Source organism: Rutidosis leptorrhynchoides, unplaced genomic scaffold (genome assembly GCF_046630445.1).
Source record: "Rutidosis leptorrhynchoides isolate AG116_Rl617_1_P2 unplaced genomic scaffold, CSIRO_AGI_Rlap_v1 contig269, whole genome shotgun sequence".
Classification (NCBI taxonomy): Eukaryota; Viridiplantae; Streptophyta; class Magnoliopsida; order Asterales; family Asteraceae; genus Rutidosis; species Rutidosis leptorrhynchoides.
In genome coordinates this window covers 6,586-78,674 of record NW_027266514.1, presented here as the reverse complement: position 1 = coordinate 78,674, position 72,089 = coordinate 6,586, and the positions used below count along the sequence as shown (strand labels likewise).

At 33.2% G+C, this 72,089-nt stretch overlaps 5 protein-coding genes and 1 pseudogene across 5 annotated transcripts; 3 read left to right on the top strand and 3 right to left on the bottom strand.

Moving 5' to 3' along the window:
• Window positions 1–5,064: 5,064 nt before the first annotated feature.
• LOC139882426 (indole-3-acetic acid-amido synthetase GH3.17-like) lies at window positions 5,065–7,389 on the bottom strand. Its single transcript, XM_071866749.1, has 4 exons — window positions 7,070–7,389; window positions 6,866–6,967; window positions 5,793–6,646; window positions 5,065–5,645 (listed from the first exon to the last, which is right to left on the bottom strand). Exons 1-4 carry the CDS (start codon window positions 7,363–7,365, stop codon window positions 5,065–5,067), a joined length of 1,833 nt encoding a protein of 610 aa, XP_071722850.1. The 5' UTR covers window positions 7,366–7,389.
• Window positions 7,390–11,576: 4,187 nt separating this feature from the next.
• Window positions 11,577–13,782, bottom strand: LOC139882425 (DExH-box ATP-dependent RNA helicase DExH1-like; annotated as a pseudogene).
• Window positions 13,783–24,938: 11,156 nt separating this feature from the next.
• On the top strand, window positions 24,939–25,923 carry LOC139882424 (small ribosomal subunit protein eS27y-like). Its single transcript, XM_071866748.1, has 4 exons — window positions 24,939–24,956; window positions 25,412–25,513; window positions 25,596–25,624; window positions 25,797–25,923. Exons 1-4 carry the CDS (start codon window positions 24,939–24,941, stop codon window positions 25,921–25,923), a joined length of 276 nt encoding a protein of 91 aa, XP_071722849.1.
• Window positions 25,924–46,701: 20,778 nt separating this feature from the next.
• Window positions 46,702–49,133, top strand: LOC139882428 (nudix hydrolase 13, mitochondrial-like). The gene is made up of 5 exons (XM_071866750.1): window positions 46,702–46,775; window positions 47,627–47,741; window positions 47,840–47,923; window positions 48,630–48,779; window positions 48,891–49,133. Exons 1-5 carry the CDS (start codon window positions 46,702–46,704, stop codon window positions 49,131–49,133), a joined length of 666 nt encoding a protein of 221 aa, XP_071722851.1.
• An 11,911-nt stretch (window positions 49,134–61,044) lies between these two features.
• LOC139882422 (ethylene-responsive transcription factor LEP-like) lies at window positions 61,045–61,866 on the top strand. The gene has a single exon (XM_071866747.1). It carries the CDS (start codon window positions 61,045–61,047, stop codon window positions 61,864–61,866), a length of 822 nt encoding a protein of 273 aa, XP_071722848.1.
• Window positions 61,867–62,057: 191 nt separating this feature from the next.
• On the bottom strand, window positions 62,058–62,714 carry LOC139882421 (uncharacterized). The gene is made up of 2 exons (XM_071866746.1): window positions 62,580–62,714; window positions 62,058–62,540 (listed from the first exon to the last, which is right to left on the bottom strand). Exons 1-2 carry the CDS (start codon window positions 62,712–62,714, stop codon window positions 62,058–62,060), a joined length of 618 nt encoding a protein of 205 aa, XP_071722847.1.
• Between the last annotated feature and the right edge of the window lie 9,375 nt (window positions 62,715–72,089).

Sequence of the window (72,089 nt, the reverse complement as noted above, 5' to 3'; positions counted from 1 at the left end):
TAATGTCTTTATTTTCTCCTATTAGTTGATTTTCTTCCTTGCCATCTAGTGGCATTGTGTCATCCTCTTGATGGGCGATAGAATAGCTACTTCATCTAGCAAGTCATACTGGACCGAGGAGAACAATGAGTGTGTCCCATATTCTACCAAACTCCTAGTCGAATAGGCATGATTGAGAGGTGGGGCGGTCTTATGTCCCTTAGCGGCTCCTTTTGGCATGAAGACATACTTGGCAGAGGCTCTTTTGAAGCGTGAGGGGTGTTTCATCAATGGAGTTGATGAGCTTTGGAACCTTGACCTTGGTAGAGGTTTTTCCTCCATAAGTTAGTTGTTTCTTTAGCGCCATTGAGTTTCGTTAATTGAGAGATAGAATTGTCCCACCGGACGTGCCAATCTGTAAACTTCGAAAAATACACGAAATATATAAGCGTAAAATTTGGAGAAAACAAGATAAAGAAACTAATGACTTTATTAATTTCTTAGATATTCAAACGATTTAGGGTTTCAATTTATAGACAATCCTCTAATTAACAATGACGAAACAAATTTGACCAATGGAAATGACAATGACAACAAATAAAGCACCAAGAAAATAATAAATATGACAAATACAAGATTTACCACCAACTATCGTGGTAAGTGACGAGAGGTGGCTTGACCAAAACTTGACTTGCTTGCTCCACCAAGAGAATTTTGCCTGTCTTGAAATCTATGTAAAATCTTGTTGCTTTGAATGTGTGTCTTTTAATGAGAAGTTTGAGCCTCCCTATTTATAGTACTTGAAATAAACCTTGTCCATATTATAGTGTAACTCCTCCTAGTCAATCAGATACTTCCTTCGAATTTGAAATTTGTTGGGACTATATCTCATCTTACTCCATGCAAGATCAATATTTCACTCCAACCTTGATTCCATGATTTATTGTTGAATCCTTCTTGAAGTCTTATAGTTGAATCCTCTTTCAAACCGTAGTAGTTGAATATTCCTCCAAATATCAAGGTTGAACCCAAAAAGGATTATAACTTTGTTCTATGAAGCTAAATCAAATTTCTATATTCGAGAGACTTTTAATCGACCATCTATTTATACCTTCTAAACTATCGAGGCACAATTATGCTTTGGCTAAGTAATGCTTGGGCCAAGTGACGAACGAGACAAATGATGGATGGATTGGGCCATGTATAAACCAACCCATGAGCAAGGTAGGCCATGCCTAATTCGAGACCATGGCCAACCCAAGACCATGAGACCATGGCCAACTCAAGACCATGACCGACTCAAGACCATGACCGACTCAAGACCATGGCCGACTCTAGAACTTGGCTAACTCAAGATCATGGAAAACTGTAGACTTTGGCCAACTCAAGACCATGACCAACTCTAGACCTTGGCCATCTCAAGACCATGGCCAACTCTAGACCTTGGCCAACTCAAGATCATCAACAACTCTAGACCATGACTAGAACAAGGTCATACCTACGGTCATGGATAATTAAGACTATCCATGATCCAAATCGCAAACAAGCTAGGTGATGAAGATTGACTCGATCTTCACCACATATGTAGTCCTAATCTTAATTTTTAAATTGTTTCTCACATACGTGGCAACACTTAATTAATCGTCAAAATTTCGTTGTCTTCAATAATTTTCTTATATTTATGATTTAATAGATATAATATCAAATTATGATGTTTGGTATTAATATTATTGACTCGTCATCGAGTATATGTTGACTAATCGATATCTTTTATGTCATAATGTAATTGGTCGTTAAAATTTTATTGTCTACTGGGTCATTAACCTGAAAGCTCACAAGTGAGTTTGTATGTAAACATCGCCCGGCAGTGAAGGGGACAAAGCCCAATTGAAGTCTATTTCTAGCATATCTTAATTTTCTTTTCCCATAACTCTCAACTTTTTTTTTTTAATGGTAAAACTCCGAATTCCTTTGATCACCTATATCCTAATAAGAGGGTGCGTTTACTTGTGGATAGTGCTTTTGGGTGGAATAGTAGTTTTAAGTTCTAGAGTTCATTAGGTCAAGTAGTAATTACTTTATACGTCCAAGATCAGATAATTTCAAATAAAACAGAAAATAATCATATCTACAATATATATTATATATACTATTATTTTTATCTCAAATCAAATATAAATATTTATATATAATTTTTATGTAAAAATTTATATCTAATTTGAATAAGAGATATATATGTTAAAGTTTGGATTATATGCGGTTTATGAATCGGTGAGTGATAAATGAATATATATTTTTTAGATAATAGAATTCGATTTTATTTTTTTCCTACTTTTACGATAAGATAAGATATAAGATGATAAAATAGGAATAGAGAGATGATGCATGCATTTCCTCTGCCATTCCGGATAGAGAAGTTGGGTGGTAGTCAGAAATTTTCATTAAATTTCAACTGTTCAATTTTACTAAGTTTGGAACAGCAATATGGACCCACCTATCATTGTCTTCTCACTTTCACCTTCAATGTATGACCTTATCTATATTACATTATTTATTACGATAGTAGTATATATGTTTATCATTTATGAACCATTTTTTCTCTGATGGTAAAAATCTGATGAAGAAAAGTGGTCGAAAGCTACAGAGATGATGTCTTTTTCTTGAAAACAAAAGAGTTGAACACACGTGTGGATAGATCACAAACAGCCAAATTGCAATAACTGTATTGTATTTCTTTAGACACTGATTGTAACACCTCACTATTTATTAGCCTTTTTTTCCTATCATTGTGTAAGCATTTGCAAGTATGGTCTCTTTCCCAATGTTTTCTCGGCCATTATACCAGATATGCGCAGAAACCCATTAATTAGTGTATCTTTTGTTAGGTTTGCAGATGATCACAACATTTAATTAGTTAAGAGTCGCAACATTTGGTAAACACACATATAATTCATACACTTGATTATTTATCAACTCTTTAAGAAGTATAAAGATGATACTTCTGTAATTAGGTTTCCGATGGTACTGTGAAAATTTATACATTTATGCCTCGTTTGAAACGCCGGATAAATGTCGACGAAGACTATCGCATGGTTACGATAACTATAACGCAATCTATATCTCGTCTTTGGATTAAGTAATGGATAAATTTATATTATCCGTTGCATTTTGGTCGGTGGAATCATGGTTTTTCAGAAATCAAATTCTTTTATTAGGTTAGACCAAGAAAAAAAATCAAACTTCTTTAGGATTCATCTATGATCTTTAACATCCTAATGCAAGCTATTAAGATGATGTTGTGGGGTCGGCGGTCCTGCTGACCAAGTGGTCCGACGGATTGATTTTTTTTTTCTAATGCTGCCAGTTTTACTCGAACGATCATAATTTGAACCCGAATATTCAACTGATTTGATTATTGCGAGAGCTAGAAGATAAGGCTACATGAAGCCTACAAAGGGATCTAATCAATACATGCAAATTTCAAATGATTTCTCCAGAAAACCAGTGATTCTGACTCGTTTAATGACATATTATTGACCAAGCTGGTTAAGCAGTGTTTTATCGAATTAGATATGATTGATTACATGTTTTTTCCGTCGTTCATATAATTCTCAACCGGTTTTTACTTCAAAAAATCAGAGATTGTTCTTCTCAGACGAGTGTTGTCTCCGAGAACAAGTGTTGATTGGACTTTAACTTATCAATTCTTACATATGTCGTTCATTAATTCCCCGTCAAATATTCATCCCATCCCTTTTTCTTTTTCATCATACGAGCCAAGTCTACCGGCCATATATAAACAAACTAATTAAATATATATAGTATAGTGTATATGATTGAAGAATTAAGATGGTGTCTCACAACAAACTGTTTCGATCCTTGGTAGTTAAGGGCACATGTATGATCATAAATGCGAGAGACAAAACCAGAAGCAGAGGAACAGTTCCAAAATTTAATTTTATCTCTCTGTGCCTTTCTATCTTTCACAGAACTCATTGCTTCTACTTACAGTATTATATGTCTCCTTATTGTCCCCCTCGTTACGTTAGCTTTTGTCTCTCCCGGTCAACGTGGCTTCCTTTTAGCCTTTGACTCTTAATAATTAAAGAATTAATTAAACCCCGCCAATTCATGCATCATATATTCAAAATCAAAGTTTTGATTGATTGGCTTCTTTATATGTACATTAACATACCATTCTCTGTATTGTAGGGTCATATTTTGTTATAGTATGTATGGCCCTATCCATGCGTGTTCACTGATTTATTGACAAAAAGTTTGGGAAAATGTCATTGGCTAGCTGCCTAGCCATATAATTATATTATACATATAAGCAAAATAAGGAAATTAGTATATATTGACAATTAATTAAACCATCTTTTGAGACTCACCTACATGCATGAATCCTCATTTACTAGTTCCAAACAAAACTAAATTGCACTATTAATGGGAAGATGTAAACATGGGTTTATTTATGATAAGCACTTGTTTGTTATTGGGACATTACACTAATAAAAGATTTTTCAAATATATATAATTTTTGTTCACACTTGGAGATTTTCCAAATAAATTATCGATTGTCATAGAGATTCAATATACTTGGTGAGCATTTTGTTTTGTGTCTTTAAATATAGTTTCTAGTGTGCATATACGACTTTTGGTTTCTTTGCTATAATGAGACTAGCCAATGTGAGTTGACAAATTTGGAAGCAATAAGACGGAGCATATGCTCCTAATAAATAACGAACACACTAAAATATAAGTTGTACGATTTAATTGGATAGTTATAATATTTCTGTGTATACTTAGAGATTTGTTCAATAAATAAACGAATGTTTATGTAATACTAATTCAATATTATGAGAAAAGAATATTTCAAACACCTTATTAATTTATTTTCATGGATACACTTTCTTAATTTCTGTAGAAGGATAGAAAAAACTGATAATTTTATTCATATATTTCCATGCCAGCTTATAATGCACTGTGAATGGGAGAGATTAAATAGCACATAAAAAAAAAACTCTACAACAATATAAATTGCACAAAAATTAAAGACCTTAAAAAAATGATTTTTTTTTTTTATCAGTTGTCCAGTTTATGTGGCTCCCATGAAGGAGTTTTTTGGCTGAAAAACTTTCCTAACACCATAGAATCCAATATCCGTAAACTTTCCTGAGATTTAATGCATCTTGGAGTTTTATATTGATTCACAGATGAACCCTGAGAGAGACAAAAATCCATCACCATATCAAAAGCTCCATGTTTGACAACTCTAATCTCTAATGCACCAATAGACTTATCCTTTCTCCTGCATCTCCTGTAAACAGAATCTAGACCTTCTTCAACTTTGAAGCAGCATTCTTCCATTATCGCGTCGTCGAGCTTTACGTCGTTTCCGGCCTTATCGATAACTTCCCAGAACAGTACATAATGGCCTGGAATTGATGACGTTTCTGCATAGCTTGTGTATTCCGTGAGGAGGAATCCTTGTGGCTCGATTAGGCTCTTTGCTAGAGTAACGGCGTTGAGAAGATCCTCTTCGTTGGTTTTGTCAGTATCAATACTTAGAACAACATTTCTTCTGTGGACGAACTTGAATTCAGGAGTGTTGTTGTGGAAACCGGTTGCCATTAGAATGTCTCCAACTCTGTATCTGTATAGCCCTGAAAAATTAAATAAAACGACTCAAGTTAAAGTTAAAAATGCCATTAGAATGTCTCTAACTCTCAGGGATTTCATATTTTCTAACAACAATTAAGTGTCCAATAAAGTGATGTTGAGAATATTTTGAAATGCCTAAACAATCTTACCAGTATATGTTGTGACCACAAGCTCATAGTAACGTCCAGGTTTCACATCAACAAGATCAACAGTCTCCAAAGTTTCCTTTTCTTCGCAATGGTTACTAGGCGAAACGCAATTGTTTCCCTGAATTTCTTGGGTGATTTCCCGATTTTCATCTTCTTCCACCGGTAAGAACTCGAAATAGGCCATATTGGGGATTAAAGTATAAGACACATCAGCAGGGTTGCTAAGTGGCTTAAAATTGATCCCAAAGAAAGATTCAGAAGAACCATACATTGTAGAAACTAGAGGAAGGCCACCGCTATAAAATTCCAGTGTTGGAATATATTGAGCCATCGAACCAGTCACAATAACCTCAATATACTTTGTTCTAGGCCAAAGTCTCTTAACAATCCCTTCCCATGATTTTCCACCGCATTCGTTCTCGATCAATTCGGCAAGTTTAGGATTCTGTCCGCTTAGGATTCTAGAAACAGAATTCCTACAACCCTGGTCAGTGATCCAGTCACTAATTTGACCCGTCTTGATATTTAAACACATTTCTTGCCAGTAATTCTCTAGGAATTTGATGGCTCGTAAGAATGCGGAGGCGAAAACTGCACCGACGCGTAGAACTTGTTCCCGTTGGACTATTCCGCAGAGTAATTGACAGAACATACTCTGTTTGCTGTCAGGACATAAGATGGTTTCATCAGGGCTCGTGTAGAGACTATATTTGTTGAAAGCCCGGTTCCTGAAGTGACTGCTCTTGTAATAGCTAGTTAAAACTGGTCTGGCCATTAACCCGGAAGGAGTTGGAATTTCCGGTTTGGTAAATAACAGATACATTGCTTTACCTTGGTCCAAACCATCCACATACCTGAAAATAGCATATATACGAATTTACTGTAATGAATTTGATGATCATAAATAATTCATCAAGAACATAAAATTAAATTTAAGAGACTACTGTTAGTTAGTGGAATAAAGTCTTAGCCTTAAGGAATATTTTTTCTTTTTTATAGAAATAAGAGAAATTAATTTCCATTAACAAGCCAAATTCACTGTTACATTCATTTTAAATAATTTATGTTCTCACTTGTTCATCACAGGCACTTGCAGATTATAGAAGAAAGTTTTCCTATCCAAATCTTCTGCTGTTGAAGGCATCATCTTAGGCTTGCCTCCAGAAGTTCCCGAGCTGTAAATTCGGAAAACAGTTTTTTTTTTTTAAGTTATTCATGAGAATATATAGAGTAAATTAAAAATTATCTACACAAGTAAGAAATTTCATTTGGTATACCTCGTGAGAAGCTCAGTGATGGGTTGAGATAAAAGGACATTATCCGATGATGATTCGTCATTGGCGATTCTCTGAATATAAGGTTTAATATCTTCGTAATTGACAACAGGAACGTTCTTCTTGAAGTTTTCTTTGTCAGAATGGCCATGGAGAAACCTCTTCAAGTATTCCGTTTCCGAATTTCGTGTCAGGATTTCTTCCAACACTTGTTGCTGAATTGTGCTTGCATTTGAGGTGAGATCCTCCAAAAGCTTTATACCAGCTTCTTTGTCATTAGGATCAAAACTTGGCAACATGTTTAGGAAACTTTATTTTTTACTTAGGAGCTTTTGGCTGCTCACTCTAATATTATTATGTAATGTAACACCTGATCATGTAAATTGCCTTATATTTAAAGTGCCTCTTCTGTCTCTCTCTTGAATGTGCAATAGTCTAAGCTTGGAGGTCCTACACACGTGCCCATGTCTACAACAATTTCCTGATATTAGAAATTAGACATTTTATTAAAATATCATCCTAAACTACTGTTTCTATTTCACTATAGTAGTTAAATTTATTTCTCAATAAATTAAATTCATGGTGAAATGCAATCTGCGCTTAACGACTTTTGTTATCCAACCTAGCTTTTCATATATTAATTATAAATGACAGGCTTGGTCAGAGACGTTATTAATTATTTCAATCATTGAATCCAATCAGCTATTTTGACTGTGATTTTCCCTCATTATTTCTATAAAATAGTACTGTATCTAAACTGGATAATGGGGTAAAAAAATTTCCAGCAAAATCTGAATTTATAGCTAGGCTATTACTAATATGGACCTAAATATATAATTGGTCAAATAAATCAACTAGGCAAGTTTTTTTTTAATCGTACATTTTTACGTACATTTTTAAAGTGGAGATATGTTCAAGGAATGCGAAGATAGAAAATTGCGATCTCAAAGGAAATATACATGTTACAGAGTACTCTCGAATAAAGTATTTAGTGAAAATGTATATGCTCGCATACTCCTTAAGAACTGATCAACATAAAATCTTTTCTGGAGATAAATATTTAAATTAGGATCACCTTGTTTATTAGAAATTATATATTTTGGGACTTTCACTGATGATGGTAAGAACTAAGAAGTAATTAATTAGAAGCCATTCAAATACCATGCGACTGCGAGTGCAAGGTAGCTAGAATAGTTCTTATTCTTCGCATATGTTACTCACTCTAAATTTAATAATTAAATTGATGAATCATATATATATATTATCATATGTGTGTGAATGATCATATACTAAATCTTCGATGTCAATAATTTTTTTCCATTCGGCTCATCTAGTTGTTGAATCTGAAGGTTGGCTTCATCTCAGGATGTACATCTATTGTGTAATTGTGTAGCTGTTACAGTATAACTTAATTAATTGGGTGATATAAGTAAGTATTACTAAAACTGAATATGCACTAATTGCTTACTTTAACTTCTTGTTAAGCTCCTTTAGGAGTTATGGTCAAACAAGAGAAGATATAGCCCGACCTTATTCTTAGCACACCTTTTTCTATTTTGTTTTAAGCTTAATTTTCGTTTTGTGTACCGGAGCTTGGGATGTTTCACTTTCTTGTAATCGCTCTTTGTAATTTGTATTGGTAGTCGAACTTTGGAAGATGTTTTCGATAATACCAATGATCTTTCCTAATTTTTTAGGATTAGAATTTTATCCGGTGATTATCAGTAATTAACACATGTTCGACTGCGCAATTTATCTTAATAAAATTTGTTTCCATCCCTCCATAAAAAATAAAAAAAAATCCTTTAGTACTTTAGGTAGATTATTATAATCAGATTCTGAGTTATCACATTGACATGAAACTGAATTAGAGTTTAGATCAGTTGCCATCATCAGGCGTGCACTGAGACCCACCACGAAAATGATTTTTTTCAAGTTCGGGGCCAAACATCTCATTGTTAGGAAATGAGACTTGTTAATAAGATCATTAGTTTAAAACGCAACTGCGTGCGTACACAAAAGGACTCACAGTTGTAATCACAAAAGGTAGTTAAGGACTTGTTTAGCTATTTTTAGATAAGTCCATTATAGTTAGACACCATTTCTGGAAAACCAGCCTAGTCAGCCAGTACTCGAGTTAATTACACTTTGTTATATGTTACTAGATGGAGGCCCGTGGCTAAAGCCACGGGGTGTATTATAGTTTAGATGGGTTCGGTTCATTCATCTCAACAGGTTTTTTCTCTCTCAACTTCATCTCTGAACTCGTCACCGGAGCTTTCGATTCTGGCCACTGCCAACGGTTCCGGATTGCGTATATTTTGGCATGGCCCAATTTGTAAGGAGAGAAGATAAGAGGGAGATAAAGTGTACACGCTAAACGTGTAGTCTGCGGTTGCGCTTTCCTCTTCACTCGATTTGGGGCTGCCGCTGACATTTGAACGGTGATGATATGTTGTTGTAAGATATGATGGTAAAGGAGCTATGAGGAGCAAGTTGTACACATGAGAAGCAAAGCAGCACATCCCTCCTCATATACAAAAAAACGGACCATATTAAATTTTTCGATTTGGACAGTCGGATACTAACAAACCCTCAAATTAGAGTCTGTTCTACAGATTTATCCCTCCTAATAATACTACCTATCTATTTGAATAGATGTCACCTTGACAATTTTTACGCATATCAATGTCATTAACTCCAATACATAAATTATCCTTACTTTACGATTATGTCAAGTCCATATAAAGTTATAATCATATTTACAATACAATAGTTATTCAATTATAAATTGATATTATCAAAAAAAAAGAGTCAATTCCGAGTTGTAACATTGTTCAATTCCATTCCGAGTTGTAGGTTTGTTTAGTCTATTCCAAGTTGTAGTCTTGTTTTATGGCACCCTAGTTATAGGTTTGTTTAAAATGATTTCGAGTTGTAGCCTAAACTAATACCATTCCTAGTTGTAGGCTTGTTGAGAACCATTCAGAGTTGTAGGCTTGTTTAAAGACACCCGAGTTATGGGTATGTTTAAGGGTTTTCGAGTTGTAGCCTTGTTAATTTTTTTTCATTGTTGTAGGCTTGTTCATGAGCATTCCGTGTTGTAGTATTGTTTAAAGGAACCCGAGTAATTTCACTCCGAGTTGTAGGCTTGTTTAGTCTATTCCGAGTTGTAGCACTATTTTATGGCACCCTAGTTATAGATTTGTTTAAGATCATTCGGAGTTTTAGCTTAAACTAATACTATTCCGAGTTGTTGGCTTGTTTAAAGACACCCGAGTTATGGGTATGTTTAAGGTTTTCCGAGTTGCAGCCTTGTTCAATTTTATCCCTAGTTGTAGGCTTGTTTATGAACATGCCGAGTTTAATAATATGTGTGAGATATTTTAACCCATGAAGCCCGAGTTATGGGTATGTTTAAGGTTTTCCGAGTTGCAGCCTTGTTCAATTTTATCCCTAGTTGTAGGCTTGTTTATGAACATGCCGAGTTTAATAATATGTGTGAGATATTTTAACCCATGAAGGTAGGAGCTAATATAGTATCATCTTCTTATTTTCACAATTAATTTAACCCCTATTTTTAAAAAATTATATATGAATGCACTTGGGTCAAATTTTCAATTAGTCGATGATTATTTTGGCCATTAACTTCAAAGAAATACTATTTTATCCTCATAAGTAATACATTATTTATCACTTCTCTTTAATAATAATAATAATTAATAAGACAATAATAATAATATATAGTTAAATAATAATTAAAATACTACATTGATAGATAATTTATCAATTTATAATCGAATAACTATCGTATTGTGAATATGATTATAACTTTATATTGAAAGTGAAATTTAATTAGTAAATAATTTTGTATAAGTTATATTTTTATCGAGCTATAATTTTATGTTAAATTAATGGAAATTATATAATTCCAATCCTTCTAAGTTGTAGCCTTGTTCAATACCATTCCGAGTTGTAGGCTCGTTTAGTCTATTCCGAGTTTTATGGTAAATTAATGAAAATTGCATAATTCCAATCATTCCAAGTTGTAACATTGTTCAATTCCATTCCGAGTTGTAGGTTTGTTTAGTCTATCCGAAGTTGTAGTCTTAACGAAAATCAGGAGATTGGATTCATTCTACTATGCTAACCTTCCAAATTAAAAGTCCTCCCATCCTTGAAGAATTTGGTAGCTACCTCTGTACCTCAACAATGAATCCCTTTGAGTGTAATAGATGTTTGTTACGTTTTTCGCAATGGCCTTCGGCTCACTTGAACTTCTAGGCATACTACACGTAACAATTCTGCATCCTTTGTGTGGCATGTCCAGTTTATTTATTTTTTTGGTGGCATATCCACTTATGATTATTATATATAAACATATCAAGATCTCGACTGGGAATATTTTATCGAAAATGGTTTGCCTGGATTGGCTGCTATGAACAGTAAATTTTCACTCAAATTAGAGTGTACGCGGGCTTAGGCCGCCTGTAAATGGAATGTCGTTGACTTACTTTGTGATAATTATATGTGGAAAGTTGTTTATGACTTGTGAGAAACTCTCAAACGAATACCTATATTGGAAAATTCGATACAAAATATGCGATCACATTTAAAGAAGAAAGTTCTTGAAGAAACAATGACCAACAACAAAAAAGAATTTCGATAGCCTAATCTGAAGCATCCGAAGAATAAAAACCCAAGCTCCTACGTGGGTCGAATAAGTGTCACTCTTATCGTCCAGGCCTTACCTTCCTAGCATTTCGATACAGTTTCTGGTTTTGTTAGGGATGAGATTTCCACCAAACATTTTTTTTTTGAAGTAAGAAGGGCAAAATCTCATATGTTTGTAGAGTCACGAACATAAATGCTGGTGATTATCATCAGTATCAAAATTAGTCTAGAAATATGATCTGAATATTCCCTTGTAGTAGTTAGACCTTAGACTTTGGCTATATATGAGACTTGGTTTAAGATCTCAAGCAATGATTTATTTTCTTATATCATGTTATACTTCCATTTGCACAGTTTTGAGAAAGAAAATTATTGAAAAACCTCAAGACTAATTCCTACTACAACTTGGCTTTGGCTATGATCAGCTGTTGCAAATCCAGAATCACCCCAATTCTCAAAATTATCACTATGCCCATTTCCCAATACTGTCGTTGTTGTCCCTTTTTGGTACATGTATCATGTATTGCCCTATATCCAAGCAGCCCCGTATTGGAGATACTATCTCTGGACTATTATTATTAGTATTCCCAATGCTCTGTTTTCACAAAGGCATTTCATCAAACACTTTCAAACACAATCTATAGATTTTTTTTTCACATATGAATATCAAAGGTTGATAGAGAGGAGTACCGTGTTCAAGAGACCATAGTGTAGATTATTGGTTACATCAGAGACATTCCCAGATTTTAAACTACACATGGAACCTACCATAAAAAAATATTTTTTCAGAGAAATCGAACTTTCAAGTAAGATTTAACATAGATATTTATATTTTAAGCATAAAAAATACAGAGATTGATAGAGAGAGATTACTTGGACATAAATGCTGCTAATTTTCACCTTTTCGCTATATACCATGTAGGGTAGAGGGAAGCTATGGACCACGCCATTGACTGATGAAGAATGGATGTCAACTTTTCCAACTTCTTTCGTATAGAATGCAATACGCTTTCCTCTTCTTTTGCATTGCACCACATTTGGGTAAACCCTAGCACAAAGGATTGCACATAATATCTCTAAGTACTGTATTGGTTGTAAGTGTGAAAGTAAACACAAACCAACAGTATTACCATGCAATTTGAAAAATTAGGATAAAAAACTATTGCATAACAAAAAAAGAAAAAAACAAACACAGTTGAAGATCAAAGCAGTATATAATGAGAAGCTAAAATATAAAATCTTACAATTGGACTCCTTGATTTGTCAACAAAGCCTATGTCTGACAGTATATCCAGAAATTGCATTCTTATGTCCTCTATCATCTGCAATGTCATCGGGGATAAAAAGTTTTTCCAACAATATTTTCTCTCATCTCCATTCTGCTTCGCCTTCTTGTTTCCTTCAAAAGCTTTTAGAAGTGCTATGTGATCACTGCATTTAAACAAAAAAGGATTTCAAAGTCTTCCATTAGAGATTGAAATATGGCCAAAATCTTGCGAAGAGTTTTCACTCAGAATTGAAAAAATAATAAGAATGATATCTTATCTTAACATGACCTAACCTGCAAGAATCACCAGCAAAGGATCTCTTTGCTTTATCAGTTGTATCTTTCCTGTCTATAGGAAGGACAAACGGGTCACGATATGCAACAGCAGCTGCAATTGTCAAAGCCGGATTCAGGCACCGGAAGATAGCCCCCATTAAAATTTAAAAGCATCTTTTCTATGTTAGGGTCCAGTGGAAGAGTGCAAAGATGGGAACCTGGAACACAATAATTTAGAAAGAGTAAATCAAAATGGTAAAATTGACAAAAGGAGATTTGAATAATGAACACCAAGTGGTATTAGCTCCTCCATCTCATCCAATGCCCCAATCATTTTAAGAAGCTCAATACCGACTGTTACAGGATCTGGTGGCTGGAGAGCCTTAGCCAAAAATCACCCCACAGTTCCAAGTTGCAAGCTTTAGATATGCAAGCACAACTCCTACAATGGTGTTCGAAGAATTTCACGTAGTAGGCAACTTGTTCTGGTTTTATACATTCAAGACACATCAACTGAATTAGATCCATCCATCATCCAGCCCCATCAATAACAACAATATAGTGATAATCTTTTACCTTTTTCTCCTCCACGACAGGCATAGATGGTTTTGGAGCGGAGGAAACTTCCGCCGGCAGTTCGAGCTTGCGCATTCTTTCTGCCTGAAAAAGTCGCAAAATAATACTCCCTCCATCTTATACATGATGTTTTTATATGGAAATACATATGTAAAACATCATGTATTTTGAGAAAGAGGTAGTAAGATTTATAAGACATGCAGCATGCTATTTGCATTATGAAACTGAAATCAAAATGCAGACTGAACCTTGTCTTCTTCCAATTTCTAGCAAATTTTTTCCAATCTCTTTTTTCTTTTTCCTAGCTTCTCAACTTTGTGTAACAACATTATACTGCAAAAGCATTCGTGGCAAAAAGAAAGTATTAGCTTTAATGATAAAAAGGCAAGGGGTAAGGGTCAATTCCAATTATAGAAGAAATCATGCGCAAAAGATGTAGTGAATGGAGACTAACCACTTTCTCTCATTTTCATCCTCGATCCTTTTTGCTTGTAGAAGATCCTTGCCAATTCGAATCCTTTCGTGAAAAAAAAACTCAGGATGTAACAAACATGGGACATGGATGCATAATATTGATGCTAAATCTAAGTATGTAAGACAATATGCAAAGATATTAGTGACTTTTTAACAAATATTAGTGAGACCTAACAGTATAACATGCATGTCAAACATGCTATCAAAAGGACAGGAAGTCAGGAACAAATTGGATTTAAGTTTAGATAAACAAAGTGAGAAATACCTTTTGTTTCTCCCTCTCCGTTCTTTTCTCTTCCTCTTCTTGTGAGCTTGCTCCCTACAGGATTTCAAAAGAAAGATAGTTGCACTGAGAATTAATGAAAAGGTAATCCCCATCTTCATGTAAATTAAGAGATTTAATTAAAAAATATGTTTGTTTCTGCAAGTACACATGTGCATTGCATCATCCAACAACAATAAATCAACAGTTCTATCTCCAACACGAAATCAGATTAAAGCTAGATTAAGAAACCACATTGACTCCATTCATGCATGAGCTAGCAGAACCCCCTCTTGAATCAAACAAAACAGATCAGTAGTCAGGTGTATTTTAAGTAGTATTGAGTAATGTTGCAAGTTATTTATTAAACAGTTCAGTAGTAGCCTTCACCTTTTTTATGTGAAAGGGCATCAACAAAATCTGAAATGCCACCCACGATCAAAAAAAAGTAACCACCTCAAAAAATAGGAATCATAGGACTGGAAAATTTCATACAAACCCAATAAATATACTTGTTCATCAACATAAAAGTGAGTTATTTGATAATCAAAAGCAGATTGTTTATGTTTGCTTTGCTTCCATGTAGGCATTTACGTTGGTTTTATATACTGAACATAATAAAATTGGATTAATTTGATTTCACTGACCTTATTGTCTCACAAGCATTTCTTCAAACACTATGTATCCATCCCTGTTATTGAGTAATTTATTAGCTCTTTGTGGGCTTCTTTATGCAGCCCTGCAATAATTCAGTTACAACATTTTAGTTTTCGTATAGGAGAGTAGTCAAACAGTCATTCAGCCATTCGACGAATCAATGAAAACCATAATACAAAATTACATTTTCGAATCAAATTCCAAGCTTTAGATCGGTTGGTGGAAAAGAGAGATAAAAGGGAAAAAAAACTTAACTTGGACAGGCCGACGCTGTAGGCTCGACGGCTCAGAACGAAGAGGAGAAGTTATCGCCGGCGGTGCGGAGACGATAAAGATAATAATAGACAATTTACCGCTGCTACAGAAGGAATATCTGATCGACACGGGGAACCATGAGACACATCCATTCCCAAAATCAGAGTGTGGGTAGTGTTTATCACTGGTATGCGTATGGAGTCTTCTATTCCCAACAAAGAATTTATACCTCCAAGCTACATAAAAATAATATATAGCTTTTTAACTACCAATAACACATGAATTTTTTCTTGCTTGGTGTTGGACCTTATCTTTGAATTAATTTTATGCAGTACATTGGTCAAATACTTGTCAGTAATCTTTCCAGGGGAGATGCATTGAGAGACAATTCCATGATCACTCAAACACTGTTTCTTCCAAGGTCCTGAAACGTTAAAAAGAAATATGTTGATCAAATGATCACATTCATGTAAGAACCAATCATAAAGCTAAATGAACCTATACCATATATTTCATAATTCTTTCTTTCAGGCAAAACACACAGAATGAGAGGAGGTTCATCAGGAAGTTTTGCTTCGAGCTGCTGAAACATCCTCTCAACTCTAACAATGGGGTTGCATCTTCTAGATGACTGATCCTCGTCAATCAATGTGTGTGGATGCTCAATAACCTTCATAAGAGAACATATACCTCTATCAGCAAAACAGTTGGCTAATGAGTAGATAACATTATAAAGTATTGCGACCAAAATATGATGAATCTTACAATGGCCTTGTTCCTTCCACAGTTGATAAGCTCACGAGAAATACGACTGAGATCACAGCGAGCAGAAAAATTGACAAGGGCCTACTTATCAGCTCGTACAGGTTTATAAAGTGTCTATAAGGAAGGACTTCTCGGACGAAGGTGGAACATATCGTCGACGGGACTGTCAGGTCAGCGCCTCGCGAGGAAGACGGATCAACCGTCGTCGTTGGCATGAAGATCATCGGGAAAGCCGACCTCAGATCCAACACTTCCGACCTTAATTCCGGCGTCGGCGAGTGCGTGTAGGAGCGGAAAAATTCAATACTTTAATTTCATGTAAGATAGGGAGAAGAAAAAGAATCGGAAAAAAGAAGAAGATGATTTGAGAGAGAGAGGGAAAAAAGCTATCTGAATTCGAGAGAAGAAGATCGGTAGTCTCCAGAGACTTTTCGAGGAATTATCGTGTGCGGATGAGTACACAATAGGCTAAATAGATCCGAAAAGGGACGGCTCAGATGAGTGAAAGGAGCAGGTCGGACGGATAAGATCAATGCACTGTTCATTCACTGTTCATCTAACGATCTAATGGTCCAAATTACATTTTGAAGAGATCGAATGGACGAGATCGAAACACTATAGCTAAACTGTTCATCCATCCCACCTCAAATTAGTAGTTCTATGGAATAGGCTATAGATCCGAAAAGGGACGGCCCAGATGAGTGAAAGGAGCAGGTCGGACGGATAAGATCAATGCACTGTTCATTCACTGTTCATCTAACGATCTAATGGTCCAAATTACATTTTGAAGAAATCGAATGGACGAGATCGAAACACTATAGCTAAACTGTTCATCCATCCCACCTCAAATTAGTAATTCTATGGAACTAATATATATACTTGTCATATATAAACAATCTCGAGCCATATCATAATTCTAGCTGGAAATTCGAATCATAGGACAGCCGCTTTACAAATTATGTTCACAAAAATATTGTCTCCGTTTTCTCATGATATTATTGGCGTTTTCAATTATTTCTTTTTGAGTGATTTATTATATACTACTCCATAAAAAAAAACCGTCCAATCCTTTTATTGTTTTATATATTGCTTGTAAACGTCAACTACTGATAGCTGTAAATGCTTACGTTAACCGCTGGTATGTTCACATTTTTACATATAAAACCACATTTTTAAGGCACATATATATTTTTTAGTCTCTACGGGTATCTTCACCGTCGACAGCCGTGAGATTAATTTCTCGTTCTAACTGTTTGTTAGTGCCGCATGCTATAGCTAGTTTTATATAGTAGTGATTGAAACTTTTAACATAAGCTCCAACATTATTATCGCAGACTGACAGGCCTTAATGACATGAGAAATTTCATCTTTTTTTTATAATGAAAATTCATTATATATATAAAATGATATAATACATACGGTGTGACTATGTCAATTTGTCTACAAGTTGTAGGCTTGTAGCTATAGCTAGAATGATATAAATATAATAACAATACCAGTAAACTCGAGTATATATAGTGAAGGAACACGATATGGAAAAAAATAAATAAATAAATAGAAAATTGTGTGGAGTGCCTCAGAGCCAAACACAGGAATTAATGTGTGTAATAAAAGGAGCAGGAGCCGTCAACGTTGCCGGCAGCCGAGCAATTTCACCCCCACGTACGTACCCATTGTATTATATATAGGCTAAACCCCACAATAACGTAACTTCTCCTTCAAAAAAAAAAGTATATATATATATACGTACTTTTCTACAGATAGCTACATGTAACTGTTAATTATCAATTATCGTATGATCCTTGTTTATTTCTTATACACCATTGATTTTTTTTTAACTATTTCACCATAATCTTTTTCCACTCTCTCCGTCTGCCTTTCCATGATTTATAGGTAGCAATGCATTGATTTTTGTTAATTACTTCAAAAAATTTGACAATTCCATGTTGTATCAAGTGTTTCTTTTGATTCAAAGGTATTTGTTTATTTTGTTGTTGTTTATATATATATATATATATTTTCTCCATCAATTATTCTGGATTTACATGTTTTTTTTTTTTTTAAAGGAGATGTCTATGGTGCTTTTTGTTTACTAAATTTCATAATGTCATTTTTTTTTTTTTACGGGTTGAATGAGATAATAAATTTGAGGTTGAGAATTGGATTTGGAACTGAGTTACAATTGACGATTTCACCTACATAGTTTTTTACAAGAATGAAATCATCGACAATTCTTTATTGATCATTTTTAAATTTAATATACATATATTAAATTTTAGATTATTCAAAATAAAATATTATATTTCGGTGCATTTAGCACGGGTCCAAACACTATTACTGTATAATTTTATTTCCTTTACTTTCCTTCCATTTTAATTCATATAGTATAATATTTTCTGTGAAAATAATTTCTTTAAAAAAACATATTATAGTAGTAGTATTAGTTAAGCTTATAGCATCCATCACCTCACCAGTCAATAATTAAATATGTATGAGGACTTCTAATTAATCTTATCTTATGGCAAAAATTTCCACATACACCGTGATATATGTAGGGTTACCATCTGCTAACATTATTTTGCTGACGATCGAATTGTATATTTTAATCTAACAAATCTTACTTGGATACTATGAAAACCTTGTCCTCTAGGAAAAAGGCAAGAGAGTGGTACAGCAGATTTAATATATGTTTAATGTTTTCTAGGTTTGAGTCGATGAGGGGGTTTGGAAGTCGTAAATATTAAGCACAAGCTACTGATCAGTTGAAATCAACATTAATTAGTTAATCACCGGATCCAAGACCAGAAAAATGTTTAATACCTAGCTAAGTGTAGTAAAATATGAATGAAAAGCTGTACTATAGAAGACAAATTAAGTAGTTTATGAAGTACTCCCCCGTCACAACACATGATATTTTTTATTTTTAAGTTCTTCCAACTATTAATATATTTAATCAATAATATTCTCTAAATACATATATGATTTTTTATGGACATAAAAATGTAAAACATTTGTGACACGGTATAGTATCGGAGAATTGCTAATTATACACATTGATTATATTCTTTTATATATTGGAACCCTTTTTTTTTTTTAAAGGTCAAGTTTCAATGTGCGGCTTGTTCAGCTCGATTCTCATAAGTAGAACTATATGAAAACATGTACGAAAATTACAGCATGAATCTTAATCTAATTAGTTTCTACTTTCTAGTGCCATAATTAATATTGACTTGAAAAGGACCAATCTTAATTATAAGATCGCTTTTGTGTAGAAGATATCTTCCTCGTCAACAAGATCGCAGTAGACTCTGTTTTTTCTACATTTATGGTATGACGCACTTAATTATTAAGAGAAGGGTCTAGATGGGGTTCAATGTATGGCCAAAACTCAAAAGATCATGTTATAACAGCCGTTTATAATCATGCACAAGCAATAAATCTCTTTAATTTGGAGTTAATTTTTGTCAATGATTGGTAGTATTGTATTTTCCGGTTCTGACGGGGTATAATTTCCAAGCAGCATGTGATGAGTAACACTTTTTCTAAAATAAGAGAAAGGTGCTCGAGTAATCAATATTCGAGCTTATGAGGAGCTATAATTTCCACGGTCAAAAGTTGCCTTTTGTCAATGATTGGCATAAACCGGGTCTTATGGGTTAATAATAATAATTAATTTCATTAATTTACAAACTGCATGCATGTGACATCACTAAGTTTTTAATTTAGGATCGATATAGTAATAAATATTGGTAATTTGCATCTTGTACATAATGCATGGAGCACATGATATTGATATCTACGGGCCGATTGACTTGAGAAGCTGCACATGCAAACGACGGCGTCCCCAAGAATTATACAAATCAATTTTCAACCTTTCATAATATTGTTAATATTCCTTTTTTCTGGGGGTTTTTCCATTTATAAGATAAATCAGGTGATGTATAAACTCAGGTGTAAAATCTGAGGAATCGCATGGAATCGGTAAATTCGACAAGTTTGCCGAGTCTAAGTTAGAAAAAAAAAATTGACTAACCGACTCTTTGACTTCAGTCCCGATCAAACAAAAGACATCTTCAACTTTGTTCTAATATAAATTAAAGTAAACCCTAAATTAAAGCAAATATAAAACGGAAGAACAACACGCCAAGATTACAATGCGCAAGACTCGTACAGAAGTTAAGAGGAAAAATTCAAGGCAACCTAATTGAAAGTGATGAGAATTTGCTAATTAGCTATTGGATAAAGGTGCGAAGGATGATTCCAATTAAAACAATGATGATAGAGACAAAGAATTGGATGTTCTTGCTTGATTGCTTCAAAAGAATCGGAATTAATTACACCACGTCATCAACAACAAATTTTAATTCTTCAATAAAAAATTACGTATCAAATTTTTGTTGAAAAATAAAATTTTCAGTTAAAATAATTCAATTAATTATTCTTAATTTTATAGACAATAACGAGACTTTTTCAATTTTAAATTTATTTCAATTTGTTCCAATTATAAATTTAATTGTAAATTTTATTGTCAAATCAAAATTCGACACAAGGCGATTTATTGATGAATAGTAATTTGACACATGTATTTTAGAACTTGAGTTTAATTAGGTTTTAAATGTTCTAAAAGTTTAATTAGGTTTTAAATTATAATTTTAAGTCAATAATATTTTTTTTCTTATTTTAATTAGAAAATCATAACACAATAAAAACATAATGATTCATCATAGAATTTCTACCAATTATTTTTTTAATATAATAATTTTATTTCTAATCAACTTCCTATCTATTATTTAAAAAAATATTCCTAATAAAATTATAATACACTATATATTTTAATTTTCTTATTAAAAAAATTTTGCTAATTAAAATTCATTATATTCTTTATTCCTATTCTTAATTGAAATGGGCATGTATTCTTTTTCCCTCAAACGGACATATTATTAAAAATATTATTCCTAATCAAATTACAATACATATTATTTTTTTAATTTTTTGTTAAGTTATTATTCCTAATAAAATCGACTATATTTTTTTTGTATTCTTAATTAAAATGGGCATATCTTCTTTTTCAAATAATTAATAATTTTTTTCTAATTAAAATTCATTATATTATTTTTCCTATTCATAATTAAAACGGGCATATTTTCTTTTTTTCTTTTCAAACGGACATATTATTAAAAAAACAAATTCTAATCAAAGTATAATATATTATTTTCTTTCTAATGTTTTGTTAAACTATTATTCCTAATAAAAATTCGCTATATTTTTTCCTATTCTTAATTAAATGAACATATCTTATATTTCAAACAATAAAAAAAATTCTATAAATATTAAATTTTAAATGAATTGATTAGATGCAATTATAAATTTTATTATCAAAGCAAATCTTGATATGTAATTTTTACATTTTTCTATGTTTATTATTTTTGAAAACAAAATAAAATTTTGATTCTAATAGGATTGTAGATTTTGAAATAAAATCAAAATAATTATAATTGATAATTTAAAATAATTCTCTTTTGATATAATATTTGACATATATTTAATAATTTTTAATATAAATAATTATTATATAATTATTATATGATATATTTAAAATATTAATTTTCAAAGGTTCGGACTTTCCGTCCAACGGACGGGTCACTGACTAGTGTCTATAAAATTTGATTCAACTATATATTCATATAAATCCAGTCGATTTAATTAAAAACCATTAATAACTTATAACTTCATATTAATTAATAAACTAAAAGATATGTTTATATATTCTAAAATATTAATAATGAAGATAATATTTGTCAAAATATAATATTTAACATTAATAGTTTTTAATATATTTATCAGAATTACAAAATAAGCTATAAGTTTTTAATTAATTATAAAAGTTTGATATGTCCATAAAATATTCCTACAAAATATAAATGAATTTAAGATTATTGGAAGTTGACAAATCATGACCTGGTTTCATTTTATATTTCGACCGTGTGGAGTGAACAAAAGCATGGAATGTCCCTACGTAAAACAAAGGAAAAAAAAAGTTTCTTTGAAATTTATCGTATTATGCACATATTTATGTTTTAATTAAAATGACATGGTGTAATTAATTATGTACATTGAGGATATTTTTATAAAAAAATAAAAAAATTTAAATTTTATCAAATTAAACAAAACATCATGTATAACTTAAAAAATATTTTTTTTTAATAAAAATACTCTCATTATATCTAAATAATTACACCATCTCATTTTATTCAAAACATTCTCTATATTCAAAACATTCCCTATTATGAAATAGAAAGAAATTTGAATTAATTAAAATTTAGTATATTTATACATCGTTGGTTCAACCTATAAGCTTATAGAACTTTAAACCTATATAAACCAAAACTTAAATTGTATATTAACACATGTACCGCTACTAAAAACCTATAAAAAAATTCAGTCCGGATCGGTTTGAACCGGTAAAATTCAGTTACGGCTATGATCATGTACTTATAATTTGGGTCTTTGATTTTGAGGCACCTCTTATCCTTTGAAGTGTTCTGGCCCATAGGTTATGCAATGGGTTTCCTCGTATTGGGCACATGATGATTTTTTTTTTTTGATTAACAGCCCATGATCATTGATAGAGATATGGACGATGGTTTACAGTTTAAACGTAAATAGTGGGTACACTAAAGCGATCGATCAACCAAAAATCGTTCGACTAACTGCATCAGAGTAGTTGTATCTGTTCAGTTGATTGATTTTGACTACAGAGTTCTTATCGAATTTAACTCGGTCGGCTGATCAAAACCGATAAAAGTCATCTTAATCGAATCAAAGAATTGTCTATTACAAAGAGACACAAAAATTTAAACAGATAAAAAATCTCAATCCTCACTTTTCTAAACGAATCAATCTTAATAAAGATCCATTTCTAACTTTAAGATCTTGCTTGGGCATTATTCTCACCATGTTGACCATTCAAATCAAGGTAAAAAAACTTTCTGTAGAATATTCATATTGATCCCTGAAAATTGAGATTTTACAGTTTGGTTCTTCTTCTTTATTTTTCTCCAAAACAGCCCTCTTTTCTTCATTAATCACAAATGTAAGGATTAATGTACCATGAAGTCCTAAAGGGCTTTCTTCCGAATTTCTCAATTTCCAGATTTTCAGTTTGGTCCTCGAATTCTTCATTTCTTCATAACAACTCCGGTAGATGCAATTTTTTTTTTTTTTTTTACTTTAATCACAAAATTAATCCTTACATTTACAAGCTAATTGACTTGAAATTTTGTCCTTTTTATGAGAGTATAATTTCAAATATATATGAAGAAAAAAAAAAGTATAATTAACCCTATTTTGAAATTGTTGAGAATTAAATAAGAACAAAATATTTTTAATTTCAGTGATCAGATAGGACAGGCATGCCCTCTAAAAACAACCGAGTAGAATATAAATTGGGGGATGACAAAAAATTTGTGACCTAAAAATTTGGAAGATTCTTGGTTTGATCTACCCCTAGAAATTAGAATTTTTTTTTACATTCCTCTAATTGAATATTACAAAAAGGTTTATAAATAATTCTGTTCAACAATTCTAGAGCTTTCTAACTATAGCTTCACCTCTGAGCCCAATCTAACATCTTTACTTTAGCACAAACTAGGATAATGAATTCAAGTACTTTTTTCTTCAAGTACTTTTGGATATTAACATTTGAGTCTTGGATATTCACCAGACATTAAAAAGTGGGGTTACGTAGTATGTCCCAGTAGCCGTCATATATATTTATGTTAAAATGACATGCCCTTATAGGTAGAATAATGTATGTCAGGTTAGATAAAAAAGAAAATATGCATGAAATTTTCATTATTATTTGCAACATTATTGGTATTACATTATTATAATTTATTTCGACATATCCATCGTATGGAGTCTAAGGACCATTCAGTGGTTGGACATGAGGAGCCTTGGTAGAATTAGTTGCAAATGGAAGAGCCGGTTGTGGTGACTGGGCCACGAAAGGTGTAAAACAACCTTTTATGCAATTCAGAATAGCCTTGCCGCATTCCGGTAGACATTCCCCGCCAGGCAACGGAAATGGTATCAGACTCGGTGGGGGACTCGGCGTGGGCCCTGGTGGACTTGGTATGGGCCCTGGTGGCTTGGGCGCTGGAGGCTTGAGCCACGGCTTGGGTTTTGGGCCTGGTGGCTTGGGTCCTGGCTTGGGCTTAGGACCTGGTGGCTTCGGCTTGGGTCCCGGCTTCAGCTTCGGACCTGGCGGCTTGGGTGGCATGGGCGGCTTCGGCAGGGGCGGCTTGGGAATGGGGATTGGTGGCTTCGGTATCTGTATGGGAGCCTCGACGGGAATGGATGCAGGGTACGACAACGGTGTGGGGCCCATTAGCAAGGAACTTTGATTTTGATTGGCATCGGGTCCGCATTTGCTATAACAAGTCTGGATCGCATTGACGCAACCACCAATGCACTTAGGAGTTGGGATTGGGATTTGGGATTGCACTAAATGAGAACATGTTGCTAACAAGCATATTACCACTAGCAAAGCTAGCCTGCTCTTAAGCCGTGACATTTAAAAAAAGAAAAAAGAAATATATATTGTTTGATCGATGGTTTTCATTTGGTAAAGAGCTGAGTCCTTATATAGTATAGATTTTTGTAAGATGCAGTTTAAAACGTTTGTGAGAAATTCAGGATGCATGATTTCGATCATGTCCTAAAACGAACTCTTACCTGTACAAAATTATATTAACGTGTTCGATGATAGAATAGAATTTCGTCTGGGATTGAGTTCTTCTTGGTTTGGGCTCATTTGGGCTTTTTATCAAACATCCCCCAACTGCGAAACAATCTGTTTAAGCCTTTTTCAGAATTGAAAAAATTATAGGTTTACCCATTGGCGGTGTAACACAAGTAGATAGGACTAGCCGACTAGGAGGGTCTTCTCTTTAAATTTCGCCGATAAACCCTAAATTGCGCAGTCACTGAACTTCTGTTGCACTGCTCACTGCCTCCCAGCGTTCATCTTCTCTGCTGAAAATGGTAACCTGAACTCAAATCAAGATTAATTCTTCTTTCGTTTTCCATGTGCTCTGTCCAATTGATTCGATATAATTGTTTTTTTTTCTATGGATAGGTTCTCCAAAACGACATCGATTTGCTCAATCCTCCAGTTGAGCTGGAGAAGAGAAAGCACAAGCTCAAGCGTCTCGTTCAATCCCCTAATTCTTTCTTCATGGTATTTTTCCTTTTTTTGTTTCTTTCACAATATTGAATTTTATCATCATCAACTCAAACTCACTTGTTGATTGATGATGTAGGACGTCAAATGCCAAGGTTGTTTCAACATGTAAGCTTTCTGATCTTGCTAGTTGTTTTGTTGATTAAGCTAATGAATACTAAGTATTGTTTTAGATTGTAAAAGTGATATTATTTGTAACTTTGAGTTGTCTTCTCTGATTCTAGCCGCTTAAGATTGTGTAAACAGAAATAATTGAGAATTTTTATACATTTATATGCAGAACGACTGTATTCAGCCACTCGCAAACGGTTGTGGTGTGTGGGAATTGCCAGACGGTTTTGTGCCAACCGACAGGGGGCCGTGCTAGGCTGACAGAGGGCTGCTCTTTCAGGAAGAAGGGAGATTGATTTTAATAATCCTGTTTACACTTATAAATGCTGATGCTGGGATTGCTAGTTGGTCAAGGATAGGTGCCCATTCTGAGTTTCGTTTATGGTTTACTTGTTGTTTGGTTTTTGTTTTGATATGTAGTTTTCTAGAAAAGCAATGTTTGTGGCTGTAGTATTCTCTTATGTTTTGGTTTTGGTTTTGGTTTGGTGGAGATACAATTCCATGTTCAGTTGACTTTGTTCTCAATATAATTGACCTTTGCCTTTTATCTATCTATGGTTTACGAATTATTAGTTGTTGAATCGCAGATAATGAGGAATTGATTATGATTGAGTGAACTTGTTTGTCATGGCGCAATGTAGAACTGAATAGTACATTGTTTGATCAAACAGTTTGCAACTCATTGCAGACTTGTTAGGAACGAGGGAGAGCCTGCTAACTTTGATACTATCTCCGTTTCACAATAGTTGATGTTTTTGATTTTAATGGCATATGTAATTATTAGATATAATAGAGAAGTTTGATAAATTTTTTTTTCTTCATAAAAATGCTCTTAATGCATTTGATTAGTATTGTGAAACGGAGGGAGTACTTGGTAGAGTCCTCTTTCACTCCCTCTGCTCAATATTTCCATTTCTAGAAATGTAGGTATGATTATTCGAAAAGGTCCCCTCTTTTTTTTCCTCTAGTTTAAAGAAAACAATCGCAATTCTTTTTTTTTTCTTTTCTTTTTTTGTTTCATTTTACTCCCCTGCATTTTCTCCCCCTCATACTACGAGACCGTCAACTAAAACTTAATTTTTTTTCCATTAAAGGGAAAATTTAACATTCAAGTATTTGAGACGTAGTAAAAAGATCTACAGCTTCGAACTTCTGTTAATAGTTCAGTCATGAGTGACCACTTTGAACTTGGCAATTTGCAAAAGCAGCATGAGAGAAAAATGGGAACTTATTGAACTATTCATATATAAAACTATTAGTGGCAGATGCTTGTGCTGTCCTATTATAGTCCCAGGTGATGTTCACGTTTGCGAACGACTGTAAGATCATTTTTTGCTTATTTACATGGGGTCATATTCAAAATTAGGCAATCATTCATGAAATTTTGTTGTCTCGATGTCTATGGTGTAGAATGGGCACTTAAGACTTCAAGTTCTAGATTTCCATCGACACTAGTGATATCTTTAGGATTCCGGTGATCATCTTCAGGATTCTAGTGATTAGAGCCTCCTAACTTGCAGAGGACTTGCGGGCGTAGATCTTCACATGCAATTTGACCAATCATTTTCCTAAACTTGGTGCGATATTGTTCCATGTTTTTCTTCTCCTTGCTCTTGCATCGAGCTGATGACATGGACCCCTTAAATTTTTCTATTCCTTATTGTAGCTTTTTCGTAGATATAACAACTTTCTCCTTGCTCTTGTAGATCACCGAGCTGAGGATATGGACCGCTTAAAATTTGTTATTCCTTATTGTAGGTATTTCGTAGATATAACAACTTTGCGGGTTAGAGGCGTGTCGAGCTTTATGTAATATTATTATAACTTCTCATATTTTTAAATTATAGAAAATGTTGGTCCTAGCATTAACATGGCCTTCATATTATCATTTTTGGCCATTTTTCCAGCATCAAACTTCTTCCGCGGAACCAATGGATGAGAGCAGTGGCGGACCGACCTGAAAGATAGTGTGGTCACATCACCTCACAGGTTCTGGGAAAAATTTATGCATTTAGTTAAAAAAGAATTACAATTTATATAATTACAAAGAGTGACTCCACAGAAATGAATATCATAGTGACTGAGTGGTTCACTGCTTGTTTTGCTTATGGAAGATTACTAGTTCAAGAAGCATGGGGAACTTAAAATTAAATAATCATGTTGCGAATTAAAATGTTTTGTTTTTCCAAATGATGCTGGTACTTTAATGCAAGAAAAAGTGCAAAATGTACAACACCAAGTAACAATATAATGAATTATATTTTAGTTTATTGTCTATTTAATATTGGGTACTTCTATTTTGTTTTCATTTTGACAAAATCAATTACCAACGCAGGTTTTTCTTCTTCTTTTTTTTTTATCTCAAATAGGAGTAAATTTTTAAGAAAAATATTTTATAAAGATATAAAAAATCAAAAAGTCGTAGAAAATGACTACAAATATATGTTATTCCTTCGTTTCTAAATTGCAGTCCATATTATAGGGTTATAACTTTTTAAAAAAACCAATATATGATTGTAGGACGCATAAAAAGGCAAACTAACTTTATTAGAAACACCCAAACTTCGTGAATTCAGCATTTTGTCAAAATAACATTTCTCTCGGCACACTTTTTGATCTTCCTTTCAATAAGAAAAAATAAAAATCTTTCATATACAGCTTCTTAAGCTAAAATTATGAATCATTAGTACAACACGCATGATTTAACTCTTAATCGAATTCAACAAGCAATCAAGGTATAATGTATTTACTTTCATAATTTAAATTTTTAATTAGGATAAATATTGTTTATAAATTAAAATTATTGTTATTATTTTTTTCACACATAATTGATTGACCTCACAGGATTGACGAGAGGGTAGACTCGAAATCGAACAATTTTTTTATAGTCATGTGGGGTTATATCTGAGTGACTACCCGAGCTGAACCCTCACTTAAATATTTGACATTAGATTCTCGACTATAATGAAATGGCACTTAAATTTGAAAATTTAAATAATTAGATCAATGACATATTGAGCTTACACTGTAGATAAATTTGCCGAATTCGTTTCATCTCGTTGTGTAGTTCCGTAATCACGCCATAGATAAGTTGGTACCATGCCTCTTCTTAACAATTCATGTCGTAATTTGAGTGTTAGAGATTATCGATAACCTATTTATATCTAGTTGGCGTTCGTATTTTTAATTAATTTGATATTAACAGTAACATAGCTAGGTTAAATGGCATTTAATTAATAGCTCCAAAAGTAGACGTTCAAGTGTATTTATTATAAAATATTTATTTTGGAGGTATATGAAAGAGGAATTTGAAAAACCTCAATGGATGCATTTTCTCATACGTAAAGTTATGAATTCGATTTTTGGAAAAACGAATTTTGAATGATAAATTATGTTAAATATATAAAAAAATTAGCACGTATATTTTAACCTATGTTAATATCTCCAAAATATTTATGAATGATGCTTAATTTACACTTTAGAATCACAATCTTTCCATATCTTTATATTTCATGGCGTCGTTCATTGTGTTTGATAAAAGTTTTTGGACTCCGAAATAGACCCTTAAAAACTTGTGTACTGTTAGATTCATAGACAATCATACTAGAATAAATGATTCTTTAATGATAAATTGTTGGAATTATTGGTGGGCTTATTGTAGATTTTTGTGTTTGCAAAACGGGCTGGATAGTATACAATAATATAATACGGGCTCATGCAGTGATCATTAATTGATGGGTCGTACATACCTAAGCATTGATAGTGATGTGTTTGGCAATAAATGTAAGTGTAGGTTTTTAACCTAATTTGACATGTGATGGGTAGGATATGACTATAGTTGCGAGTTTACGCTAGGTCTCCTCCCCAAACACTATATATGTTAGCTATGACTTAGATCATTGAGCTAGTACAAGCTCATCACGTATGTCGTAGTATCATTGAGGAGAAGGATTCTTAAAGTCCCTAACGGAACGACTGTGACAAATATCGTGGACTACAGAAGATTGAAATCATAATCATCTACAAACTGAAATCATGATCATCTATAAAAATAAGTATTACAATTCACGTGTTTATTCGATATTATATATATATATATATCCTATTTTGCTTACATAAATCTCTCACACCATGCTTTTTAATCGACTTGCTTGTATATGGCCTTGGCCGCTTCAAGTGTTATCAAGATAGATGTTGTTGAGATCCCTTTTAATCCACCCTGAAGTCTATGATTGTTTTTTTCCATGATATCTCAAGTGTTCGGTAATTTTATGTGGGAATGTGAATTGTTTCAAAATATAGTTTCCATTTAGCGAGATACGAACATATTACAAGCGTAACGGGCAGATATCTTAAAAGGTAGATGATATAAATAAGATGACCAATTCCTTATTCGAGATTGTATTATGATTGGTGCTATGACAAGATTAAGATAGTCTTTGTAAGGATACATCTTCCTTCTTATAGTTTGGTTGCGTTTGTAAAGCATATTATGGAAAATATAATTTTGCCATCTCGATATCAATGGCAAAGGAAGACAATAATCAAATTTGAAAATGAAAATGGAGATTCGAAAGGGCTTAAAAAAAGAGAGTTTCCTGACCTTTATTTGATTGATGGCTGGAGAGATATAGTAAAGCAAAATAAATTAAATTAGTTGTTTGGGAAAAAAAATCATATGGGAATAGAAGGTTAATGGGAGTTAATAGTGGGTATAATAAACCTTAATAAATCTCACAATTTTAAAACCTCTAAATTGGAGTGTTGAAAAGTGTTGGCTAGTTTTCATTTTTATATAGACTAATATAACCCAAATCCCTACGAATCACGTAACCTCAAAATCAAATCCAAAAAATCATAAGAAATAATTTTTTGTAAATTAGTACCGAGTAAATTAGTATTATTGATTGCTTCAGTGCAGACTTTTGGAAGCTGTTATGAAATTCAAAAAAGAAAAACTTCACCTTAAGATTGTATTGTTTGAACATGATTCCATAAGAAGAAACGATTTCTTTTTGAATTGGATCCTTTTTAAACTTCTCGAATTGAAATGTTATGGATGGTTAGGGGAAAACATCTTAGAAACATTTCTTTTTATTTACATAATACTAGTAGTATACTCGATGAACAATGAACGAAAGGTTTGAAAGTAGATCAGTTTTTTTTTTCTCTGTGTCAGTGCAAATTTCTTAGACCAATTTTTTTTCTTTTTTTATTATTGAATAAATTTCTTAGATCATATTTTTATTTATCTATGATTAAATTTAAATAAAGAGATTATTTTCATAAATTTTATCTTAAATTTAGATTCATCTACTCTCAAACTAAACAACAAATTTTATAAAATCATCATTTATTATACTTTCATTCCAAACATGATAAAAAAAATTTATCTTCCTTCCTTTTCTTTATTTTTCTTTTCATTATTTTATTATACCTCAAAAAATTCAATTTGGGCCAAATGTTTTCTTCTTTAACATATAAAGGGATTTTCTCATTTGAACATGGACGGGCTGGGCTTCGAACTCACGACAAGATATCGTTTTGGACTTATGGTGGCATCATGTCCTTTCTTGTGTTGTTAGCCCTTTCAAACTTCTTGTACTTTATGCACGTCTGTAATTAATTTGATAAAAAATATTTATATTATGAGAGTAACATAATATATATTATTATTTTATAACATATATTATAAAAAGAAAAAATGTTATAACACTATATATAGATGAAAAGTAGACGCATTATTATTTTTATGTTATATAATAACATATATAGGATAGATGAAAAGTAGACACATGTCTGGAAATCCCTATTCACTTTTTTTTAACCAAAACACACATATAACACTATTCCTCATTCTATTGATTGTCTCAATTGTCGGATCTTCACCAATTCAAATCGAGTCGTTCGCTCTATGGCCAAAAAATCTAAAAAAAATTTAAAATTACTTTTTGACCCTCCCAATTATAGGGTTTAGGACTTAGGTTGGGGACAAATATGTACGTTCATATCCATTTTTTGTCATGTATGTGCCTCATACGACGAATCGCGCGCTGCCATGTGGCACTAACAACATCTCTCCTAAAAAATTTGAAACTTCAAAGCCCCGTAACTGCAAATAGATGTCGAGTTGTGATATTGATATTAGACACAAAATGAAGATCTCAACGAATCACGAGAGTCGTTTCATATTTTTCCCACTTTATGTAATTATTTTACGAATTTTTTTTAAAAAATGAGCAAATTTGGAGTTAAAATCAGTTTTCCCGCAATTTTTCCGAAAATGTCGAGTAGTCCTCGTAGTTTGTTTTGTGATAAGTCCAAACTCCTTTGTCACGAATATCATGTCATTATCTCACTATTTTAAAATAATCGAATGATAGTCATTTTAGGTTTAACCTCAAAAATAATTCTTAAACTTTAAATTCCATAATTACAGTTATTAGAAGCCAACATGTAACGGGATAAAAATATGGATTTTATTGTAAGTTTGGAATTAAAATATGTTTTCCCCTACATTCTATACAATAAAGCTGATTAGTGCGGATGTCTTTATGACACGTATCATATCGTATTCTCTCTCCGCTTAAAAAATGCAGAAACTTAAAGTCCCATAACTATTGATAGTGATCGAGTTGTGACATCACTATTAGAAGCAAAAATATAGAGTTCAAATATTAGGAAAATGAAATCGTTTTGGAAATTTTCAATTCCATGAGAATATTCTATTTTTTTATTATATATAAAATTTTGTAGATTTGAGGGTGAGAGTAGTTTGAGTATCTATTAATTTCAATACATAAACCCCCAATAATGATAGATAGTCCGAATCATCTTAGCTACATTAATCTATATATCTCATAATCGAGAATTCAATATATGAAACTTATTATTTACTATTTAAATACATAGATATATTTTTCTCTAACCGAGGGTTCGTAAAAAATCTTTGTCAAATTTCAATTATTATATGTAGTGAAACAATTTATAATACATATATGGTGTTTGGCATTTTAAGTGATATATATATATATATATAGATAGATAGATAGATAGATAGATATTCTTGCCAAAGATTAGGGGTGTTTTTTGATTAAGGTGCATATCAAAGCTTTTATCATCTCTGAAATGAAGTATAATATGATATGATAGATTAGGGTGTGTTAAATTTGGATATAGTTTTGATGTTTGAAAAAATATTTTTCGTTTGTGAAGATTAATAATGATACCTCACGTTTAAAGTTCCTTTGAAGTTTCTGTGAAATGAGTTATGGAATGGAACTGGTATTAGAAACAAAATTGCAATGGAACTTTGAGATGTTTTGTAACTTTTTGTTGGTTTTTGACACTTTGACTGTCATTTTGAAGACTGCAGCAATGATTTATTTTATTTTTAATAAGAAAGAAAAAAAAACTCTCATAAATAATTAAGTTTAGATTTTCCTTTTAATTCTTAAACTACAACTAGTCTTAAAATATAATTATATATCTTTTTTTCTAAATATATATATATATATAAAAGGTGACTAGTGGTGAGAGTAATATTTAGAAACGGGAAATTAGTAATTTTGTGATAACATCATTAATTTTATACTAGAATTTATTTACTTATTTAGGGAAGGTAACAAACAAGTGGTTGTTACGTTACGTACGGTTTGGAAGTATACGGAGGACGACAAAGGCGTTGACTCAAAGTAAACGGTTTTGGCCTGCAATTGGAGTCCTACTCCTTTCATTTCTATCTTAAATTTCTATGGTGGGGACGTTAGCTTAGCTTAGCTTTTAGTTAGGTTTCCGTTTGTATTTTTCCTATTTACTTATGATCGATCATGTCCATGCAAACGTACATAAGGAAAGATACCAGAATTGATGATGAGATGTTCACATTCTATTTTCTTTCTTTTTCATCAATTAATATTCATATCTATTTCAACCATTCCTTTCATTTCCTGTCTTTTTTCCTCAATTGATTAACACTCGTTATAAAACCATATAGTTCAGAATGGCATAATTTCTTGCCTCTAAGTTTCATCCTAGTGATTTCTTTTCCAGAAATGATGAACCTAGCTCAAAACCCGACTCATCGAACTCATCAGGCAAACCGTAAGTAATTTGCATCAATTTTTTTGCCAAATGAGTTTGATGAGTTCGGTTTTATGCGAGTTCAAAAAATCACCCTCTTTCTTTTCAGCATATAATTTACTTACCAATATTATTGTATTATGAATTATAAAAAATTAAATGTCGACATATCAGTATATAATTATTAAAATGTAAGAAGACATCATCATCTTTGTTCGCAACAAGAAAAACTCATCTTTATAACGACATGATAATTATAGCATAACGTCATTTTACGACTAGTAATATATATTTATATACACATATAAAGACGATTTTGTATATGTAGGCAACATATCATGAAGTCTATCTAAAGTGGAATTTTTGTAAATACTTATCCACTAGAACATTACAAAATGAGTGATAGATGAATGGTGAAACGCGGAAGCATATAGCATGTTGGAAAATAACAGCAAACAGTACAGTTTCCAGAAAACGAAACTCTTACAAAATTAAAATTTTCGACTGTTTTCCATTTTATTAGTATATAACAAGCACCGAAAATCTACGAAAAGATATTTGCATGGATGGTGAATAATTACTTCCCAACACTAATTAATTATCTCAATTTTTATATAAAATACATAAAAATATGACATTTAATTAGAGACGAAATATATATTTTCACCGTCGATTTTCTCATGTAAACTTTCATATATACGTACATTGAAAGAAATCAAAAATAAATTTAAAGACGTATAATTTTATCATGCGTATATAAAAAGAAATAAAAAATAAAAGTTTATCATGCGACTCGCATCTGTAATCTTTCATATTTGTGCATGGAGTCGACAATAATCAATAATCATATAATAATATGAGTATGCTTCGTGAGACTAGTAAGTAAAATACTTCGTGAGGTACTACTAAGTAAATCTAAATTTTAGTAAGTCAAACAAACAAATCCTAAATATCTAATATATATATATATTTGATTATTGAATGTCGAATATTAAATTTATTGTTATAAATAAATAAATGAATGATAGAATATACATCAATATTTTCATGTTTGTAAATGCTTTTAATTTAACGAACACCTACTAATCAAAACGTGGTTCAATAATTAATACGTTTCTTTCATAAAAAATTATAGTTTCGATTTTTGGGCGGTAGAAATTGTGTTAGGATATCAAAAAAAGAAAAAAAATTTAAAAAAATTTAACGAGCACTTTCCTATCAGTTAAGTCTTGCCATGTACCGTATTCGCTAAATAAAACACTAATATATAGAGGATACGTAGCTCATTTGTCATTGTCACTCAACTAATCTTCCTTTTTTTACTTTTTATTATTATTATAGAGCCGCTAAAACAAAAGGATATGGACGTATAAGGTCTCATTATTATTTATCCGAAAAAATTCTAATTATTTATGCAAACACGTGTGAATTATATGTTGTGTGATTTTTTTGAGAATTTGATAATAATCTATGCCCTTAGAGCATCTCTTGTCGTGAGATTAATTTTGATGGCCAATTTTTACCATATAAAAAATACATAAGTAAGGAGATAAAAATATTAAGTTTACAAAAATTTTAGATCAATTTTTTCGTTACATAATCTAATTTTTTAAGTTTTAAATAATTATTTTATATAAATTAAAACGATTAAAATAATGATCGATAAATAAATATTGTGATCTCGTTTTTTAATATTAAAATATAATTTGAGAATTTAGTCTTTACTCGTAGCATTAAGATAATGTTTTTCTTCACTGCTAGTGGGGTATTAAATTTAAGACCAAAAATCACTTATCAAAAGTAGGTCTTCAATCCTGCCATGTCAACCGACATCAAGATAGAGATCAAATTTTTGGGACTCTTCAAAACTTAAGCTCACTTACTCTATCGCATAATTTGAAACTTTTCAATCTCAACTTTATTATAATATAATAAATATTTAAAATATTAATGATATTTAAAATAAATAATTACTTTTTTATAAAACTATAATGCAATCAAAAGAAATTAACATCAAACTATATAATTTAATTATTTTTAAATTAAGTTGTTATTGTTTTCTTTTTATAATATATATTTTTCTCAAGGTTGAAAATTAATTAATTAATTAGAATTAATAAAAATTAATTAAAATGAAATGCCTCATTAAATATTTATTCATGAGTGTTGATCGGACAAAGGAAGTTGGGATTGACCATAGAAGGGGAGTCGGGGAAAGAAAATTTTAGACTTTTGACTGTCATGTCACAATCTACCTTTTTACTCTAATAGCATCCTCAATGCAAGATTTAAGGTTGGAGCCAATTTTTGCCATTTTATAGACACATAAGTAGAAATAGAAGATTTGTTGAATTTTGAAAAATTTGGACTTCATTGATCTATTGCATATCCAACTTAGTGAATCCCAACTTTAATTATTTTCCTATAAATTAAAATGATATAAAAAAGTTAATTAGTAAATAGTGGTGTGGATCCATATTTTTAATAATAAAATATAACTTGAGACTAGAGAGAAGGTCATGGAAGGAAGGATGATGAGAGAAAAATTTGGGACATTAAAGGCTACATAAGCACACTACAATCCAAAAAAAGTCCCAATTTTAATGATTTGGACAAATTGGGCCTAAACTATAAGCCACCCATTGGAGATACTCTAATGCAAGTTGAGTCCAAAATTAGGTGATAAAATTTATTTAGAGGTTGCAATAGAGATGGTCTTAAACCTAGGCAAGTTACTAAATTCTTCTAACCATTTTAGACAAGTACGTACTTGCATAGGAGGTATGAGAACCAACAATAAATATTAATAAGATATGTGATATATGTATTTATATCTTGATTTTTTTATAAGAGCTGTTTAGTTTTGCAAAAGTGGACATTAATAAAATTACATTAAAATTAGTTTTGACGATTACTCTCTAGGGTTCACAAATCCATTATACGATATAATAATGAAGACATAAAATTTATGTATACAAAAAATTAAGATACTTCAATAGTGCTTAACTTTCAAATTTATAATAAAACATGAACCAAACTTAGTCTTAACATAAAACAAATTTTAAAATTCATAGTTAATTATCTATATCACATATTTCTTTTTAGTTTGTTGTTGGTTTAGAAACTTCTGCTAATTGAGTTAAATTTTTACTATCATTTTATTCGTGTGTATACTTCAGCTTGCTACCGGCAACAATTTGCGACAAGAACAATATTGTTGGAACTAGTGACACCATTTCCCACAAAAGTTTTTGCTGGTAAAGTACCAGCGATATTTTTGCCACTAATTTTGTCAGAATACTTATTGACAAATATATTGTCCGTAACTTTGCTGAAATAGAACACGCGAGAAAAAATCGTGCCAAAATTTACCATCAAAACAATGTCCACAGGTAAATGTGCCAATAAAATTCTCGATAAAGTTTCTAGCAAATAAATTGCTGCTAACATTGTTGGTAAACTAACTGGCGTGAGAAAATGCGCCAAAATTTACTATCAAGATTATGTCCGCTGGTAAATATGCCAATAGAATTGTCGGTGCTATTTCCAGCAAAAGTTTTGCTACAAACATTGTTATAGGGGTCAATTGAATTATTGTCTCTCACTTTTGTCCCATCAAGTTATCTTTATATACTAAAAATATGTTTGAGATGAATAATTGACTTGGATAAGATATTGTCAGAGAGATTTACAATGATATAAGTGAGGTGAAATTTATTTTTCAATGTCAAGTATGAGTCATCAGAAGATGAAAAATCCGAAGATGGATATAACGAAGATGACGATTAATCGCGAGAACTATTGGCTTGCACTTTTTTTCCTTACTTTGGGGGTGAGGATTTATTTTTGTAAGTTCTTATTATTCTCATATTGCAACTAACCTTGTATATACCAAAAAAAAAAATTATATGTAAAATAATTGAATTAGAATTATTTTTGGATTGTATCATATATTTTTATTATACAATTGGATACTCTTAAAGTAATTTTTATCTTTTTATAAATTTTTCTTTGAGATTAGTCATGTAAAATTGGATCCTATATATTAATCGGGATTGGACAAAATTTAGAGTGTTTTATTTTTAAGTTAAGCGGTAGTTTCAACTACATATGTACATATATAAGAAAATAAATTATCACAAAATTTCAGAAAGTCTTATAAAATACATTCTTTTCATATTGGAACAGTTTTCTAATATTAAAAAGGTCCAAACCTAAAAAAAAAATATTAGTTTAAAAAGAATTAGGCAAAGGTTTTACAAAATCCAAAATTCCAAATGAAAAGCGAGCCCCGTGCTTCCTTTTCATCGAAATTTAAAATCTCTTTCTTCGAAACATTAAAGCCTAACCCGATATCAAAACAAAACTTAAGTCCACAAACTCCTCTTCTCCTTCTAGAAAACCATTTCATAAATTACCAATCTCTTTAATCAGTAGACGTAAGTTTTCACAAGGTTAGGTAATCAATTTAATTTGCTAATTTTTGGGTTTGATTTCATCAGTTTGAGATGATTTTTAATTGTAATGTGCATTCGTCGACCGACCGTTTGAGCTCGATATTCGTCGTCGGAATCTCTCTTGCCTCTACCGCCAGGTAAGTCGATTCTCCACCTTGGCATCATCACTCGTCGTTGAGGCTCCTCAAACCAGTAACAGTAAGTAGTTTAGTTAGGATTTCTTAATTTTGTATTTTGGGGATAGGGTTTGGATACCTAAAATTATAACTTCCTTACTAATGGAGGGAATTTTGTTGTTTTGTATCGAATTGAATTTAGGTTCTTTTGTATTAAAATTAATCAGATTATAGACTACTATAAACTAGGGTTGTTACTCATTTTATGCACAGAGCTGACGGTTATGATTTGGGATTGATTAGTGTTTGAGTAAGTTGTGTTACGGTTGAGTTCTATTAATTTAGCTAGAGTTTGTGTTAGATGAATTCTTGTGTTTGTGCTGAAAGGTTATGGTTCACTCTGGTTTAGTTCAAGTTTGAGGTTCAAGTTATATGTAAGGTGTTTGAGGAATTGATGCAAAGAGCAAGATGCTTAACAAAATTAAATAGATGAATTCGATGATGAAGGTTAAAGAGTGTTATGACCACAAGGTATATCAGGTTAATTTATTTTGGTTTTGACTATAAGTGAGTAGAGTTCTAATGAAGGAATTGCCTTAATGAGTATGAGAATGCAGAGATCATGTTTTTTTTTTTGGTTGGACACTTGCACTCCATATAGTGTTCTTTATTTATCTTCTGAATTTTATTAGTAAATATTTGATTGTCATGTCTTCGTGCCAATAGCAGTTGGCCCAAGCCTAATACTTAGTCTTGGTCTACAAGTCTTTCTCAGCTCATTTTATTCGATTTCTATATTACCTCTATCGATCTTGTTTTTGTATTTTACTTTTAGTAATTGTATTTGTACGTACTACTCTCTCAATGATCTATAAATTGAGAAGTCTGGTTGCTAATAAAATCTGACATTCTAGCCTAACCAACTCAGTTACCTATATTGTAGGTTCCTTCAAGCCAGCAACATGTGTGCTTGGCTTCGAGTGAATCTGATAGCAGAAACACAAGGACCTCGAACAAAATTATTATTAAATCAAGAGCGTTTCATGATTTTGCTTCTGGTGAGATGGGGTTAATTTGTTAAACATGCTATAATATTTCTTAAATATTTGGAGCAATGAGAAAGAATCAAAATACCGATGCTCACTGTGCATAAAGCAGATACAAACTACACACAAAAGCTCAAGAAGTTGAGGAATTGGCTGCATCAGAACCTGATGGAAAGGCTCCAACTAATACTGATAAAATGAAAATATGGATTGAAGTAAATGGTGGAAAGAGTAAGAATGACTGCATATATGGAATCCCTGGTTTCTCTTAAAGATTTTGCCTCATTTTGTCATATATTTTTTGTAAACTCCTATGTATGAAAATTATTAGTAGCACCGAATATTTTTATATTCTTGTATTCTTTCTTAATTATGTAGTATTTAAATTTTAAAAGATTAGAAGTTGATTTATTGGATATAGTTTGGTTGTTAAAATAAATTATTTTGCTACAAAACTTGCTTGTTACTAATATTACCAGCACTAAATTAGGTAGAGAACTTGCTAGAATCTGTGGTTAGTAGAGGTGACGCTAATAGAGTGGATTATTACTGGCTAAAGTTTTGATGGTAAGCCGCTAAAACAGCAAATTTATAGTTGGTACCTTGCTAAAATAGTTACCAGCTAAAGCTTTGCGTGTCCATTGCCGGTATAGTTACTAGCAAACTTTGGTTAGAAAGTTACTAGGAAATTTACACGCTTATTAACCTGCTAGTAAGTTGTTGGAAGTTTCGAGTATGGTCTTCACCATATTTACCGGCAAAATATGTGCTGGAAATGTTTGGCTGTAAATTTACTGGCAACTTTAGTAGCAAAATATTGTTGGAAATGGGTTACCATCAAGCTTTTTACCAGCAAATGTTGTTTGCCAAAAATTGCGTCGGAAAGTTGCTAGTAAGCTCTATTACTGGCAAATTTCCAACAATATCTTGCCACAAACAACCTGCAAGTAGTGACGTGATTTCTATTAGTGATAACCGCAGTACAATATAAAGAATGTTATACTCACTTATGAGCTTAACTCATAATAAAAAATTAAGAAAAAAGGAGGATGATGGATATTGTACTATAAAGACCAACATGTCGAATGCTTTTGATAGGGTGGGGTGGGATTATTTAGAGGTCATTATAAAAAAATTGGGGTTCAATAGTTTGTAGATTTCTTGGATCAACAAATGTATAATGTCGGTCTCATTTTTCAGTTCTGCCTAACGCCGAACCGAGCCACGTTTTTCAGCACGGAAGGAGTGTCCGACAAGAAAACCAATTATATTCATTCCTCTTTCTTCTTTGTTCCGAGGGGTTGTTATATGGTATCTTAAAAACCAGAGTTGGAGAGGTCAGATTTTAGGTTATTTTGTCACCAAAAATAGTCTTCAAGTGTCACATTTTCTCTTCACCGACGACAATATATTCTTCGTCAAGGTGGACAAGGAACAAGTGACTAATCTGGATCGTTTTTTTTTCCTAAAGTATTTCTAAGGCGTCGAGCCTAATGATCAATAGTTCTAAATGGGGTTTATACTTTAGTTCAAACACCTCGAGAGATACTCGTTCACAGGTTAAGGATTTGCTAAATATTCAAGAGGTTCTTAAACACAAAAGATATTTAGGCATGTCATTGCTTATCAGTAGAAAGAAATACCTGACTTTCAAAGAAATTATCGATAAAATTTGGGGTAAGCTTTCTTACTTTTCTACTCGCTTCTTGTTCAAGGCAGGCAAACTGGTTCTCGTCAAAGCAGTAGTACATGCAATTCAAATTTTATAATGAGTTGTTTCAAACTTCCAAAGAAAATTGTGGCGGTAATAGAGGTGTCTCCTAGCAAAACAAGATTGGAGGATCATTCAAGATCCTAATTCTCTCCTAGGAAAAATCACTTAAAGTGAGATATTTTTCGAATTGTAGCTTCTTTAAAACTAAGATGGGAAGCATTCTGGAAGGCCGAGAAACTTTAATTGATGGTGGCATGTGGAGGATTGACAATGGAGAAGCATGCTTTTTCAAATTTGGAAGTGAGTAGATTGGAGTCACAGGACATTTTAAAAGTTTCATAGTTTCTTGATCCTTCAACTGGCTATTGGGATGTGAATCGATTTTGATCTCTTTTAGATCGAGGGCTACTGCAAAAAATTACGAATGTTAAAATTCTACATCTTCAAGTCGATCTCTTTGCATGGGAAGGTTCTCAAAACAAGGAATATTTGGTGCATAGTGCTTATTTTGTTACAGTCAAGCCTCCCTTACGTCAGGTGAGCAGATATTCAATTGAAAGATATTGGAAGTTAATTTGGAAACTTGAAGTGCCTCCGAAAATGAAGTTGTTTCTTTGGCGAGTAAGGCATCAAAGCTTGCCTACCAAAGATATGATGGCAAAACGAGGTATGTCCCCATACTCCTTTTGTCCTGTGTGTAGTATTGAATCATAAAATCTAGTACACTTGTTCTTCACATCTTCATGGACGAAAACAATCTCGACAACCTTTGACCCTGATTGGAACATCTTGATATGGGCTAATGCCAACTTCTTTTACTAGTATGTTTGTTTATCTGAGTCATTGAATCATGGAAGATGGAATATGTTCAACTTGCTTATATATGAAAAAACGAAAATAATGCATGGGCAAATTTATCCTTCTACTCGCCATCATCGTCTTTTTTTTTCCGCCAAAGCTTTCCTCGATGAGTGACGATTTTGTAATGAGCCGGTTATAGCTCCAATTATCACTCAAACTACCACCTCACAATCATGGCGTCCACCTCCCCCTAGTTTTTTCAAAATGAACTTAGATGCTACTTTGTTTCGTAACACAGGTGAATGAGGGTATTAAGAACTGTCGCATAAATTTTAGTCTACTAGTCAGATTTATGGAATGGGAAAATGGATATTACCCAAGCCGAAGCTGCAACTTTACTCCTAGAGATGAAGTTAGTATTATCAAGAGGCATCACGCATGTTATTTTTAAAATTGATGTTTAGACTGTCATAATATTTCGAACTATATCATAATTTTTTTCTCTTGCTATTTTGTGTATTTATGACTTTATTATATGAAGTCTATGTCTTTTTTGTCAGAGAGAGGGAGAATATTTGTGCTGATGATGAAGTATTCGACATTGAGAATTGGTTTTATTATTTACCATGATTAATCAGCTCTAAGTGTGGTTTTGTCCAAAAAGCCAAATAAAGAATTTATAACGGTATTGATTTAATTGGGTCGGTTTGATCGGTTTGGGAGAGAGATTTGTTTGACTTAATCAAGCCGATTTAATTGAAGTATTGTCATCTTTGACCACAACTGATTAGGAATATAATTGTGAAGATTTAAACCAAGATATATTAGGAAAATATATTATTTTTTTATAAAAAATATTTTGGGAGATATTTTTTAAGAGTTTTATTCATAATTGCAGTCAATTGAAAAAAATCATATTCATGTCATATAAATCTTATATTCATTTTTTTTGGCGATTTTGATATCAAAAAGAGTGGAGCACAATCATTATCGTTGAAGACATTCATGAAGTATTTTCGATCTTTGTTTGGGTGTTCATTGAACTGATTAGGAGAAATTATCTACAAGTGAAAATCAATTATTCTTCTTTACAAAAGAAAATGATCCCGTAGCATGTTAGGGTTATATAAGTACTTCATTCAGATTAGGGGTTATGGTGAGGTGTAGCCGATGGTTTGTCTAGGAAAATCCATATACATGCAGTTGTAAGTAGTGAGGTTTTACTTAAGTTTACTATTATAGTAGTGCTTATGCGAGTTGAAGGCGAGCCGTAGGAACATTCCATGTATTTATAAACCATTGATTATAGTGAAATAATTTATAGACAAGGTCCCGTGGATGTAGAATTCGCATAGATTTCAAACCATGTAAAAGTAGCATGTGTTGTTTTTTTGATTGCTTTGCATATTATTATCGTCATTCTATTATAATCTAGACTTGCATGAAAAATACACAAACTATTATAACATTATGAATTATGATGGTTTAGTTATCTTGAATAATTTTGTAAAATCAGGATGATCTATTCTTTCATATAGTATAACAAATATTATGGGCACAAGATTAAAAAGTAAAAGTATTGTACAATTAAATGTGTGATTAATAAAACAGAAAAAGAAGAAGAACTTTTTTATGTTAATCAAATATTATCGATATCAATTTTTAAATACTGATTATAAATTATTGTAATCATTATAACGAATCCAAATTATTTGAGACCCAACTTGAAAATAAAATTTTCTTTTAAGACTTGGTAATATTTTTCTGGACAAGACTTAGATGCATGTCTATGCATATTTGTTGTGTTTGTTTTTTTATGAAATTACATGTGAAAACTAGAATCTATTCAGTCTCCATATCATCACTCCCACATTCACAACAAATAAAGATTTCTGTCCAAACAAAAATAAGGAGATTTGTTTCAAGTCTCAAGCTCTCCCATTTATCCTCTTCGAAAAATCCGATCGCACCCTACCTCTCTCGCGACCACCAACCCTTGCCACCGCTATCATAATTCCGATCGACCTCCATAGCCACCACCACAAGCTCTCGCCAATCTCATAAATCCTATTTTGCTACCTCACTACCAAGGCGTGGTTCATCCCATCCACTTTTGTCACCAAAACTTGCCCGACCTCCTGCTGCCGCACCATAAGATCGTGCCACCTTCTAAAAAAATTAATCGACCACCGCCACCACATCGCCGAATCGCGCTCCTCTCTAAAAAATTCGCTGCAACACCAATAGAGATGATAGTTATCCTTCACTAATATTCCATTCTCTTTCAATCCCTCTCCAAGCACCGGATCAATTGTGTAAAACATGAATCCAACGACATTTGTAGTTAGGGATATAACAACAAAGACTGTTAATTATTATGGGTCTCAAAATCTACAAGATAAAAACAAAATTTCAAAGGATTATGATAACAATAAAACTATAAATTTTAAGGATTGAAGAAATTTAGGGGAAAAAAAAGGAGGACAAGACTCGGAAGAAATAAGGAAATTTGGAATCACATCGATGAGAGAGAGATGTGATTAATGGAGTGTTTAGTTTGTTACTAACTGACGTGATATAGATGATTTCTATTAAATGATGAGTAAGAAATAAGTTTTCACATATTTTTTTTTATAAAAATACAAACACGCCCAACACCATCCGACCAACATGTAAATTTTACCCTATTTTTCTCTTGATTTTTTAATTTCATTGAAACAAAATTGTAAATTATTTTCAAAAACTTACTTCAACGAGGCATGTGCAAAACGTACTTAAACGAACCTCTCTCTAAAAGTCTCTCTCTAAACTCTTGTCAAATTAAAAAACCCTACACCTCTCCTCTTCAGCCCCGCCGCCGTCTGCCCGTTTTTCGGCTGCGGTGGGGCTCCCCCTCCTTTAATTTCAACCACATCATTTGTAGATCTCCATTCCAACCGGTTTTGTTTCATCTCCCACTCGATTTCGAAGTTTTTTCCTCTTCCTCCTACCCTAGATCTAGTTTTTCTCTCCAACTAAGGCGATGGCTGCCGGTGGCCCGACGAATCCGAATAGAGACAATTTCTTGTACGATCCAGGAGCTATTGAAGGTGGTTTCGTCGTCACTCTGGAGTCTTCTCTTCGATTTGGAAATCTTTGGCATCTTGGGCGCGGTGGTTGGTGGTGGAGGCTCGGAAGAAGGTGGCCGACAGAGGTGGGGTCTGTTTTGCTTTCAATCTCTCATCTTGCTCCTTCAGATATGGTTTTCTCTCACTGCTTTGATGGCCGACAGCTGGTGGTTCGACGAAGTGGACTAAATCTCGGCTCTTGTGCGATCCAGGAAGCCGATAAAGTAGACTTTGTGGGTTTCTCGGTGTGCTCTCTCCATGGTGATGATTTTGGTCGTCTCTGGAGTGGTGGCCGACGGTTGGTGGGAGACGGATGGAGGCAGTCGAATTGGACTGCTCTGCTCGGCTTCCCTGTTTGTTGAGGTTTTGTCGGGATGTGATGTCTCTGATCCGATTTGGTCGAGTGATGGAGATGATGGGGTTAGCTGTAGTTGTTTATGTTTGCTTTTTGTTGTTTGTTTTTAGATTTAGATTCCGGGTACTTAGCGATTCTTGTCCCTCGGTATTGTTTGGTAGTTCTCACTGTGGCTATGAGTCTTTTGTTTGACTGCTTTGCTGTTGGAAGTTGTTTTATTGATCTCAATTTAGGGATTGGGCTAGACGTTGTCTTCGGCCTTTTCTCGTTTGGAATTCGAGCTTTACTCAACCGAGTTATGAGATTTACCTACAATTCTGGACGTTTTTGTTCCAAGTTAAAGTTCAACTTTGGGGAAGTCTCGAAAAGTTGATCCGGTCGGACTGTTTGAGCAGGTTTGGACGCGCCTTTGTTTGCATTGAGTCTATGATCCTCAAGCCATGTATTTCTTACTCTCGAATAAAAATGATTTATTACTGCTGACCTTTAGACATTGTGTATTATTAATTAACCGATCGATTTTTCCAAAACTTTTACTTTAAATATTGATATTGATTTAGTGTTTAAGACACTTTTCTCAATTTATAATCATAAATACTTATATAATTTTTTACTATTAATTAATAAAAAATACAAGTTACGTTTTAAAAAAAAATAAAGAATCTTTCCGGATAAAATATTGACGATCTACCAAAAAGATACGATATGTGATTTGGGGTTTAATTATTGACTGGCGGATGAGTCAGCCGGGGCCGTAAATGACGTGTACAGAACACAACTTAAAAAATACGGCGACAGACAAACAAAACAAACTAGTGTTTGTTGTGTTGACGATAAATATAAAAAAAATTCTACTTCCTCACAAAAAGACAGCAACACACAAACACAGACTCTTTTTTGTTCCTTGATCAAATTGATCATTTACTCAATCCGTAATCGGCAAATGATAAGCTTCCAAACTCAGAAAGTAATTCAGAACCTCCTCTATAAATGGGTTTTCGTTCTTTGGGGATTTCAAAAAATGATTTTTTTCTTTCTTTCTTTATAAAAATTAAATAGAAAACGCGTATTGATCAATTCCAAGTCTCTGTGTGCTGTTTCTGTGAAGGCGCGAGCCAACATTTTTATCTGTTTCGAAAATTTGATTTCAGTGTGTCGGAGGTTGCCATTGTTGACTCTTTATTTTAGTATGAAGAGGAATATCTTCTCGCATTGCATGCAAGTACAGATTGAGCTTCCTTCCTCTCACAAATCGATCAAGGCAAGTGGATGGATAGGGAGTATTTATTTAATTTTATCAATCAACTTGTCCACGAAACAGAAATTAAGTTTGATTTGAGAGTTTATCTAGTAAGCATATAACTAGATGATGTTACATTTCAGGTAACTATTAATCATGTCGTCTTTACCAGTTGCAAGAGTAGGAAGACACAAACAACGCTACCAAGATCATCTCAGGCTGGTCTCCGGGTACTTAAATTAAACCTAAACCATTCTTTTGATTTGTCCATTCATTGTGTGCATAATTTTTTGTAATTATTGAACTGGTTATATATATAATTGAATAATAATTGAGGTGTGCATGTGTGTTAAGCAGAATTTTTCTGTGTTTTTTCCTACCATAATAGTGATTTTTAGTGGAAGGCTGGAAGTGGTGACTCAAAAAACATAGACTTTATGTGGCCTTTCTTTATCCAACTTTTGTTTTTCACTTGAGTTCATGTTACTTGGTTTGTTTGGGTGGCCTCATTAGCTTTCTGTTTAGTTTTTCTCTTTTGATTACTTCCAAAGTACTGTTTAAACAGGGACTTTGTACACTAATGATCTGGTTACGTAATTAAAGCAAGTAAGCAACCAACATTATACCTTGATTCGACCCACAAAAATGATCCTGATGGTATCTTTTAAGCTGCCTATTAATCGGTTGACGGAAGTGCTCAAAGGAAGCAGAAAACACAGTTGTCTACTTTTCCAAGATCGATCTCTTCGAAAGAAAAAAATGAACTTTATATTTCCTCTGAGCCAATTGATTATAAGACTCCTACTTTATCAAAGACTTTCAATCCAACAATGGACTTTGTATTTCTTTCCGCTCATGACAATTTTCCCTTGATTTCCGATCATGGACAAACATAGAATATGTAATGCATAACTTTATACTGTCTAATGTCAATAAGCTTGAGAAATACATATTAGCATGTTGAGTCATTCCTTGGCATGTGGACAAAGTATAATCACTTCACTATGCACAAATGGATAAGATTTTGCTTCATTTTCTAGCCTCCTCATATTATTTTTACTTATGGCGGTGCGAACAACAGGTGTATTCCTTATAGGTTTGAGAAGAACGATGAAGAACTTAAGTGCCATGTGGAAAACAGGGTTCGTGTGCTCATGATTTCTACTCCAAACCGTGATGATCTTGTGTTCCCAAAGGTATATTCTTTCATTTGAGGTAAATATATATATATATATATATATTCAGTGGAAATATGGAAATTCAATCAAGATGTGCCTTCATTTCTTTTTGTCAGGGCGGGTGGGAGACCGATGAAACTGTTAGGGAAGCAGCTTGCCGAGAGGCTTTGGAAGAAGCTGGAGTGAGGGGAATTCTCAGTGTAGGTATCTTTTTCCTGCTTGGAAGAAAAAAAAAGGCACATACCTTATGTGCTCGATTAGAATACAGTTCTCAACCCATTGAATGTATACTGTATTTTAAATAGTTGTTTTGGCCTAGCAATTGTAAAGGGTCACTTTTTTTGATTGAAATCTTTTGAAGTTCAAGGTCTTAGGCTATATAGTTTATCAACAACTTTTTTTTCCCCATAGCTCTTTATGGATTTGGTTGTGGCCTACACTAAATCGATAGCAGATACCTGGACTAGCTCAAACTATTAAAAGACCAATTTCCCTAAAAGGCTGATTATGTGAGAATTATTTTATGTTAAGCTTACTGTTCTCGGGCCTCTCCCATCCCTGATCGTGTTTATTTAGCAAATGGAAATTATGGTATCCATATTAATATTACCCATCCGGAAATTTCTGCCAATATTATCATGGAAATTTGTTGTCATAACATTCATCTATGGTTCTGAATTCCTTTTCACATTTTTGAGTTGAGAGTAGAAACTTATATACCAGTATTCTTATTGAAATGTAGAGTATATATTTATATGCTCTCGGTCGCTGCCAGAAAACAGTGTTTTCATGTTCATTTAACTGAATGTAGTTAGATCGCATTGATGTTGTTTGACATTGTAACAGAAAACTATTGTCTTCATATTATTGATTTAGGAAATGAAAGCCTTTTTTTTGACATACCAGGAAAGTCCACTGGGGATGTGGGAATTTAGAAGCAAGAGCAGAGAAAATAGCTCCAGCCTAAAAGGAGGTTGTCGAGGTTATATGTTTGCTTTGAAGGTGACTGAAGAGCTCGATTCTTGGCCTGAGCAGTCTACTTATTGTAGAAAATGGGTCAGTATTCATATAAGTATATATTTTGATAAAATAACTGTGTTATATATGATATCGGATGCATTATGCTAACTGATTCGTACCAACAAACGGGAATATTATTTATGACAGCTAACTGCAGAGGATGCGTTTAAATTCTGTCGATATGATTGGATGAGGGAATCCCTTGCAAACTTTTTGACCTGTCTTGATGAAGAAATGATAATCGGGGCAACAAGAGAAATATTGGAGCTTCCAAACATCCCACCAGATACTGGAGCAGACCATCAAATCCTACCACAAAGCTATTTCGAGAAGCCGTCAGCCGTGCAGCATCTCGAAACTTCTAGTACGAAATGTATTGTACAGGGTTGAGAATTTCGTTATTCCAAATCCTTTCTAGGGTAGCTTTTAATTAGCCAAGATGTTTAAATTGAGGATCCATGTCGAAGGTGTTGAAACTCTAGAGGGTCATTTCTTTTGTTCTTTGATGATGAAGCTTAGTTTTGTTGTGTACAGTCCTGAAAAAGACCAAGTGTTGTGAAAAAACCTTAATTTGGTTGTTCAATTTTCGAATAAAATGTTAATAACGGGCTTGATTATATAATAGGTACCTCAAATATCTTTCATGGATTAAATAATTGTACATTTGACTATATTCTTTTGATTATTATATTAAAAGTTAAATAGTACAGCATTTTATACAAACAAATACATATAAGATATCTATAACAATGTATCTAAATTTTTTCCGTTAATAACTGGTATGTCATGTTAACAGATTCATAAGATGTTCTCCTGAATTGAGTATGATGGTCTAATCTTTCTTATTTCATAGATTAAACAGCTAGCCACTCATTGCCCCATCATCTTTATAGATTCAAAAGGGTTATAATTACCGCGATTAAGATTAGATAATGCGGCGATGAGTGGCTAGCTGTCTATTATTTGAGAAGGATTTTGGTTGAGGATGGAGAAGAACGGAGTTCGTGGGAGTTTGGAAGTGGTGTTAGCAACGAATGTAACGAAGGGAGAAGAGTTTTTGCTTAATTAGTTTTGAGATTAATAAAAATATGATTATAATTTAATTAATATTTTAGAAAATCAAATCAATTTTATTTAGTTCGATTACATTGGTTAAATACAATTTTTTTCCATTTCGGTTCAAGTTGAGACGGTAACTCATCACATGCCACATCACATGCCACGTATTGTAAATGGATTGGTTGAGGGTGTCATCTATTAGCAAACTTAACGGCAGGGTCTTCCTTGATGAAAAATGCAAACGTTAGGATTAACGGTGATTGACGAAAATCGATAGGTTTTTTTGGGTAGGATGTGTAAACCTTGGGGGGGACAATTCATGAGTTGACCTCTTTCTTATTTCATAGATTAAACTAAAGGGTTATAATTACCACAATTAAGACTAGATAATACGGCAATGAGTGGCTAGCTCTCTATTACTTGAGAAGGATTTTGGTTGAGGATGGAGAAGAACGGAGTTCATCGGAATTTGGGAGTGGTGTTAGCAACATAAGTGATGAAGGGGAGAAGGGTTTTTGCTTAATTAGTTTTAAGATTAATAAAAATATGACTAAAGCTTAATTAATATTTTAGAAAATCAAATCAATTTTATTTGGTTCGATTATATTGGTTAAATACAAATTTTTTTTCGTTTCGGTTCAAATTGAGACGGTAACTCATATCATATGATACATCACATGCCACGTGTCCTAAATGGACTGGTTGAGGGTGTCATCTGATAGCAAACTTAACGGCAGGATCTTCCTTAATGAAAACTGCAAACGTTAGAGTTAATGGTGATTGACGGAAAACGATAGGATTTTTTTGGACAGAATATGTAAATCTTGAAGGACAATTCATCGATTTACCACCCTTTCTTAATTCATAGATTAAACTATAGGGTTATAATTACCGCCCTTTCTTATTACATTCATAGGTTTGAATGTCAAAAAAAATTACCGACTAGATAATGCGGCGATGAGTGGCTAGCTGTTTATTGTGGAAGGAAGAATAAATAACAATAATTTGATGTACCATCCACTTAAAAATAAATAAATATATAAAGAAAAAAAAATAGGAACTTTTTTTAAATCATATTTGTGTATAGATTTTTTTGTATTATATTTCTATGTATATATAAATTCTATTATTTATATTACTATATCTATATTGGTGAACCTTAAAAAGTAAATATATATATATAAAAAATTAGTTATAAAAGATTTTATTATGAAAAAATCGATATATCAAACAGTACTTTATGTAAAAGTGATTTTTGTTAAAAGCAGTCTACATGATATTTTATTAGTGGAAGGTGCAGCAAGTTGCTCCTCCTAAAAGAACAGCGAATTTTTTTTCTTGCGGAAGAAACAGAGAAACCCGTCTCATCCTTCAGTCTCAGTAATTGATTTTTCATTTTAAATTTATACAATCTAAATAATTTTTTTAAATCAAATTCAAAATCACATGTGATAAAAAAATATTCTTATCCTAAAAAGATCTGAAACCCCCATATCATTTTTTAATTATCTTCTACGAATTAGACCATATCGACAATATTGTTAAGAAGCAAGTTATGACTAAGTCTTTTATAAGATTTAGAAGACCATATCACTGTCTGAGATTAATATAAAACAACAATTTATGATCAGAAAATCCTTTTGATATTACAAATATGGATATGAACCTTGTAAATAATGACGGGTCTAGAAATTTTGATCAGGAATATAATTATTGGTGCGAGTCTAACGAACTTTATAAAAAGTGAGTTGCACAAAAAATAAGATACAAAATCATGAAGCCGAGAGACGAAACTCATTACTTAAAAATTCATCTTATATAGATGGAAACTGTTAATTTGATAATTGATATATACATCAAAATAAACTATTCAAAGTTTTGAATAAACTATTCCAACTTAAAAAAAAAAACTATTCAAAGTTTTGAATATATAAGCTTTGAATATATTTTGATTGTATTGAATACTTTTTTTCATTAGTATTTCCTTTTCTATATGTATAAATTTTGAAGCTAAATAATATGATATTAAAAACTAAATAAAAAAAATGAGATGTTTATAAATTTAAAAAGGTTTAACGGACGCACAAATAAATTTGGAGCAGACTAATAAATGACTCAAAACAATGCAATACTATATCGATGAAGACATGAAGTTTTAATTTAATCTTGAGATTAATTGAATCTTTTTTTTCTTTTTCTTTAAAGTCATTTACCTCTACCAGGCCACTGCTTGTAAATGGTAGTATATGATTGTTAAGCATGTGTGTATTTTTATTTAAAGAACAATTCAAAATATTAACTTTTGGTTGGAGACTTAATTATCTCTATCTAATTTTAAGCATGTATGTTCCTTTTTAGAGCTTGCTTAATTATGACGTGCATTTGATTAGGCGCCAAAATTTCAAAAGATAGTGCTCCAGTCGTCTAGCTGAACAAGCATTAATCCTCAAATTGTGGATAAGAGCTTTCAATAAAGCCACGTCTGAAATCCATTCATGTCACGTGGCATATTCAACGTGGCTTTTAGTATTGGACAAAATCGAAAAAATCACCCAATCATCAAATAAGATCTAACTAGTTGGATATCTCTCACCTTACATCTTATCTTACACATGTTCAATAATAAATGTACATATGTCCAATCTTAAATAATAATATATAAAAAGTGAATTATTAAATATATTTTAATACATTAAATGTATGGTGGGTGTTTTTTTAGATGATTTTCATATTGGAACAAATTGGAGTAAGGAAGACCACCTTACAACTTTTATAACACATAACTTATTTGATAATAATATGATAAAAAATTTTATTGGATAGATAGGTGTTACATTGAAAATGGCGTAAGAGATCCCATTCTAACTGCATACTCCCTCAAAACACTAACTTTCCAAGTCCATATAGTCATGCCAAATTTTACAAACCCCTTAATTGGACTCAAAAACTAAATAATTAAAGAAATGCTTTTAAGTGAAAACCTGTTGCTTGATTTTCCGTTTAGGAAATTGGTAAATGACACAATAACGAAAAGTTATTGATAGCTAAATGCCAAGAAAAAGCTCCATTAAAAAGGGGCTTCAATGGAGCTATATGAAGACCAAAGTGTTGACAAAACCTGGTTTGACCCTTTTTTCTACTCACACACCTTTTCACGTGCTTTACTCTGTTTGATTGGTATCTTGAAATTGGAGATTCATGTGATTTTTATAGAGCGCAATCAAATTGCCTGCCTAATCTACTCCTTGCAAAATTCCAATTTTTTTTCTCTATTTTGTCGTTTATAATCCTTCGAAATATTGAAAAATTTGTATCTATTTTAGGACGGAGATAGTAATAAATAATCAAGACATTCTCTTATGATAATCTGAGTGACAACCATATACTCTTGTGGTCCATTTTAAATGTCTCATAATGAAATTTGTTTTATTCTATTTCAAGCGTCTTTTTATGAAATCTATGTATATTTGAACTATTTTTTTCAATATCCTCCTTACATTTATTTCAATTAATATTTTATTTTAAATAAATATTTATAATTTTTGAATAATAAATTATGCACAGATAAATATTTTTTTACTATTTATTATTTTTTTAAGATTCGCAAACTTTTATTATGAATCCGAGGGAGTACGTCATTGTTTATTTGTCTCTCGAGTCATTTTTAACACAAGTTCATTAGATTCTTCTTAGAGTTCACATTTGACGAAGAATAATACATTTTTTAACTATTAATATCGAAGACGACAGTATCGATTAATTCAGCAAATATATGTTAGAAAATGTAAAAGACAAAAAAGTAAAAATCCTTACAGAACTTATAATATATCATTTGGTTAGTTTACAAATTCGGTCAATGTACGTCTGCGAAGTTTTGAATGAATGCATTGCATTGAGAGATCAAACTTAAACTTGAGTTTTGTTTGGAGAGGACAACACGAATATACTATTTGTTATTTCATAAACACATTCTGATTATTGTGCTATGTATTAGTACTTCAAAAAATTATTGTGCTATGTAAAGGTTTAGTTCGTGAGTAAACTGTGTTAAAGATTTCGGAAAAATTCATGATCCTATCAATTTACGTGTACATGCTAGAAGTATTATTCCTCTAACTTTCGATAATTCAATTTTTCGACTATCAATTATTTTACCTCAAAAAAAAAATTAGGAAAAAAATAAATACCTAAAATTAAGATGAATTTTAACCAACAAGCATGCATCAATCCTCACTATACATAATTCTTAAAAAATATTCTTTTCGCTCCACATCAAGAGTCGTGCAATGAAAATTGCGAATTTTAAAAATGTAATTAATAATAAAAAAAAGATTATACGTCTGTCTATTATTTATTATTTAAAAATCATAAATATTATTTAAAATAAAATATTTATTGAAATAAATATAAAGATATGATTGGAACTTTTATTTTGAATATACATATATTTTACATTTAAAATTGATCAAATAAATTTCATTAGCGATATTCAGCGTGTACGCGAGGGAGTATAAGGATTCTTTCCTTATTCCTATTATAGAAAATTAATTGTGGGGTCTTACAAGTTGCTTCATAGTAAGTTGGCAAGTTTTTCTAGTTAATGTAAATATATCTAAGTAATTAACAAGTACCGACTCATCTTTTGATATTAGTCAATAGAATTTGGGAAGAAAGTTGTCCCTTTTCACTACTCCCGATCAATTCTTAGCTCCACCTTTCGGTATCCAGTTAGGTTAGGGATCATTAAAAACCACAGCTTTATTAGCTTAATCAACCTTTCACTCTATAATATTTATGCGTGCATCTTCCAAAATTAATTAATCCAAATCCCAAAGAACTTTGCATCAAATTTGATGATAATTTGCAATAAAAAAGTTTATTGTCCCTCCTTGAAATTGGAAATATTATTTCTTTGTCAATTTTTTGACTTGACTTTTGGGTTATTAGAGAAGATGAAATATGTAACACATTTAATAGTTAGTGTCTTATTCTCGGACGACTCTCGTGTGCTTTTGTTATATATATAATCCATCAGTAAATCCCAAGCGCATATAAATCGTTTAAGCATATTTAATTATCTGCTAATTAATCCTAGCTACTTCTCGGAATTTAGTTAATTAACTTTCGGGCGACCTATTAGGTAGCTACCGAATATATACGTACGGATTAGGGCTTGATCAGTAACATTCTTAATTTAGCATCTCACTAGCTACGTACTTAGGACTGAACTAAGTAACGTATAGTACTTGACTCAGAAAAATAAAATAAACCTTTGATATTGTAAACCGAAAATAAACACGAGTATAGTATAGATGCGCAATATTTGAAATACAAAATAAATAACAATAATATTTTTATTATTAATTTCAATATAATTTAATTATCAAAAAGATATTTTGTTTAACAAATAACGAAATGAAAATAAATATAAATAATTGACGACGAAATGATAGGTTATGATGTAGAGATTGTTTATTGAGCTTGAATTGTTACTCCATCTCCTTATTTGTGCTATACTCTGGGAAGCTTGCTAGCGTAAAAACGTAATGGTAAATGTGTGAATAATTCCAAAAATAAATAAGATCGTTCCTATTTATTGTGTGGAGAGATAGATAGATATATATTGGAGTGAACTCTCGCATTGTTCACCTCTATATCCCTCCCAAGTATTCTGCGAGATGTCGTGGAAATACGTTGAACTCTTCTTTGATAAGATCACATATTTAATTAATGTCATTTTATCTTTATGTAACGTCCTCTTCATACAAGGTAAATCTCTTCACTCACTAGAAGTTTCTATGAAGAGATGATGCTTGTGGTGTGTCGAATGGTGTCATGTTCGCAACACGTCTATATCACTACATGGACTTAAGATTCAAAGCGTATGTTCAAAGCACGGTCATATAAACTAACATAAGTCGTAATGGACTTGATGACACACTCTTGCATAATACATGTTATCTCTTGATTTAATTCAATTAGCCAATAAATATTTATTTATTGATCAACTCGTGCTCTAGACCAAGATTTGCCATACCCTTTTTATTATGTGGCAAATTATGGTCGTCAAGTTTTCCATATCTACATATATGACTTGCAATATTTACACCTGAAAACCTAAAAATAATTTTGTTACTCAAAGCATAAACTCTCTAACAAAATTATCATAATCTAAAAAAATTGACATATGCCGGTAGCTGTATGGATATGGTGTAAAAATATTTTGTAAAAATTGAAGATCAACCTACCTAATATTGATTGAATTTTGATATATGATCCGTTTGTCATTATAATAAAAGAAATTACTGAAATGTATTATTCCTATGTAATAATTATAGTGCTAAGCTTCGATTGGCTTTGTATTGATTATGTAATGATATATTTTTTATATCAAAATATATAATGTTTTTTTAAATTCATCTAAATGAACGTTTATCTAGTGAAAATTATGGAATAATACATATAAATAAATAAAAAATATTATGTATTTTAATATGAGGTAGTATTAAGTAATCAATACAAATTTATCATAATGGATGATCGAATACTATTTTTTATATATTTAATAGCAATCGACCTACCTTAAATTTATTTTCCTAAAAATCGAACATATAATTTTATATAAAAAAAATATTTTAATCATTTAATCACGTCATGGGAATGTAATCGTAAGTGTACTATTGAGTCAAGGTTTTTGTTGAATTAATGTCAATTTAATGACTAGGTCTTTAGATAGTAATTATTTGTTTTGTTCAATGAAAAAACAATGGCTATTCGTGTGATCTTCACATGCAACCCAACATTAGCATTCTCTGTTCTTCGTTTGGAATTCAATATGAGCGTTATATGAGACCCCTTAAAACAATAAAGTTATTTTTCCATGAGTTTGAAATTTTAATTAGCAAATTAAAAAACCATTTTTTATGAATAAAAGTTGAGAAGGATTGTGACATATATCATTATATTTAGCGCTCAAATTGGACGGCACATGGCTGAGATAATTAATATTCCTCCAAGTGTACCACGTAAAAGCTCCCCATCTAGGTATATATATTACTATATTTATAAATCGTAGGGTAACATGAGCTTTTTTACATATGAGCATGCATATTAATGTATTGATTATATTAAAATGATTAATTAAAAACTATCTTTATAGCATATGCCCTTGCCATATGGTATGGCCTCAGAGAAAGAAAAAGTAAATGGATAGATTCATACATACACCATTGCGATTAGTTTTTCGTGTCTCTTATTATAATATTATCTCCATCATAAAATATATAATATTTTGATTAATATGATATGAGATAATTAATATAATATAATGAGATATTTTATTATAAAATATTATTTAAACTTTCTTCGACTAAATAAAATATCATGTATAATATTTTTTTTAAAAAAATATTTTCGTTATATCTATTTAATTACATCATAATATATATTAATTAAAATATCATGTATTTTATAGATATATGGAGTATATTATATCAGTCAAAATTATTTTTTCAATCGGTGAGATTTTTTTTTAGAGTTTAATGTCTGAGATTAATTTTTCCATAATTTTATTTAAAATATAATTAAATTTAAATTTTGAGTCTATACTATAAAACATATGACCTTTAATTTGATCTTTAATAGTTAAATCATTTATTCATAGCAATAAAAATGATATTTTACGTCTACCACGAGATTTAAACTTATTTTCATGCGATGAGTAGAGCAACTATTTGAATCATTAATTTGATCAACCTATTAATTATTATAACTATTATATATATATATTGAAATTGATTAAAAATCACTGATGATTATTTATATTATTTTTTTTTCATCTTTTTTGAGCCACCTAATTCTTTTTGTAAATCGAAATAGCTGCGTATAGAGAAGATGGTTGGTACTGATTATACTGACACCCAATTAGAATGATCATCATATTGTAATGATGGTAGATTTATATATGTATGTGATCAGCTTAATCTAATCATATGATCACATTATATATAAATAGTATATATACCCTTTTTTTTTTTCTTAAATAACAAGGTTTGAATTCGAAAACCCTTTTTGTGTTTCTGGATTAATTAGCATATAAATAATGGTGATGGAGGAGGCATGCAGTTCCTCATTATAGGACCTCTGATTTCATTACTACATTCCATCATTACCTCGTTTTCATATCTTCTCACATTCATTCCCTAAAGTTAGCATGTGACCAGCTTTACTCCTGAAAAAATAATAATCAAGTCTATATGATATACTATGTGATACGATGTACAAGGAGGAATTCTTAATACTAATCAATTTTATAAATATAAAGAAACTCGTACCAATGATTGTTATCATGTAGCTGATCATGAATCCTGCCGGGATTAATTGATGGATTCAATCAATTAAATATCATGATCTTAATTGGATAGTCATCGGGCAAACATATATACATATACTTGAGGAATTTCTCTTCTATATGATGGAGTACCTAAATTTGAAGGGATCGCGAGATCGATGTTGTAGAGCTTTGAAGTCTTATATATATATATATATATATATTTTCTACGACATGCATATTTTGTGTAGGTGAACATTTACTCATTTCGTTTTAAATTAGATATAGTCATCATTTTCCCCATAAAACCCACACATGACCATAAAAGAGACGACGCTACGCTAGACATTCGATTTATCTACATCGGACCTATCATTTTTGTTTTTGGTAATATATTCTAGAAGTCAACTATAGAGAATCCGATTAGTTCGATTCGAATCAGCCCCTTAAAAAATATACTCCCTCTATCTCTTAATATAGTTGATTTTTCAAACATGTTCTTTCATTTTGTAACAAAATTTATTTCAAAAAGTTCGAAAAAACAAAATCGATTTTTTGATTTGATTCTCTTGTATAAACTCTATATAATTGAATTAAATTTGTAAAATCTATATATATATATTTTAAATCAAGTTCAAAATCAAATGTCATAAAAAAACATTCTTAAACACATCTATAAAAAGGCTGAGAGAGTAGTTCATTTTAATTTCAATATATATATATATAGATATAGCTCATTTAACAATAATTTTTTCTCATTCACAAGACTCTTATGCTAATGATTTTTTCAGAGCTAAGTATGAAACCACCTTCAACCAACCAACGATCATAACATCATGGAGTAATCAATGACTTTTCGATTGACATAAAACGTATCTTCTAGACTGACCTTTTTATATCTGAAATGTACATATATATATATATATAAATATATATATATACACATATATATGGGATGTTTAATATAGTCATAAGATCAGAGGACCTACTCATAGTCGCAAATTATAATGAGCAAGAGTACGAGACTAATCACTCAAACAACACTCATGCATGATTAAGATGATGAGTAATATTTGATTTAATTAATTGGTAGGACAAAACTTTACACGAATTACACTGATGCATACATTTATCAAATTTAATGTTGTTTTTATAAATTTAGGCTTTACTAATCGTTAAACTTAAAATTAACTTCATTCACCTTCCAAAAGTAATAGATTATATTTCTCAATTGTGAAGGCATTTCTCAAAACGAGAAGTGGATCAACCATACATCAACGAGATACTCTTATTATTCACATAAATTAATAAATGAAAAACAACTTATAATTGGCTCAAAATCTAGAAAAAAAAATTAATGTTAATACATGCGACGTTTCTTAGAATCTCGACATGAAAAATGGATTTGGTGTGAGCTGCCCTAATACCATTGCAAACAGTTTCAAACGTCATAAATTTAGGATTGGTTTGCATCGCAACATGCAAGAAAAGGATTCAGTAATGTTAATTGGATGTAGTATGAAATGGATTTAGAATCTGATTTGCCAGTATAATTAAACGTTTGGATAGAACATAATAAAATAACTTATATCATTTGCATGTTTGAATTTACTCTTGATAATAAGATTGGGGTGATTTTTTACCTAAAAACCCTTATAACAAGAAGTTGAGTAATTTTTCTAAGTCATTTTGATTCTTCTACATTTTGATAACATTATAAAAGAGAAATACCATATTACGAAGTAATTTTTTTCTTGCTTCTACATTTTTAATACTTGCTCAAAAATAAAACTACCATAATTTTGACCATGTATTAAGACTACAATATTTTTTGAAGTTGCATAAAAACTAGAAATGATCATGAAAAACTAAGACTCAAATTCTAGAAATGATCATAAAAATTACCATATTTTTAGAATTTCGGCAGTAGGAGATATTTGCTTACAAAGAGCTCCCATAAACATCAACAAGGTAGAAGTCGACTACCAAATTACAAAACGCTTCATTCAAGAAGCGATCGGCTATGTACTTACCCTAAACGATAATATTGTTTATGACGTAGATTGGAGGAAATTATTGGATATACGTTATTAGTTTATGATATTAATTAATCAAAATTGGACCTGTGGAATATTTACGTTCGCATAGTAGAATATACTAGAATATAATAAATCAATTTCTTATTTTCAAAATTTTCAGAATATTTCAAGTATCATGACTGATGGGTTCGTAAAAACTTAGCCTCTCGAGAGGAAAAAATGTTTTCTTCAAGAATTGGTTTTATATTAGGGAAACACTTCCTCCGTATCACAATATATATAGGTTTGAGTTTATTTATTTTTATCAAAATACATGATATTTTTTATATTTTTACCTTATTTTTTTTATTTTGTCCTCTTATCAAACCACAACATCAAATATATTTTTCTAAACTCCAAACCTATTTTTTTACGTACCAAAGCCAAAACACACACCACCACCGCCGGCATTGACCAACCGTTGACTCGTAATATTTATTTTGTTTGTTGTTTAAAACATGTGATTCTTTATGTCTAGTAGGAATAATTTAGTAAAATATATATTTTTTTTTTTTTTATAAAAATTTCCAAAACAATATGTATTATATGTATTATGATATGGAATATATTATGGTATGAGGTAGCATATGCAAATTGTTTACCATCGTATAATTAGTGGCCAAAACTCATTATTGCTAGTGGCCATAATAAACAAAGAGTACGTACTAGCTACTTTCCCCTTAATCCTTATATAAGGCATCGATCGCTACGATTCAAAATAAGCAAATAAACAAAATATAAACCAACTCTCTCTCTCTCTCTCACACACACACGCACGCACATTCTCATTGAAGTCTCTTTTCTCTCTATAATATTTCACCTAGAAAACAAAAACATGTCTTCGTCACCGTCCACACCATCTTCCAAAACCAAAAGAAAACATACACAACAAAGCAACAACAACAGCCCACAACAAGACACGATAAGATTCCTTGGAGTTCGAAGAAGGCCATGGGGAAGATACGCCGCCGAAATACGTGACCCCACCACCAAAGAAAGGCATTGGCTCGGAACATTCGACACCGCGGAGGAAGCCGCTTTAGCTTACGACAGAGCCGCACGCTCCATGCGTGGCTTTAAAGCTCGAACCAATTTCGTCTACTCCGACATGCCACCTGGCTCCTCTGTAACCGCAATCATCTCCCCTGACGAATCACAGCATGACATGTCAGCACTCCTCTTCCCTCCCCAGCCCCAACCGTACTTGACCAATCATAATAATGTCATGAGTACCCAGCAACTATGTTTTGATCAGACAAACAATATTCAACAGCAGCCCTTTCTCAATACTAATGAAATTACCTTAGCCCAAAATATGAATTGGTGGACCGGTCCGGTTCAAGAGAGTAGTAATTCGGTTGGGTCGGGTTATGGGTATTATCCTAAAGAGGATTCGATTGAGCTGCCACCATTGCCACAAGACATGAGTAGTAGCTCCTATTGTTGGAGTGAGGATAATAATATTATTAATAGTAATACAATTAGCCTTTTGGATAGCTCGAATGGTTTCGATTATGGAGCGAATTTGAATTTTGGATTTGAACCGGTTCAGCAGCATAGCCCACTGTTTAGCAGGATGCCGTCGGTTTCTGATCATCAAACCGTAACTGATGGGTTTGATTTGGGCTTTTCCACTTCCTCATCTTACTTCTTCTGAAAGTTACCGTTCTTTTTCTTTTGGGTGTTTTTTTTTATTAATGATGGGTTTGTTCCTCTTTGGGTGTGATTTTTCAATTTATAAAAGCCCATCAAACTGGGCTCGTTGATGTCCAAATGTACTTTTTTTTGACGATTGTCACTAAACTATATATAATGTATTTTTTTTTTGAATATAAGAAGGGAGTTTTATTAGAGACTGTCTGTATCCGTCAAATATGGAGGTAATACATCTTGCCCATTGCTTCTAGAGTTCGCAATGCGATGGGCAAGTTTATTACAAGATCTTGGCACAAAAGGAAATTTACAAGATACAAAATCCTTGGCTAAAGATCTAATCCTATCAATAACATCCCTGCATGACAAAAAGGAGGTTCCGGTGCTCGCAGCATCGTTAACTACCAACATCGCATCGGATTCAAAAATAACATGAGAAAAGCCAAGGGAAACAGCTAGTAAAACTCCCTGTAACAAAGCGGTGCATTCGGCATAGGAGATGTCCATGAAGCCCTGCTCGTAAACTGATTTGTAGCATAAGGTGACTCCCCTGTGATCGCGCAACACCATTCCCAGCCCCCATTGACCCGAGTCTTTGAATAGTGCAGCATCCGAGTTGATTTTTACCCAACCTTGACTCGGAGGAAGCCATCTGATATCAGGCCGAGGGAGTTGTGCCTGTTAGTTCAAGTCTGATCTGGATCCCAGCCGCCTGACCTGTGCAACAAGGGTTGCCGAAGATCTTGGAGTTGCGCATAGTTCCTTGGCCCACGCATCATTACGATTTTTCCAAGCAATCCATAAACCAATGTTCAGCGAAACCCAAGCAGATGGATCCAGTAAATCGAACATTTTGATGTACCAGTTAAAGAAATTTTTGTTTTGCCAATTATCCACATCAAGGTTCGGAAAGACAATCTTCCAAAAGGATTTGACCCAACAACAAGAAAGGAACAAGTGGGCTATATTTTCTGAGACATTTCCACAAACAGGACAAAGTGGGTTAGTGCTCGTACCTCGTGAGAGAAGAATATCGCGAGTCGCCAAACTTTGGTGACCTAGGCGCCAGAGGAAGAGGTTGATTCTCGGCAGAACCTGGATGTTCCACATTAGTTTCCAAAACCTGGGAATGGCCGGGACAAACTCGCTTTTCTGCCTGAGGCCCAAAGCCACAAAATAGGCACTTCTGACCGAGAACGCACCGTTCTTCGTGAATCTCCAAGCGAGGAGATCCTCCTTGGATGCGAAAACAGGTATTTTTCCAATCAACACTGCACGCTAAGGGCTAAACAGTGACTGAAGCAGCTCCTGGTTCCAGCCACCTAAACTTCTGTCTAGAAGCTGAGCTATGCAATATACCCTTGCTGCCCTAAGGCTCGATCTCTCACTGTCATTAAAGTGCTCATCTAGTCCCCAGTTATCATCCGGAACTCTCACTTTCAGCCCATTTCCAATATGCCAAACTGCCCCAGAGATAAGAGTTTCCCTTCCTTCAAGTATGCTCCGCCAAACGTATGAGGGATTATGACCTAACTCAGCCTCAAAGAAAGACACCAATGGAAAGTATTTTTTCTTCAATGTTTGAGCTAAAAGAGAGTCAGGTTCCTGCATTATTCGCCAGCCTTGTTTGGATAACAACGCCCGGTTAAATGCTCTGAAGTCTCTTATTCCCAAGCCGTTATTGGTTTTTGAGCTTGACATAGCCTCCCAACTGACCCACCTTCTTTTCCTTGTACCTCCCCACCAAAATGAACGGATGTTTTTCTCAATATCGTCGATGACCTTCTTCGGAATACTGAAGCAAGACATGACATAATTGGGAATCGCTTGAGCCACTGCCTTAATTAGTACTAACTTGCCTGCCTTGGAGAGAAATCTCGAGGACCAGTAGTTCATCTTCTGCCATATTCTATGTGATAAGTCTTTGAAGCTGAGTACTTTTGAGTTACCCATCACCATTGGCATTCCGAGGTAGTGATCGGGTGAGAGAGTTTCCTCTATTCCCAAGAGTTCCTTCGAGTCTCTTCTTAACAGTCTAGGAGAATTGGGGCTAAAGAATATGCTTGATTTCCTTCCTTCGATGGCTTGGCCGGAGGCTGAGCTGTAGTCATCGAAAATCCTTTTTAATTCTGACAGTTCATTGCGGTTACCTTTCATGAAGAAGACACTGTCGTCTGCGAACAACATGTGGGAAATCCTCATGTTCCTTAGGGAGATGGAGCATCCACTGATTAACTCTTCGTGCTCGGCTCTATGTATACTCGATGAGAGCCCTTCCGAGCAAATTAAGAAAAGGAAGGGAGAAAGAGGGTCTCCCTGCCTCAGTCCCCTAGATGGAATAAAGGTTGGACCTGGACAACCGTTGATCAGAACAGATAAGGATGAAGACGAGATACATCTCAAAATCTATGAAACCCAAATCGGTTGAAACCCATTTTTTCCAATACAGCTTCGAGAAAGAACCACTCCACCCTATCGAAGGCTCTAGACATATCCGTTTTAATTGCACAGAAACTCTCCTCTCCTGATTTCTTAGATTTGATGTTGTGGATGAGTTCATAAGCTAGAACGACATTATCTGAGATAAGTCTACCTGAGAGAAAAGCAGATTGATTCTTTGAAATGATCTTAGGCAGTACTCCTTTCAGGCGGTTTGCTAGGACTTTAGCTATAATCTGATACATGATGTTGCAGAGACCAATTGGCTTGAATTCTGAGATGGACTGGGGAAGCTTGACTTTGGGGATGAGGACTAAGTGGGTCGAATTGAAGTTCAGGGGGACTGAACCTCCTGCCAGGAAGTCTCTAACACAGCAGACGATATTCGCTTTAATCATCTCCCAGTTAGCCTTGAAGAAACCAGCGTTGATTCCGTCCGGACCGGGTGCTTTCCCTGGGTTCATGGACTCAACAGCAGCTGTGACCTCCTCTTGTGAGATCGGTCCAGTGAGTGAAAGGTTGTCTGCCTCTGTGACCCTGGTTTCGATGCTATCCAGAATCCTTCCCATGCTAGAGGAGCAAGAGCTCTGGGAGGTGAATAGTGAATTGTAAAAATCAAAAGCAATGGACTCAACTCCCTCCCTGGATTCACACCATTCTAGATTAGCATCTAGCAGGCCCTCAATATGGTTGCGTTTGCGTCAACTGGAGGCGAAGGCATTGAAAATTTTGGTATTTCTATCTCCCTCGCTGTACCAATGACATTTCGCCCTCTGCTGCCAATAATCAGATTCCAGTCTGTTCAACTCTGTGATTTCCCCATGTAATGAAAGGATTCTCTCACTATTTTCCTTAGAGAAGGCCAACGATTTTTGTGCTTCAAGGAGGGTGGTTTTCTGCTTGATACGAACTCCCCAGTTTGAGGGTGTTCCCTGCTCCATTTAATCAGTTCTTCTCTACAGTTCGAGATTTTTGCCTAGCAATCGGCCACATTGGACGCTTTAACGGAGACATTCCAGGAATTTCTGATCAGAGTTGAGCAGTCTTCATCACTAGACCACTCATTGTTGTAACGGAAATAGTGTGGCTTCCTTGTCTTTTTCGTCCCTTCAAGATGAACAATGACTGGGAAGTGATCAGAGGTAAAATCGGTGTAATTGCGTACGACCGCACGAGGGTAGCAGCGCGCCCAGAGCTTGCACACTAGAGCTCTGTCCAGTCTCGCCTGAATGAATTCTCCCTATCCGCCAGCCACTGTCTTGTTCCTCCAGGTAAAGGGAAATCCACAAAAGGGTAAGTCAGCTAACCCACAGTCACTTACTACTTCCCTGAATTCTTTCGATTCATTCCTTTCTTTTTGTTGACCGCCCCATCTCTCAGTGCTGACTAGAACGATATTAAAATCCCCCGCTGTCATTCAGGGAAGCGAGCTAACCGGAATCAAACTTCTGAGAAGCTGGCACGTTTTCCTCTTGTTGATCGTTTCCGGCCAGCCATACACCCCTGTAAAACGCCACACCTTGTTTACTATCACGTCTATGTGATGATTGGAAAAGGACAGTAAGTCTATCGACACATCCTCAGCCCAAAACAATGCAAGACCACCACTTAGTCCCTCTCTATCCACACCAAAGCAATCCTTCAGTTATAACCTATTTTGAATACCATTAAGATCCCTGACCAGCTTCTTTATTTCTGATAAGAAGATCATGGAGGGCCTGAATAGCCTCTGGAATTTAGCCAGGGCTGATATCTTGCGGGGGTTGCCCAAACCCCTGCAATTCCACACTAGAATATTCATCGAGAGTGGCGGGAGTAAGCTTCCTCACTCCTCGCCGGACACCTACCATCCTCCTCAGTTCCCAGAAATGCAAAGGGTGCAGTCAAAGGAATATTTGGAGGTGATTGATTATAAACGTACCGTATACTTTGAGAATCGTCATCGATCAGGTCAGCTGCCACCACCGGGCTATGGGCTTCCGATAGCAGAGCCTCCTCTCTGAGGGCCTGTCTAAATTGGGCCTCCCTCTTGGAGCTTCTTCCCACAAAGAGTTGCAGAGCTGGGGGGGTTGACAGAGGGACCCGGGCCACCGGAGAGCCTATTTCTCCCCCTTGAACTTCTCCTTCCAACGGTAGGATCTGAGGTTCCCAATGGGCACCCTGGCCTTTAGCTTCCTGAGCCTCTAGGAAGGCCAGATCTCCATGTAAGCGAGCTGATCTAAGAAGGCTCTGGGCTATTGGAAGTGCTGCCGGGTCCGAGTAGAGGTGGGCTTGGGTGATTTTTAGATGGGCCCTGATAAGGAGGTGTTCACCGTTCCTCTTGGCCTTCTTCCTGAGATCCAGTTCCCGAAGGAATGTCGGCCCAGGGTTTTGAGCAATAGTCCCACTCGGTTCGGTTTCAACTTGGGGCCCCTTCCTCTTTCGGTCCGATTGTAACGAATGCAGTTCAAACTGAACTAACTGTACAGAGCAGTTGTCTAATCCTCGATTTCCTGCAGTAGGAAGGTTGGAAGTGTCAACTATCGCGGCCTGTTCCCTAAAGTGATTTCTGAATACGACCATTCTCGATTTCAGATCTGACGGTTTCTCGATGGGTTATTGGCTTGTCCCTGTGTTCCATCTACATTCGAGGCATCTCTGTTCGAGCTTGAGGGTTTCCAACCAGGCAGTTTCGAATCTCCAGCCCTGAGTCCGTGTCCGAAAGGGAGCGGAGCTCTTCTGTCTTCAGACCTTCTTCGACATTCCGAGGTTCTATGATCAAATCTGCCACAAACAAAGCAGAAAACTGGAATTCTTTCATACTTTAGCGAAATCCAGTGGGTTTGTCCTTGATATACCAGCGGAAGCCCCTTTGGATGGGTTCATCAACAACAATTCCAACCCCTTACCCTGAGGAATCTACCACTTCTGTCATCCACATCCTTGAAATCACCGATTTTGGTGGCCAAGACTTCTCCTAATTCGGCATTCAAGCAACAATACGGAAGCCCATGGAGCTGTATCCAAAAATCTTGTTTCGAGAAATCAGTGTCCGCTGGTCTATTCGCGGTGTTGAAGGGTTTCAACACCAAAAGTTTCCCCTGGAAAGACCACGGCCCGTCATTGAGGATGAAATTGTTGGTCTCCATCGAGTCTGTTTTGAAGGTGAAGATATTAAACCCCACTTCCTTAATAAAGAGAGTTTCCAACTGCCACAGATTTCTGAGAAATTCTTTCATAATGTGAAAGGGGATCCTTCTCGTTGCAAAGATCTTGCCGGTTATTTCAGGAATCACCCCACTCTCACCTGAGAAGCGCGAGTCATCTAGGAAGAGAGATTCAAGCTCCTTTGCGGAGGGGTTTAGACATAATCGACTGTTCATCGTCGAATAGTGACTTTTCCACCTTTAAAGAAACCAAAATTAAAACTCGGTGCTTGAAATTAATGGTGGTCAGAGAGAAAATAAGAAACGAAGGTTTGATCGGAGTTAGGTGGGGGGTGCAGGTTGCGGACGATGAGGCTGGGGTTTACTCATTTTTCCTTACTCTCTCTTTCTCTGAATAACTATATATAATGTATGATGATTACTATATAGTATTAATTAATATATTACGTAATAATACTTACCAGTATTGTTAATTACTTACCGACTAGAATGTAACCTTGCGGATTTTTTTTTTTATAAAAGTTGTATTCCGCTCTATATGTTAATATATGCTTTTTTAATTTTTCTTCATACAATCAAGAAAAGACGTATTTAGTCAATATTAATAAATATGTATATTTTTTTTTTGAATATGTTAGAAAAATTAAAAAAACATGTATTAATAGACGGAAGGAATAATAAATAGAGCTGATGACTCACCAGAAAATAAAAAAAAATAAAATAAAAAATAAGCATAGAATTAAGATTAATTTTCTGTTAGACATTGAACATTTATTAGGGAAAAATTTTTATTGATCAATTAAGAGTTCGTACTGGTTCTGGAAGGAAGGTTAAAGATAAAAAAATTTGGATGTTTTATTACCACTCAGAAATCCAACTTTTTATTTCAGTGCATTTGAAATTCCAAAATAAATGATATGATATATTTGACTCTTAGAATGGAAATGGTTTAACATCTCTATTTAAGAAATTGAAGGTCAAAACTTAAAATAAAAAAGGTTTTGGAAAATTTTAGCCATTATTATTCTATGGTTGCATTAACTATACTCGCCTGAAAAAGTAAAAAATTTAATCTAAAAAAAATTATACCTATCTGCTTATAAAATTAATAGACCGTATATGGAGTTTATTAATAATTTATTGATAAATAAAATATATTTTAGTTGATATATAGTTTATTAATTTGTTAGAGGATCATTAGGGATGACGATGAGTGCTAGAAAATAATCCATGTGCGATTATCTAATCCGAAAATCCTAACCAATGTTACATTATGGTCGATCAAGAATGGTGATTCATGGATATATATGACTGATCGGAAGCGGATAATAAATGAAAAATAAGTATATTAATTCGCTCAATTTTGTCAAAAAGTGATCTACTATGGCTTACAGCAGGAAAATGAAATTTGATTCTTGATAATTTAGAGAAGGACGGAGGTCCGCCTCGTTCAAAAACTTAGCTTGACATCCTTAGATTTGTATTACGAGATTGCGGGTTATTTGATGTTCCATTCAAAGGCTTCTTTTCGTTTGAGTTCGCATCCTTGTAGATATTGGATTTTTCTAACACGTGGCAGTGTGTTAATTGGTGGAGAATTTTGCTTCAATCAAATCAAAATTTTATCATATAACACTTACATGATCAATTAACGTATAATGGGAAAATCCATGATTTGTCATATCGAGCATGTAATTGAATTACTCTAATTCAATCTAACATTTCACATGCAACAAATACATTATGATATAAAGCATGTAAATGGCATGATCATTCACATGAATAAATATCCAATATTCGAATTATACAATTCGATATTGATTTACATCCTTCGAAAATTACATCCAAACAGAAAATAAAGTATTCTTGCCTCTAAGTCTCCAACCTGCATATAAAGGTTCCAAACCCTAATTTCCGTTTCTCAAACAGAAAGGTTCAAGAGCCTCACATGTGACTCATCTAACGGTATCCACACAAGATAAATTATACGTACTCATGTGTGAATTCATGCTATATCAAGACATTATATGGCTTGACTATAGATATTTAAATTGTCACTTTTTGACATAATAGTTTGTAGCATAGGTTATGTTTCAAAATAAAAGCATTGCAATAAAATCGTATAGTATATGATCATATTAAATCGTCACTCGAATTACAATGGTGAAGAAATCAACGGATGAAGATTGAGTCACTTGGATCGCTACCATGGAAACATCAATGGATGAGATCAGCGTGTATAAGTTTATTAAGATCAATGAAGTGGAAGGATCAAAGGCTAGGATTAAAAGGTGTGGACATCAAGACAAGGATCTAGAGAATTCATGCTAAGAATTTGAGACGCCCGCATTTCGACCCCTCATGTGGGCCTAGTGCGGAGCCCGTTGGTACCTTCTATCGTCTGCGGAAACTGTGCCCTAGCCATGCCTCGTAACCTGAACCTGTTTAACCTGGAGAAAAACATTTATTTATAGAAATCTGTAAGCTATAATGCTTAGTGAGGTTTTATATTGAAAATACTTAATGAAACATTTAATAATAAACATTTCTATTCTAAAACATCATAAATTGCTTTGTCATTAGAACACGTCATAACACATCTTTATTTTTCATAAACACTTATAAAGGAAAATTTCTCGTAAACATTTTTCTCGTAAAACGTGAATTCATACTTTACTCATAATTCTTCGATAATATATGAATTTATCGAACCCCTTTCAGTGAAAAAACTTTAGGATAACTACTATGAGGGACCCACCGTAGTATCCTTAAACTCGGCACCCGTCAACAAGGGCGCAAATATAAACTTCCGCTACGTGATCTAGGGAAGCCGTACCCTCTGATCAGACCGATCATGGGGCCACATAAGGACCAAGTACTCTCTTTGGATTGGTCGCCACAAAGTCGACCGAATCCCCTCGAATAAAAACATTTATATGGGTTCGCCTTTATATATATATGTAGAATAAGCAAAACTTACTTTTAAACCTCGTCGTTATTAAAACGTCTAAACATTACGTTATATGCATTAAGTATAATAGAACAACTTGCTTTTAGGGTATTTGAAAGTTTTCTCCAGTTTTCAAAAGTATAATACGTATCTATGCCATATATTTAAATAAAACTTAAAAGCAACGAGATAATCGAAAACTATGGCATAGTAATATATATATTTCATAAAGCATCAATATATTCTTTGTAATGAAAATGAAAGTATCACTCACCGTTTCTGTACGTCTCGAGTCGTCCTTCTCGCGTAACGTGACGTCGCAATTAATAACCTAACGAAATATCATTAATTAACCTTGTAAATACTAACGCTTAAAAGAAAATTACTTGAATTAATCCTATTCGTCATTTCGTCCTAAGCATTCTTATCTTTAATTCGCTAGGTGTTTTTAAAGTTATGATTATTTTTGTAACTTGATTGTTCATTAAATGTTGCATATAATAGAATAAATATCCTAAAAAAATATAAAACATTACTACTGGTTGACAATGACTATAAAATAATTTTCTAAGTTAAAATATGACCAAAAGAATTTTAGAGACACTTAGTTATTTTTAAATCATTTTTGTCAACTAATTTAACTCAGGAATTAAAATAAATTAAGTCTGTTCGAAAAATTCTGAACTTTTGATATTCTGTAGAAAATAATATTTTTGGCTTACTGTAAAAATTTGGTAGGTTCGGGACCAGTAAGAATGATTTTATTTGGGTCGGAATATAAAATAGGTTCGGTTTTAAATGAAATGACCAAAATAATCCTTCTTTTAAAACTAACAGTTGGTATTTTTGTAAATACTTTAAAATCAGAAGGTTAAAATCGACTTTAAACGTAGGTGCGGATGATTTAAAATCAATCCGTTTCAATCAGACTGAATCAGAACGATTTGAACCGAGATAAACCGAAAGAACCGATTTTTATACCGTAAAATGACCATTAAACCATTGACTTTCCATTTGACCGAAAGACTCGCATTAATATTTTTGTAAATACTTGAAAATGGGATGGGCATAGTAGTAATTGCACAATAAAATTGATTTTTCTGATTGGCTATAAAAGGAATTGGACCGGTCGGTTCATTCATTTTCTCCTTCCTTCCTCCTCTCTTCCTCCCCGATTCTCTCAACTCTCCTCTCTGCTTCGACGTCGACCGTGCCGATTTCGGCGACGTCGAGGCCTAACCCACATACCAAAAGGATCCTCTCAACACAAGGAACATATATCCATCATCAATTTCGTCTAATCTCAACCGGGTAAGCTTTAATTTTGATTTTACTGAGTTAGGGTTCTACAACAAATTTGGGGTTTTCGTCTAATTTTTATATATGTTAATCTACAATGGATTCTAAACGTTTTTATGTAAGTTTTACGTTCATTCGACAATAATTTGGGCTTTGATTTTTACCTTAAATTTATTGTGTTTCTTGCGAGGTCCGATTCGGCTGAAGGGAGGTTGACGACGACGGAAGAAGACTTTTTCGCCACTGGAGCAACCTGGAACTCGACCGGATTCGGCTGAGTCAACTCGACCAGTCACTGAGTTGACTCGGTCGGTTGGCTCAGTGAGTTGACTCGGGGTCCCCGATTAGATAAGTATTCCTATTCCCCTGGTTCTGTTTTCCTTTATTTTCCCC

Coding starts and splice junctions, on each gene's coding strand:
- LOC139882426 (XM_071866749.1), bottom strand. CDS start 7,365: ATGTTGCCAAGTTTTGATCCTAATGACAAAGAAGCTGGTATAAAGCTT. Junction 6,647..6,865: donor CAAGTGCCTGTGATGAACAA/GTGAGAACATAA, acceptor TGCTATTTTCAG/GTATGTGGATGGTTTGGACC. Junction 5,646..5,792: donor TGTGGTCACAACATATACTG/GTAAGATTGTTT, acceptor TTAATTTTTCAG/GGCTATACAGATACAGAGTT.
- LOC139882424 (XM_071866748.1), top strand. Junction 25,514..25,595: donor CCCCTAATTCTTTCTTCATG/GTATTTTTCCTT, acceptor TTGATGATGTAG/GACGTCAAATGCCAAGGTTG. Junction 25,625..25,796: donor TGCCAAGGTTGTTTCAACAT/GTAAGCTTTCTG, acceptor ATTTATATGCAG/AACGACTGTATTCAGCCACT.
- LOC139882428 (XM_071866750.1), top strand. CDS start 46,702: ATGTCGTCTTTACCAGTTGCAAGAGTAGGAAGACACAAACAACGCTAC. Junction 46,776..47,626: donor CATCTCAGGCTGGTCTCCGG/GTACTTAAATTA, acceptor TGCGAACAACAG/GTGTATTCCTTATAGGTTTG. Junction 47,924..48,629: donor GAGTGAGGGGAATTCTCAGT/GTAGGTATCTTT, acceptor TTGACATACCAG/GAAAGTCCACTGGGGATGTG.
- LOC139882422 (XM_071866747.1), top strand. CDS start 61,045: ATGTCTTCGTCACCGTCCACACCATCTTCCAAAACCAAAAGAAAACAT.
- LOC139882421 (XM_071866746.1), bottom strand. CDS start 62,714: ATGTTCGATTTACTGGATCCATCTGCTTGGGTTTCGCTGAACATTGGT. Junction 62,541..62,579: donor CGGCAACCCTTGTTGCACAG/GTCAGGCGGCTG, acceptor TTGAACTAACAG/GCACAACTCCCTCGGCCTGA.